This window comes from Mauremys reevesii, linkage group 11 (genome assembly GCF_016161935.1).
Source record: "Mauremys reevesii isolate NIE-2019 linkage group 11, ASM1616193v1, whole genome shotgun sequence".
Classification (NCBI taxonomy): Eukaryota; Metazoa; Chordata; order Testudines; family Geoemydidae; genus Mauremys; species Mauremys reevesii.
Window position 1 is genome coordinate 9876513 of NC_052633.1, and position 70661 is coordinate 9947173.

Consider the following 70661-nt stretch of genomic DNA (forward strand, 5'->3'; position numbering starts at 1 on the left):
CTGTGATGTTGCTGTGGGGGATGGGTTTGTGCGCTGCGGCATGAATTTCGGCGGCTGTGATGGGTCTGAGGGGGATGGATTTGAGCGCTGTGGCAGAGAATGTGGTGCTGTGGCGGATGGGTTTGAGGGCTGTGGCAGGGAATTAGAGGCTATGGGGGTCGGGTTTGAGAGCTGTGCGAGGGAATGAGGTGGCTGTGATGAGGCTGTGGGGGATGGGTTTGAGGTCTGTGAAACGGAATGGGGGGCTGTGGGGGCTGGGTTTGAGCGCTGGGAATGGGGGGCTGTGGGGAATGTGTTATAGGGCTGTGGCAGAGCATGGGGGACTGGTGCGATGTGTTTGAGTGGTGTAGCAGGGAATGGGGGGCTGTGGGAGTGGGTTTGAGCGCGGTGGCAGGGAATGGAGGGCTGTGGGGGATGGGTTTGAGCGCTGTTGAAGTAAATGGGGTGCTGTGGGGGTCGGGTTTGAGTGCTCTGGCAGGGAATGGGGGCCTATTGGGAATGGGTTTGAGAACTGTGGAACGGAATGGGGGGCTGTGCGGGATGGGTTTCATCGCTGTGGAAGGGAAAGGAGGGCTGTGGGGGATGGGTTTGAGCGCTGTCTCTGGGAATGGGGGGCTGTGGGGGATGGGTTTGAGTGATGTGGCAGGGAAAAGGCGGCTGAGCTGGGACTGTGGGGGATGGTGTTGAGCGCTGTGGCAGGGAATGGGGGGCTGTGGGGGATGGGTTTGAGCGGTGTGGCAGGGAGCGAGGCGGCTGTGATGTGGCTATGGGGGATGGGTTTGAGAGCTGTGGCAGGGAATGGGGGGCTGTGGGGGATGGGTTTGATTGCTGTGGCAGGAAAAGGTGTGCTGCATGGGTTTGAGCGGTATTGAAGGGAGAAGGTGGCTGTGATTGAGCTGTGGGGGATGAGTTTGAGCACTGTGGAAAGGAATGGGGGGCTGTGGGGGATGGGATTGAGGGCTGTGGCAGGGAATGGGGGGCTGTGGGGGATGGGTGTGAGTGGTGCGGCACGGAACGAGGCGGTTGTGATGGGTCTGTGGGGGATGGGTTTGAGCGCTGTGGCAGGCAACGAGGCGGCTGCGATGGGGCTGTGGGGGATGAGTTTGAACACTGGGATTGGGGGATGTGGGGGATGGGTTTGAGGGCTGTGGCAGGGAATGGAGAGCTGTGGGGGATGGGTTTGAGTGCTGTGGGAGGGAACGAGGCGGTTGTGTTGGGGCTGTGGGGGATGGGTTTGAGGTCTGGGAATGGGGGGCTGTGGGAGATGGGTTTGAGAGCTGTGGCGGAGAATGGGGGTGTTATAGGTCTCACCCCCACTTGGAACTGTTGGGCTCCAATGTGGGGAACCGCATATATTCCCCCCACCCTAAAATCCTAGGGTAGGTCTCCCTGTCGCTGCCACCACCTCGGTCAATTTACGTGGGTCGGGACACCCCTGTATTCCCCCTCCCCCTCCTCTTTCCAGACATGTTCCCTGGGGAAATACAGATCCACTCATAGGAGGGAAACCTCCCCCCTCCCCCTCTCCTAGCCACTGGAAAGAGATACCTGATTCAAACTGCTTGAATCAAACCCAGGAGGAATTCTCTCTTCCCCTCCCTTCTCTGCCCGGAGATAAGCCGTCTCACCACCGAGAGAGAGTTTCTCAGCCCCCCACCCTGTATCCACAGTGGAGGGATTTAATCAAATCTTTATAGAAAGAATTTATTAAAAGAAAAACAAGAAAAATACAGAATCTCTATGAGCCCAAGCTGGACACTCATAGGGTATAACCTTGCTAAGTTCTGGAGAGAATCCTCTCTCCTTCCCAGTACAAACAATACAGGCAGAATTAAGAATAATCAATAACAAAGACACAGAATTGCAAACATAGGATTATTAGATGGAGACACAAGGTATCTTTCTAATACTCACTATCTTGACTAGAAGAAATTAGCTCAGAAAGGTGGAAACTTGTAGAGACTTGATTAAATCGTCTGGACTCTTGCAACTCCAAACGGCTAAGAACAATACACACACACACACACAGAGAAAAAGTTCCCTCCTAGGAATTTCGAATTCTCTTCCCTGATTGGTCCTCAGGTCAGGTGCCCACCAGGTACCATGTTAACCCTTTACAGGTGGAAACTTAACCCTTAACTAACTATTTATGACAGGGGGGCTGGGGGATGGGTTTGAGAGCTGTGGCAGGGAACGAGACGGGTGTGATGGGGCTCTGGGGGATGGGTTTGAGCCCTCTGGCAGGGTATGGGGTTGCTGTGGGTGATGGGTTTGATCGATGTGGCAGGGAATCGGGGGCTGTGGGGGATGGGTTTGAGCGGTGTAGAAGGGAATCGGGGGTGTGGGGGATGGATTTGAGGGCTGTAGCAGGGAATGATGCGCCTGTTATGGGTCTGTGGGTAATCAGTTTGAGCATTGTGGAAGGGAATTGCGGGATGTGTGGGATGGGTATGAGCGCGGTGGAAGGGAACGAGGTGGCTGTGATGGAGCTGAGGGGGATGGGTTTGAGAGCTGTGGCGGAGAATGGGGGGCTGGGGGGATGGGTTTGTGGGCTCTGGCAGGGAATGGGGGGATGGAGGGATGGGTTTGAGAGCTGTGGCAGGGAACGAGACGGGTGTGATGGGGCTGTGGGGGATGGGTTTGAGCGTTCTGGCAGGGTATGGGGGGCTGTGGGTGATGGGTTTGATCGGTGTGGCAGGGAATCGGGGCTGTGGGGGATGGGTTTGTGCATTGTGGAAGGGAATGGCGGGATGTGCGGGATGGGTTTGAGCGCTGTGGAAGGGATCGAGGTGGCTGTGATGGAGCTGAGGGGGATGGGTTTGAGCGCTGTCGCAGGGAATGTGGGGCTGTAGGGGATGGGTTTGTGTTGTGTCAGGAAACAAGGTGGCTGTGATGGGGCTGTGTGGGATGGGTTTCAGCACTCTGGCAGGGAATGGGGGGCTGTGAGGATGGGTTTGAGTGCTGAGGCTGGGAATGGGGGTTGTGGGGGATGGGTTTGAGTGTTGTGGCATGGAACGATGCGGCTGAGATGGGGCTGTGGGGATGGGTTTCTGGGCTGTGGAAGGGAATGGGGGGCTGTGGGGGATGGGTTTGTGCGCTGCGGCATGAATCTCAGAGGATGTGATGGGGCTCAGGTGGATGGATTTGAGCGCTGTGGCAGGGAATGAGAGGCGGTTAAGGGGCTGAGAGGGATGGGTTTCAGGTCCGTGGCAGGGAATGGAGGGCTGTGGGGGATGGCTTTGAGCTCTGGTAGGGTTTGGTGTGCTGTGGGGTATTGGTTTGAGGGCTGTGGCAGGGAATCAGGGGCTATGGTGGTCGGGTTTGAGGGCTGTGGAATGGAATGGGGGTCTGTGGGGGATGGCGTTGAGTGCTTTTGCCGGGAATGGTGTCCTGTGGGGGATGAGTTTGAGGTCTCTGCCAGGGAATGGCGGGTTGTGGGGGATGGGTTTCAGGTCTGTGGCAGGGAATGGACGGCAGTGGTGGATGGGTTTGTCCACTGTGCGAGAAAATAAGGTTGCTGTGATGGGGCTCGGGGGGATAGGTTTGAGGGCTATGGCAGGGAATGGGGGGCTGTGGGGAATGGGTTTGAGAGCAGTGGCAGGGAATGGGCGGCTGTGGGGGTGGGTTTCAGTTCTGTGGCAGGGAATGGGGGGCTGTGCGGGTCGGGTTTGAGTGCTCTGGCAGGGAATGGGGGACTATTGGAAATGGGTTTGAGGGCTGTGGAACGGAATGGGGGGCTGTGGGGGATGGGTTTCATCGCTGTGGAAGGGAATGGGGGGCTGTGGGGGATGGGTTTGAGCGCTGTGGCAGGGAACAAGGCGGCTGAGATGGGGCTGTGGGGTTCGGGTTTGAGGGCTGTGGCAAGGAATGCGGGGCTGTGGGGGATGGGTTTCGGCGCTGTGGCAGGGAATGTTGGCTTGTGGGGAATGGGTTTTAGCGCTGTGGCAGGAAATGAGGGGCTGTGGGGGATGGGATGGAGAGCCATAGCAGGGAATGGGGGGCTGTGGGGGATGGGTTTGAGGGCTGTGGCAGGGAATGGGGGGCTGTGCGGGATGCGTTTGAGCACTGTGGCAGGGAGCGAGGCGGCTGTGATGTGGCTGTGGGGGATTGGTTTCCGCGCTGTTGCTGTGAATGGGGGGCTCTGCGGAATGGCTTTGAGAGCTGTGGCAGAGTATGGGGGATGTGGGGGATGGGTTGAGCGCTGTGGCAGGGAATGGGAGCTGTGGGGGATGGCTTTCAGCGCTGTGGCAGGGAACGAAGTGGCTGTGATGGGGCTGTGGGGATGGGTGTGTGGGCTGTGGCAGGGAATGGGGGGCTGTGGGGTATGGGTTTGAGCGCTGTTGCAGTGAATGTGGGGCTATGGGGGATGGGTTTGAGCGGTGTGGCAGGGAGCGAGGCGGCTGTGATGGGGCTGTGGGGGATGGATTTCAGCGCTGTTGCAGTGAATGGGGGGCTGTGCGGAATGGGTTTGAGCGCTGTGGGAGGGAATGGGGGGCTGTGGGGGATGGGTTTGGGGGCTGTGGAGGGGTCAGTGGCTGTGGTGGAGCACACTGGGTCAGCGCATTCAGCTGTTAACCCAAAGGATGGTGATTTGAGCCCACCCAGGGACAGTACTGACCCTATACTACCTCCTTGGACCCTCAAAGGAACCCTTTTGCCGCTTCAGAGCTGTCCCTGCTGGCCTCAGTGTGTTTAGCTGGTGGCCCGAAGAGTGCACTGGCTGCGACACAAAAATCCATCTCCCAGCAGCCATGCCGGGGGCTCGGGCTTAATCCTCAAGGCCGAGCGCAAAACCCTTCAGCCGGGCATCTTTTGCTCCCTTTCCGCTTCTTCAGCAAGGGAGAAACAGAGGGGACATGCCGGCTCTAAGGGTATGTCTACGGGTAGCGATCGGTTTATCAGGGATCGATAGATCGCTTCCCATCTAGACGCGATCTATCGTTCCACTAACGCGCTCCCGTCAACTCCAGAACTCCACCAGGGCGAGCGGCGGTAGCGGAGTCGACAGGGGGAGCCTCGGTCGTCGACGGGGGAGCCACGCAAGGACGGGAGGTAAGTCGAAATAAGAGACTTCAACTTCAGGCAAGCTATTCCCCTAGCTGAAGTTGTGTATCTTACACCCAGTGTAGGCCAGGCCTAGGAGTGCCTCCCTCCCACTTCCCTCTTGGCTGCTGTGATAAATGTGGGTTGGGGGGTAGCTCCATTTGTGGACACCCACCCAGCCAGTTAGCTATATAGTCCCTCTTGGTGGCTGTTCTCTGTTTGGTTTACCTGTAAAGGGTTAAAAAAGCCTCCCTGCATACGTAAAAGAAAGGGAGTGGGCCTCTGATCAAAAGAGCCAATGGGAGGGCTTATTAAAAATGGAAATAAAAACCTACCACTCAGATTTGGGAGCAATTTCCACTCCTTTTGCGTCTGTGCAGGTGAGGTAATGAATTGGGCTCTCTGGTTTTTCTCTCGGACTGACCCACCTTGCCCCATCCCAAGATAATCATGAACCCGGATCCTGAATCAGGGGAAGGAGCAGTCGGTAAGTGCTTTAACCATGTTAACTTTTATTATTAATGTAACAGGAATCTTAAGTGTGTGAAAAGGAGGTCTCTCTATATATTGGGATAGAACAGAAATCCTCCAGGGAGATCTCCACAAAGCTCTCCTGGGGTTACTCGAAAAGCATCAGCAGGAGGTTCCTGGGGAGAGCTGCCTTATTGGGTGCTCCGTGGTAGCACACTTTTCCACGCGAGGCTTTCATTAATTACTCATGGAGCACTGCCTCCCCGAGCACGGCTGCATCGGGCCCTGGTTCGTGCGAGCTTTCACGCAGCATGCGCTCTCTATCTCCTTCAGTGACTGTCCTCAGGGTGATCTCGCTGCATCTATTTAGGGTAATTACTGTAGTTTTACGCCTGGTCCAAAGTATGTTTAAAAAATCTCCAGACAGACGGCATAGCAGAGATTCAGCACGCAGCTGCGTGACGAGCGTAACGGAAAGCCAAAGAATATCATGGACGCTCATGGAGGGAGGGGGCAATGAGGATGCAAGGTATCCCACAGTTCCTGCTGTCTCCGCTAAGCATTTGCATTCTTGGCTGAGCTCCAAATGCTTCTAGGGTTTAACACAGTGTCCGCGGTGGCTCAGGGCATAGCTCGGCAACTTACGCCCCCCCCCCGCCCCACACACACACCCAGAAGTGAAAGGGGAAACGGTCCTGTGTTGACTCTGTTAGATGTCACCGTATCCGTAATGAATGCTGCAGATACATGCGATGCTGCAGCACTGAACAACGACATCCTCACTCCCCCCCCCCCCGCCATGGGTGGCTGACGGTGCAGTATGACTGATATCCATTGTCATCATCAGCCCATTGGCACATGGGGCAGTGCGAAAGGACTGGTAACCATGCGTACTAGCGTCGGTCAAGGGCGCCTGGCCCTAATTTTTCATGGTAGATGGTGCAGTATGGCTGGTAACTTTCCTCATCATAGCAACAGGGGGTTGAGCTTCATCAGCCCCCACCCTTCATGTGTAAAGAAAAGATTCAATGGCCCCTGGACTATCAGCAGGATGATGGTCTCCTTCATCCACAGTAATTAATGTCCTGCCTGGACTATCATTGCAGCTGGAGGCTTCCTTCCACTCATTTCTCACAAACAAGTCCCTGTGTCTTATTCCTGCACTCTTTATGACTTAATCACAGAAGTGGTGGGACAATGGTATGGGAGCCCAGGAAGGCTGCGGGAAGGCCGGAATGAGCAGGTGGGGTTGTTTCAGGATCACCCACTGTGAATAGCATTCAGCTCAAAATTTATGTATTATCGGACACAGAGCAGCTGTGCTCTGTGGTTCTATGATACAGAGGTTCTCTAGTACACTTGCCCATATTCTAGGCAGGACTGATTCTGTTTTTAGATACCAAAAAGGAGGAATTGACTCAGGGAGTCATTCCCAATTTTTGCTTTTGCGCCCCTGGCTGATCGGCCAGGGGCACTTATGACAGCACCACATGGTGCAGTGCAAAAGGACAGGTAACCATGAGTATCTTATTACCATCTTCTTACCAATTCATGGTATGGTAGACAGTGCAGTATGCCTGGTAACCATCCCTGCTGTCATGCAAAAGCAAAAGCATGCTGCTGTGTAGCGCTGCTGGCCCGCCTCTGTCAGCGGCATCTAGTACACATACGGTGACATACACAAAAGGCAAAACAGGGTCCATGGTTGCCACGCTATAGCGTGTGCAAGGGCAATTCCGGGAAAAGGGGCTCGATAAGATTGTCTGCCGTTGCTTTCCTGGAGGAAGGATTGAATCGCGACATTTACCCAGAATTCATCGCGAAAATGATTTGTGCCCCACCAGGCACAGGGGTCTCAACACAGAATTCACAGAGACAGCCTAGACTCAGTTATTTGTTTGCAAAAATGTATCTTTGCAAGGAATTCACTCGCTGTTTCCCATCTCACAGCTTCCACTGTCTCCAGACCTGCCACAGCATCCACCTCGCAGAGGCTGGCAAAGATTAGGTGGAGAAAGAAAAAGACAAGGGACAAGATAGTCGATGAACGTATGGGCTGCTACCTAGCCAAGGCGGACCAGCAGAGCCAGTGGAGGGAGACCAGTGGAGGGAGGTACTGAGGTACCAGCGATCACACAGCGAACGGGAGGAGAGGTGGCGTGAGGAACACAAGCAGGCGACTCAAAGGCTGCTTGGACTAGTGAGGGAGCAGACGGACACGCTCCGGCACCTTGTGGATGTTCTGCAGGACCGCAGGAGGACAGAGCCCCCCTGCAGTGTATCTTCAACCGCCCTCCCCCGCCACAAAGTCACATACCCCCCTCACCCAAAAGAACCAGGAGGAGGGGCGCCCGGGGCCGTCAATACTGTCAGTGCACCCCAGCAGAGTGCTCAAGTACCCAAAAGCTCCCATACCCTACATTTTCAGAAGTCCTTCCCTTCCTGACTCACACAAGTCCCAATCCCAGTCCCATCACCTAACTGTCTAAGTAATAAAAATACTTTGCTGTTAATTAATGTTTCTGATTTTTTTTCCATAGAAGACTGTGTTTCAATGGGGGGGGGCGGGGGAAAGGGGGTTGTTAATTGCATGGGACAGGCACCTTTCACACGGTACAGACACGGGGGAAGGATCAGCAGCGGGTCACACACACAGTGCAGTCTGTAGGCACCATGGTCGGTATGGGAGGTGGTTTCCAGGTTCTGAGTGGGCGGTGGGGATGTGACTTTGTAGCGGGGGAGGGCGGTTACAGATCTTAGACAGCGGTCCTTGTCCTGGACCGCAGAGTCACGCAGCAGAGGAATATGTATCCGTCCTCCTCCGCCACAAGGTCACATATCCCCCCGCACTCAGAATTCGAAAAAGAATTCTTAAGTTTACAGGCGGTCTTTACATCAGCGCACACCCTACCCAACACAGTCTGCGTCCCAGTGTCAAGCCTTTAACGAAAAGTCATGAATAAAGAAACCTCTCTTAAGTAACAGTGTGACGTGTATTTTATTTTTACACGTGTGTTGGAAATGGGGGAAACGGGGTGAACGGAGTATGTAACCGAAGAGGAGAGTCAACAGTAACTGGGTAAAGAAACAGGGGCACGTTCAGCTTCTCTGTAAAAAAACTGACCAGCCACAGGTCACGCTGCTCGCTGATCGCTGGGATTAGAAGAGTTCCTTGTCGCTGTCCCAGGCGCCTGTACAGGGCTTCATGAGCAAGTGCATTAGCGGGCAGGCTGGGTCACCTAGGATGACTTATAGGCGTCTGCACATCCACAACAGTTATTTTGTGGTCCGGGAAGAAACTATCTTCCTGCAGGCGTATGCGCAGCCCACAGTTCCTGAGAACACATGCATGACGAACCTTGCCCGGCCACCCGACATTCATGTTGGTAAAACGTCCCCTATGGTCCCCCAGTGCTTGCAGCACCATTGAAAAGTAGCCCAATTGCTCAGCAGCTGACTGTGGAAGAGGTGGACGATAAAGTGCGAGAAGGAGAAAACGGCGATGATAGAAGCGGGCTCCATGCTTGCAGTGATGTGGCGTGACCCAGTCTGGCTGTTCTTCTCTTCCAATGCTCTTCTCACATGCTCAGTAACAACTGCAAGCTGCTGCCCTCACGCACCATCAGAATCTGCTCCCTGCAATCAAAGGCCGGAAAATCCCCCTGAAGGGGGGAAATCGGAGGGGCGGGATGGGCAGAGGGACAAAACTGGGACAGGATCAGGGGTTCAGACAGGGGCTGCCCTGCCAGGTAGGTGCAGAAGACGGAGGCAGAGGGAATAGACGTCCCCACAGATGGGGTGAGCCGGCAGCAGCAGTTCCAAACTAGGGTGTGGTGGATGCTAGAAGGACTCGTGTTCCTCGCAGGATGGTCTCTCTCAGCACCCCCCCATCCCCATGGCTGTGGTGTTAAAGGCCCAGCGTGGCCCAGTGCCCAGGCACCACAGCAGTGCTCTATCTAAAATGGTGACTGAGCTGCCAAGGGAGCAGGAGCAGCTCCAGGCCCCAGCACGCCAAGCACGTGCTTGGGGAAGCAAGCCAGGGGGATCTCTGCTGGTCCCGCAGCTTCAGTGGACCCTCCACAGGCAAGCCGCTGAAGGCAGCCTGCCTGCCGTGCTTGCGGCGACAAAATCCCTAGAGCCGCCCCTGGAAGGGAGACGTGATTCAGGGAAATAGTTTAAACCACTCCCCCCCATCATAAAACAAACTGATGATCATCAGTTCATCCCTTCCCCACTGAACTGCCCAGTGCCTGGCTCGGCGGTAGAGACAGGAGGAGAGAGACAAGGGTTAGATTTCAGCATCTCCAGGTAGGTCCCACGGCTCCAGTTGCCCCAACAAACACTGCGGAGTTTTAATTTGTAGCTGCAGGCCAGCTTTAGGGCTATTCCACCAATTCCCCCGAATTGGGACCCACGCCTAAGAGGGCCCCGTACACAGTAAGAATCCCTTCCCTGGCTAGAGGTGCCTTTTTAATTTTTACTCACCCGGCGGCGCTCTGGGTCTTCAGGGGCATGTCAGCGGCTGGTCCTTCACCCGCTCCGAGTCTTCGGCGGCACTTTGGCGGCGGGTCCTTCAGTGCCACCGAAGACCTGGAGTGAGTGAAGAACCCACCACCGAAGTGCCACCAAAGACTCGGAGCACTGCCCGGTGAGTACAAGCCCCACGTGTTTTTTTAACGTGTTTTTTTTTTTTAGTCATCCCTGCCGGGGCCCCATCGAAACTGTTCGAATTGGGCCCCGCACTTCCTAAAGCCGGCCATGTGTCCTACCCTTCCTCCCCGAGCCAGCTCCAGTCTCCCCAACTCCCTCCAGTCCCTCCTCTCTGCTCAGCCCCTTTCCCCGGCCAGGAGGTCACCTGATCTCTTTGTCTCCAACACCTTCAGTTGGCACCTTTGCAGAGGAGGGGCCCAGGCCAGCAGTTGCTAGGAGACAGAGTGTCGGGCATTTAGGTGCACTGGCCTCTTGCTTTGCTAGATACTTAAGAACTGCATAGGGGACACTGAGGCACCAACACAGCATTCACAGACCCCAGTAGGAACAGTCCACCTTTGTCACAAGGGTTGCGGAGCCCTAGCAGGGGTGATGCCGGGAGAGCAGGACCGCGGGGTTGGGGGGGCTCTGTCCGGGGTAGCGGGGCTCTCTCCGTGGTGTCCGGGCACCGGGGCGCCGGAGTTGTGGGGCTCCTGCCGGGAGAGAGGGACCACAGGGTGACGGGATCTGGCTGGGGTGTCGGGGCCCTGGGGCTCCAGCGAGGAGAGTGGGCCTGCGGAGTTGCGTGGTTCTGGTGGGGGAGCGGGACCGCGGGCTTGCGGGGTTCTGGCCGTGGGAGCGGATCCGCGGGACTTGCCGCGCTCAGCTGGAACAGCCGGATCGCTGGGATGCGGAGCTCCGGCCGGGGGAGAGGGACCAAGGAGTTGCGGGGCTGCTGCCAGGAGAGCGGGGCTCCAAGGTTGCGGGCTCCTGCCAGAAAAGTGGGGGTGCGGGGTTGCCGGGGGATCGCGGTTTTGCGGGGCTCCGGTCCGGCGAGTGGGGCTGCAGGGTTGTGGGGCTCTGAGTGGAGAGAGTGGTTGCTGCACTTGGTCTGGGGAGTGGACCGCGGGGTTGCAGGGCTCCTGCCGGGAGATAAGGGAGTCAGGGCTGGAGCAGAGGGTTGGGGTGCAGCGGGTGAGGGCTCTGGGGTGGGGCTGGGAATGAGGAGATTGGGGAGCAGGTTGCCCCAGGGAGAGAGGACTCCCCCCTCCAGCCCTCTCTCCCCACAGCAGCTCAGGGCCAGGTGAGAGGGCACCTGTCTCCAAGCCGCAGCAGCGCCGGTGGGGCTGGGTTGGGACTGGGGGAGGGGACAGAATTTATTTTTCCAAAGTCAAAAGGAGGAAGGGACGGAGTTATGCTTCAGTTTTTAGCTCATAAACTTAAGTCCTCTCTAACCCACAGGACACTATGAGAATAAGACACCATGTCATGTGGTGACATCACAAGAGCAGAGGATGTGAGAACTACAGCAACTGAGAGGGCAGGGGATTTAGAGTCAGATTGTTTCAAATGCTGCATTCGTCGGCTGACATTTAACAGCAACGCTTAGCTAAAACCATGGAGAAAGGAATTCTCTGCTAAAGATTCAACTTGCCCCTTTGGCCACCTCCGCCCCTTCCCTGACCGGAGTGTGCTCAGAACAGCCTCCCCACCACACACACAAGCCCACAGCCGGGGCTTTCCTAGAAAGTGGGAACTCCAAAAGGCAGACGATTATTAGGAGAGAAAAATCTATTAGTTATGTAGCACTGCCAAATTCTCTGCAATGCATCGGAATTGCAGAAGAAGGACGAGTCCATTAGACTTTCCTCGCTCGCAGAGATAAGGCTCGAAAGGGTCATGTTTTGCTATATTCACGGAAGGAGCTCTAACAAAGGCCTTAACAGTGCAACCGAATGCTATTTTCTGGCTATTTCAAAGAGAAATTCGTACCTATCAGTGAACTGCAAAGACTGTCTCATGTTTAGCAATGTTCACGAAAGGAATCTCTACCAAACGTCCAGCAGGGGATGCTATTGGCTTGTGAAAGACGATTCTCAGAGAAATCGGTGCCTATCAATGAACCTGAATGAATTTCTCATATGTATCAATATTCACTCTCGCAGATTAGTTTTATGGCCTGCAATGCAACCGAATAGCATTTGTAAAATGGTTCCAGGAGAAAGTGTTGCCTAGCAGTGCTTTGCACTGAACGTCTCCTTTTTAGCAATTTTCACGACAGGGACTCTGCCAAATAACCACCAGTGCTTTCGAATAGAAATTGGAGGTTGTTTCAAGGGGAAAGTCGTGTCTAGCACTGATGTGGGCTTAATAATTCTTCATTAGCTCTTTTCAAGTGCCTAGCTTACATTTCGACTGAATTTCTGATGTTTAGCTATTTTCACAAACGGATCTCTGCCAAACGGGCAGGAGTGTAATCGAATAGCATTTTGAGGGTGGTTCCAGGAGCAATTCGTGCTTACGAGTGATTTGGAATGAATTGTTCATGTGTAGCTGTTTTCACATCGTATCTCGGTCATGTTTTTGCTGTGCATCCGAATAGCAAGTTTAGGATGGGAACAGGAGGAATACTTGCTTTCCAATGGTGTGGAATTCTTTCTCATGTTTAGCTGCTTTGAAACCTTCGTACAAATCGTACATCTGTCAAATTGACAGCAGTGCATCTGAATAGCATTTGTAAGATGGGTCTAGGAGAAATTCATGACTACTAATAATCCGCAATGAATTTCTCACAGCGGATCTCTGCCAAATTGCCAGCAATGCATCGGAATAGCATTTGTAAGATGGGTCTAGGAGAAAGTGTTGTCTAGCAGTGGTTTGCACTGAACGTCTCCTTTTTAGGAATTTTCACAAACGGAGCTCTGCCAAATGGGCAGGAGTGTAATCGAATAGCATTTTAGGGTGGCTCTTGGAGCAATTCCTGCCTACGTGTGATTTGGAATGAATTGCTCATGAGTAGCTGTTTTCGCTGCGTATCTCGGTCATGTTGTTGCTGTGCATCCGAATAGCAAGTTTAGGATGGGAACAAGAGGAATTCGTGCTTACCAATGATGTGGACTCCTTTCTCATTTTTCGCTGCTTTGAAACCTTTGTTGAAATCGTACCTCTGTCAAATTGACAGCAGTGCAGCTTGATATCAATTTTGGGATGGTACCAGGAGAAATTCATGACTACCAATAATCCGCAATGAATTTCTCACATTTCCCTGTTTTCTCAAACGGATCTCTGCCAAATTGCCAGCAATGCATCGGAATAGGATTTGTAAGATGGGTCTAGGAGAAAGTGTTGCCTAGCAGTTGTTTGCACTGAACGTCTCCTTTTTAGGAATTTTCACAAACGGAGCTCTTCCAAATAGCCAGCAGTGGAACCGGATAGCATTTTTAGCGTGTTTCCAGAAGAAATTCATGCCTACGAGTGATTTCGAATGAATTGCTCAGGTATAGCTGTTTTCACAGCGTACCTCGGTCAAGTTGCTAGCTGTGCATCCGAATAGCAATTTTAGGCTGGGCGCAGGAGGAATTCGTGCTTTCCAATAATCAGCACTGCAACCGAAGGCTATTTTCTGGGGTTCAAGCTGGGCTGGGGTCTTCTCCCCGCGTTCCAGTCAGGGGGGGGCTGTGATTTGGGCTCTCTTGGTTCAGAGCCCTTTCGTAAAGCAGAGTTGCACTGTTAAGCACTTTGTTACAGCTCCTTCCGTGAATATAGCAAAACATGACCCTTTCGAGCCTTATCTCTGCGAGCGAGGAAAGTCTAATGGACTCGTCCTCCTTCTGCAATTCTGATGCACTGCTGAGAATTTGGCAGTGTTACATAACTAATAGATTTTTCTCTCCTAATAATCGTCTGCCTTTTGGAGTTCCCACTTTCTAGCTGAAAATTACGGCTTTCAGGTACTCTCTATACTTGAATTCTTTAAAAACAACCTAATCTGCTAATGTTTACTCTTCAGGGACGTAATCTCAGTCGAGACAGAAGTCTTTGATATAGGTGAGCAAATCTGCTGTGGGCCATTGATTTTAAAGACGCTCGAATCATAGTGCAGCTACAGACAAGAGCAATGTCTAGCTACAAGGGGACCCAGTCCATTTGAAATGTACGCTGTTTCAGAAAAGGAACTAGAAATGGGTTCAAAGCCTACAGCTACCCACAGCTCACAGGTATTTGGCTCAGGGGGTTGGTTTTGGGCCGCTCTAGAGACAGCGATTAGCCAACTATCTAAAGTTTAGGGTGTTCAGATGCACGGATCTACCTAGCTATCTATCTATCTATCTATCACGAACACTAATAAGCATCTTTAATTTTTCTTGTTTAAGCAATGCCATTGGAACTGCGGCAGTTTTACTGACAGCATTACTGAAAAGTTCTACAGTTACCTTATCTATCTACATATCTAGCTATCCATAAACACTAATGAGCATCTTTCATTTTTCTGGCTTAAGAATTTCCATTTGAACTCCTCCTGGTCTACTTACAACTTTTCTCCACATTGATCTATCTAGCGATCTAGCTAGCTGTCCAGCGACCTAGACAGCTATCTAATCACTAAAACTAATGAGCTTTTATTTTTCTTGTTTACGCATTTCCAGCGGAACTTCCCCTGTTTCACTGACAAGTATCAGAGGGGTAGCCGTGTAAGTCTTAGGTTAATGAGCCTTTTTTATATTTAATAATGTCTTATGTATTCAGGTGCCTGTGTGATCCGATAGCTAGCTAGCTAGATTGCTAGATCGAGTAACTGAATAACGCCTGAGTAAAGCTATCAGGAAAACAGGGACTCTTACAAAGAGAAAAAGTAAAGCTTCTTATCACTGTTCGTGATTAGTTAGCTCCATCGATCGAGCTAGAGAGAGAGACAGACAGTGTAACTGTATAAATCTTGAGAAATGCTGTCAGTGAAACAGGGGAAGTTCCATTTGTAATTGTAAACCGTACACAAGAAAAATAAAAGGTGCTCATTAGTGTTTGTGATTAGATAGACAATTAGATCGCTAGACAGCTAGCTAGATCGCTACGTTGTTAAAAGTGAATAAAGTTGTAAGTAGAACAGAGGGAGCTCAAATGGAAACGCTTAAACAAGAAAAATTAAAGCTGCTTATTAGTGTTCGTGATTAGCTAGATAGATAGCTATTGCAGCTGCACACACTAAACTTTAGGTAATTGCAGAGGAGCTCTGTCTGCAGAACGGCAAAAACCAAAACCCTGCGCCAATACCTGTGGCTGATGGTATCTGCAGGCTTTGAAACCATTTCTAGGTCCTTTTCTGAAAGAGCGTACATTTCAAATTGTCCCCTCGTACCTGGACATTGCTCTAGTCTGCAGCTGCCCTATGATTCGAGCGTGGGTGTCTTTCAAATCACTGGCCGACTAACTCTTCATTTCTACAGCAGATTTGCTCAAAGACTCCTGTCCCGACTGAGATTCCATACCTCAAGTTGTTTTTAAAGAATTCGAGAAACAGAAAGAATGTGAAAGAATGTAATAAGCCGTATTTTGAAACTAGGAAGGGGGAACTCAAAAAGACAGACGACTTTTCCAATAAAGGCATCAAAAAGTCAGGAACGAGACTGAGCCTAGGAAACTTCATTCCAGAGACTAAGTCTTTCCAAAGCTCCAAGGGCCTGGATAGAGAGGCTAATATTACAAGCAGCAGCTTAGCCATAGCTAGATTAAAATGGCTCTATAGCTGTGTAGGCATACACATAGATTGCTGTTACAGCTCAAACTCAGACACCTAGGTAGTGGAGACTAAGTGAAATCCTGACTGTAAACCCAGTAAACTATGCAATTTGGAACTGTATGAAGTAAAATTGGAATGCATGTTCCTCTTAACCTGGGCTAGACAACCTATGGCATGTGTGCCGAAGGCTGCACAGAAGCTGATTTTCAGTGGCACTCACACTGCCCGGTCCTCGCCACCAATTCGAGGCAGAGGATTATGGGGAGGGGGGCGCTCTCCATTTTAATTTCAATATAGATGAAGCGTCTTCATCATTTAAGAAACCTTATTTACTATACATACAAACAAAGTTTAGTATCAGAGGGGTAGCCGTGTTAGTCTGGTTCTGTAAAAGCAGCAAAGAATCCTGTGGCACCTTATAGACTAACAGACGTTTTGCAGCATGAGCTTTCGTGGGTGAACACCCACTTCTTCGGATGCAATTAGTTTAGTTATACATTTTAGACATAAAGAAAGAGACCTTCTGAAAACCTTGATATGTATTTCGGTCACGCGAAACCTCAAAAATGAGTGACTAAATGAAGACTGGGCACACCTCTTCTGAAACGGTGCCGAGCCCTGCTGTAGCCAGTCTTATTGCACGACAGAGAGAGTTTTTCCTAGAAACCAGCAGAGGGTGCTGTTGCCTTGTCAAGGCTCTTTCCTTGAGGCTTTTGAAAAAGCTCCGGTGAAGTAGTTTATTTTTCAAGAGCGCTATGCTAAATGGACTAGAAAAATGCCACGAAATGAGCTGCCCGGGGAGCGGGCGCGTACGGAGGGTCGCGCGCCGGCCGGAGGAGCGTGGATCCCGCTCCCTCGGTGGGTCCGCGGGTTCCAGACCATAGAAAAGACTTTACAAAAGAGGTGATCCATTCTAATTCTCTCCGAAGTAACAGAGCAGGCTATAAACACTACTGTAGCGACTCATTGAAATAGTCACTGCCACACATGGACTTCTTGTCCTCAGGCGCTCTCTGAACTCTTCCCGGCTACGTTCTCAGCCATACTCTATTTTGGTGACAAAACCCTTTTAGTTGTCTCTCTTCAGAACCACATCAATTTCGTGCATCTCCACAATAAATGTCGCAAAGACCCTCTTCTCGGGCTGTCCCACATTAGTAAGACTTCACCATAGGCGACAGGTACAGTATTGTCTCGCTCTCCGGGACCAAGCTCCGCAATCCCTTTCTCCCTCTCCTCCGGCTGTAGCTCCACATCCCCGCGGCCCTCTCCCCCGGCCAGAACCTCGCAACTTCAGAGCTCCCAGCCGGAGCCCCACAACCCCGCGGTCCCGCTCCCCCGCCCAAGTACAGAAACCCCGCAGCCCCACTCTCTTGTCCCGGAGCCCCGCAACCCTCCACCCCCAGTCGCCGGACCGGAGCCCCGCAACCCCGTAGTCCCGCTCACCCGGCTGGAGTCCGCAACTCCCCAGACCTACTCTCGCCGCCGGAGCCCCGGGGCACCGACACCCCAGCCAGATCCCGTCACCCTGTGGTCCCGCTCTCCGGGCAGGAGCCCCACAACTCCGGCGCCCCGGTGCCCGGACACCCCGGAGAGAGCCCCGCTACCCCGGACAGAGCCCCCCGAACCCCGCGGTCCTGCTCTCCCGGCATCACCCCTGCTAGGGCTCCGCAACCCTTGTGACAAAGGTGGACCCTACTGGGGTCTGTGAATGCTGTGTTGGTGCCTCAGTGTCCCCTATGCAGTTCTTAAGTATCTAGCAAAGCAAGAGGCCAGTGCACCTAAATGCCCGACACTCTGTCTCCTAGCAACTGCTGGCCTGGGCCCCTCCTCTGCAAAGGTGCCAACTGAAGGTGTTGGAGACAAAGAGATCAGGTGACCTCCTGGCCGGGGAAAGGGGCTGAGCAGAGAGGAGGGACTGGAGGGAGTTGGGGAGACTGGAGCTGGCTCGGGGAGGAAGGGTAGGACAGACAGGGCTCTGATCTCGCAATGGGGCTGTGGGGCTCCTGGGGCCCCAAGATGGGCCGAACAGCGGGGATCTGGTTCTCTGTGCCTGCAAGACCTGTGTTGCACTGTGTTCCTGGCATCTGAATAAACCACCTGCTTTACTGGCTGCGCCCGTGTCCCAGTACCCAGTGACCCTTCCTCACATCTACGTCCAGGGGAACAAGGCACTCTATCCGGAGGGGCAGCCCCGTGCCCATCCTGTAAACCCAAACTTCGGAGCCTGGAGCATCAAGCCCCCCAAGAGGAACTAACCTGGGGCCCTCCTCCCTCCTTCCCAGGTGGAACGGTGCCAGCCCCTGAAGACCTGAAGAAGGGCTGGTGCACGAGGGGTCTCCCTGGAACCGGTGGGAAGCTGACAGCACATGCCGGTGTTGAGTCTGAACTCTTTATGAACTAAAACTTAACTCAGACTACATGTCTCTGTCTGAAACTTTTAATCAAAAGTTTTGACCTGCGAACTACTCATGACCCTTCCCCTCCCAATAAGTAGCCATCTCCCCTTTTGTCTTCTCCAATTTGCATTTTAACCTGTTTTATCCTGTAGAATCTTGATTAATTATGCATGACCATTATGATCTGTTAATCACTTTGTTTACTTCTGTGTATAAACATTGATGCTCACCCCTAATAAACTTGCCACACTTACTCCGAAGCTTTGCTCTTAAGCTAACGATGGTGTGAGCCCACTGATCAACGAATTGTTGTCTGGTCTCTGACAGATTGTGAACCCCATACAAACTCCGCACAAACTCGGGTGCTGGAGAGGTGAGTAGGACTTGCTTTTTACCTAACACCGGCGAGTGGCCAGCTGGAAGATATATGCTAAGCACCTTAAGAAAGACCTGGTGGAGCTGTGCAGGCAGAGGGGGCTGCGCATTGGGAGGTCCACCAAAGACCAGCTAATTGCCCAGCTGGAGGAGAAGGATCGCTTGGGTGAACCGAGCCCTGTCCCAGAGGGAAGCCGCCCAACAGATACAGTGTGGGCCGCGGGGCCTGACATGGCTGGGAGGGGCCAGACTGCTGCCGAGGACACCCCGAGACCCTGCCCACCTATACCTAGGGGAGGGGTTGGCGGAAGCCCAGTGAATACTGAGGGCATCCTGAGCCCAGCGGCCAGCAGGGGATCGTCCTGGCAGAACTCCCCGTCCAACAGATGTGGTTGGAATATGACAAAGGAGTTGAGGAGGCAAGAACTGAAGGAGCGGGAGAACCAGCATAAACACGAGGGGAACCAGCGCCAGCATGAGCTGGAACTGGCCCGGCTGAGGAGCAGCGGGGCCCCGGCTACGGTGAGCGAGGTGGGACCCAAGCCTACAAAAGTCTTTGCTAAAGGCTTCCTGGCCCGGCGTAAGTAGCGGGAGGACATAGATACCTTCCTGACGGCCTTTGAGAATATCTGCGAGCTGCACAGGGTTGACCCTGCAGACAGGATCCCGTTTCTAACCCCCTTATTGGACTCCACAGCCGTGGAGGTGTACAGCCGAATGAAAGGGGCGGAGGCAGGGGACTATGAACTGTTCAAACATGCCCTGCTCCACGAGTTTGGGCTGACTCCTGCGATGTACAGGAAGAGGTTCCGGAACAACATAAAACCCGTGAGGTCCCATACCTACAACTGGTCAACCGGGCGAAGGGGTATGCCCACAAGTGAACAGCTGGAGCCCAAACTAAAGTGGACATGCTTGACCTTTACATACTGGAGCACCTGTATGAGCAGTGCCCGTCTGACCTGAGGCTGTGGTTGATGGACCAGGAGCCTGAGAACCCACAGCACGCAGGCCAGCTGGTCGACCAATTTGTGGACAGTCGGGCAGGGAATAGCAGGGAGAAGTCTCGAAGGAGCAGGCCTGCCTCAATGCAGTGAGAAAGTCACCATGGGACCTCCCAGCAGGGGCCTATGGAGAACCCCCACCAAAGGGGAACATCCAGCGTCAGGTCCATCCGACCCACTCGAGGGGACCCACGAGACATGGGCTGCTATCAATGTGGCCAACGAGGCCACATATGGGCCCAATGCCCCAAGCTCAGGGACAGACCGAGCAGACTCAACCCACAGAGGGTTGACTGGGTAAAGACCCAGTCGGATGAGAGGCAACATTCCCAGGAAAGGGGGGCTGGCAGCGTTCCACCTGGGAAGGAGGGAGGAGGGCCCCAGGTCAGCTCCTCTGGGGGGCTGGATGCTCCAGGCTCCGAGTTTTGGGTTTACAGGGTGGGCACGGGGCTGCCCCTCCGGAGAGAGTGCCTTGTTCCCCTGGAGGTAGATGGGATGAAGGTCACTGGGTACTGGGACACGGGCGCAGAGGTGACGCTGGCCCGGCCCGGGGTGGTGGCCCCAGATTGGATGGTGCCCAACACCTACCTGCCCCTGAGGGGTGTGAGCGGGACCCCATTCAAGGTGCCCGTGGTGAGGGTACACCTGAAGTGGGGGGCCAAGGAGGGCCCCAAGGACGTGGGGGTACACCCACATTTGCCCACAGAGGTGTTAATGGGGGGGACCTCGAGGACTGGCCAAGTAACACCCGGGGTGCCCTGGTCGTGACCCGGAATCAGAGTCGGCGCAGGGCACTGCGTTCTGACAATGGGGACGGTACTCTGCCCGAGGCGCAGGCCCCAACCTGGTGGGGAGGGAACACCCAGAGACACGGCTCAGAGAGGCTGCGGCCTCAGACCCAGCCGGTGTGAGAGAGCAAATCCCCATCCCTGTCCCAGCTACTGAGTTCCAGGCCGAGGTGCAGAAAGATCCCTCCTTGCGGAAAATAAGGGACCTGGCCAACCATGTGGAGAGGTTGCCGGAAAAGGTTCCTGTGGGAGAAGGGGTTCCTGTATCGAGAATGGGCTCACCCAAGGAAAATGGAGTCAGGAGGGATCAGGAGGCAGCTGGTGGTACCTTGGAAGTATCGCCGCCAACTGCTGTGCTGGGCCCATGACATCCTCCTCTCAGGGCACCAGGGAACCTGGCGTACCCAGCAGAGGCTGCTACGGAACTTTTACTGGCCTGGGGTCTTTACCCATCTAGGACCCTTGCCCAGCACAGAGGAGCCTTTCCAGAGGGGGGCAAGGGTCAAAAGGCGGGCTCTGAACCAAGAGAGCCCAAATCACAGCCCCCCAGACTGGAACGCGGGGAGAAGACCCCAGCCCAGCTTGAACCCCAGGGGTATTGGAGTGACGAAAAGCCCTGGGCTGCATAAGCCTTTCCACCTGCCAACTGCGAGTGCCCTTGAGTCCCCCCGACCTAAAGGGGGGCAGGAAACTGGAATGGCCTGGGGTAACTCTTCCCCCATAACTGGGGGGATCCTGGGGCATCCATGGGAATGTAGGTGGGTTCGAACTTCCTCAGGTCACTGGCTGAAGTGACCCCACTCAGTTCGGTCTCGAAGGGGGGAGAGATGTGACGAAGGGGGACTGTTCTTACTGGGGGTCTGTGAATGCTGTGTTGGTGCCTCAGTGTCCCCTATGCAGTTCTTAAGTATCTAGCAAAGCAAGAGACCAGTGCACCTAAATGCCTGACACTCTGTCTCCTAGCAACTGATGGCCTGGGCCCCTCCTCTGCAAAGGTGCCAACTGAAGGTGTTGGAGACTGTCACGGAGTGTGGGGGAGTCCGGCCCTGCACCCCTCTTCCTGGGACTCACAGGGACTCTCAGCCAGCCTGTAAAACAGAAGATTTAGTGAACAACAGGAGCACAGGCTACAGCAGAGCTAGTGTTCAGAGCCAGGACCTCTCAATCTGGCCCTTCTGGGGTTCAGGGCGCTTGGATCCCAGTGTAGGATTCCCTGAACTCCCACCACCCAGCCCCAAACCGAAACTGACTCCCCCTCGCCACTCGGCTCTCTCCTTTGTCTAGCTCCCCAGGCAGAGGTGTTGACCTCTCCTCACCCGTGCCTAGCTCAGGTTACAGGCCGAATACCTGTCCTTCACCTAAAGTCCTCCCCGTCTCTCCCAACCCCCACACAGACAGCCCCTACTCCAGCACATCTCTCCCCCCTTCGAGACTGAACTGAGCGGGGTCACTCTGCCCAGTGACCCGGGGAAGTTCAGGGCCCCCTCTCCGGGACAGCACGTCCGCTATCAGGTTGGCACTTCCCTTCACATGGACCACGTCATGTCATAGTCCTGCAGGAGCAGGCTCCACCTCAGGAGCTTGGCGTTGGCTCCTTTCATCTGGTGCGGCCAGGTCAGGGGAGAGTGGTAGGTGTACACGGTGAAGTGGCGCCCAAAGAGATATGGCTCCAGTTTCTTAAGGGCCCACACCATGGCCAGGCATTCCTTCTCGATGGCCGCGTAGTTCTGCTCCCGGGGTAGCAACTTCTTGCTCAGGTACACGAAGGGGTGTCTCTCCCCCTTTTCCTCCTCCTGCATCAACACCTCCCCCAGTCTCGTGTCTGAGGCATCAGTGAACACCATAAAGGGCATGTCAAAATCTGGGTTTGCCAGTATTGGGCCACTAACCAGAGCCTCCTTCAGCGCCCGGAGAGCCTGCTGGCACTCCTCGGTCCAGACCACCTTGTCTGGCTTCCCCTTCTTGCACAGCTCAGTGATGGGGATGGCTATGGCGCTAAAGTGGGGCACGAACCTTCGATAGTACCCCGCCATCCCGATAAAGGCTTGGACCTGCTTCTTGGTTTGGGGAGCGGGCCAGTCTCTGATCACCTCCACCTTGGCTGGTTCCGGCTCTAGGCAGTCGCTCCCCACCCGATGGCCCAGGTAAGATACTTCTGCCATCCTCAGCCTCTCAGAGTCAGTCCAGCACCTGTTTAACCTGGGACACGTGTTCCTCCCAGGTCTGGCTGAAGACGCAGATGTCGTCAATATATGCCACGGCAAAACTTTCCATCCCCCTCAGTAGCTGATCCACCAGGTGCTGGAAGGTGGCCGGCGCTCCCTTGAGGCCGAAGGGCAGGGTCAGAAACTCGTAGAGCCCCAGAGGGGTGATAAAGGCCGATTTCAGCCTGGCATCTGCGTCCAGCGGCACTTGCCAGTAGCCCTTAGTAAGATCCATGGTGGTGAGGTACCGAGCTCTCCTGGGCATGGGGTAGGCATCCAATACAGTGATGGCACTGAGCTTTCGATAGTCCACAGAGAACCGGATCGACCCGTCCTTCTTGGGAACCAGCACCACTGGCAAGGCCCAAGACCAGCATGTCCCTGACCTCTCTTTCTAGGTCCTGGGCAGTTTTTCCGGTGACCTGAAAAGGGGGGCATCTTATAGGGGGGTGTGACCCGGTCTCCACCCGGTGGACAGTCAAATTAGTGCATCCAGGCTGGTTGGAAAACAGCTGTCGGTACAGATGCAGCACACCTCTGATCTCAGCCTGCTGGGCCAGGGTCAGCTGATCAGAGAGGGGAATCGCCTCCAGGGGGGAACCAGCTTTTGTCCCCGGGAACAGATCCACTAAAGGTCCTCTCCCTGCTCCTCCCAATGTCCACACAGGCCAACACCATATTTCCCCTGTCATCGTATGGCTTCATCAGATTCACATGGTACACCGGGCGGTGATGAGCCCGGTTAGACAGCTCCACCACATAGTTTACCTCATTTAGTTGCTTGACAACCTTGAAGGGCCCTTCCCAGGCAGCCTGGAGTTTGTTTTTCCTCACGGGGGATGAGAACCATCACTTGATCCCCAGTGGCAAAGGCGCGGGCCCACGCCGTGCGGTCGTACCAGACCTTCTGCTTCCTCTGGGCTCGGACCAGATTCTCCATGGGCAGGCCCATGAACTCGGCAAGTCTTTCCCGTCAGGGACGGCCTTCCCCTCCCATTCGTCTCGCATCAGGTCCAGGGGCCTCCTTACCCGCCTTCCATATAGCAGTTTGAAAGGCAAAAACCCGGTAGATTCCTGGGGTACCTCCATGTATGCAAACAGCAGGTGAGGTAGGTACTTGTCCCAGTCCTGTGGGTGCTGGTTCATAAATGTTTTTAGCATCATCTTTAGCGTCCCGTTGAACCTTTCCACCAGCCCATTGGACTGGGGGTGATACGCTGAGGCCCAGTTGTGCCGGACCTCACATTTCTCCCACAGGGACTGGAGCAGGGTCGACATGAAGTTGGAGCCCTGGTCCGTTAAGACTTCCTTGGGGAACCCCACCCGGCTGAAAATGGTCAGCAGCGCCTCTGGCACGGTATCTGCTTCAATAGAGGACAAGGCCACCACCTCGGGGTAGCGAGTGGCGAAATCTACCACCACCAGGAGGTATTTCTTCCCTGACCGGGTTGCCTTGCTGAGAGGTCCATGGCCACCTTCTGGAAAGGTTCTTCTATGATGGGCAAAGGCCTCAGAGCTGCTTTCCCCTTATCCCGGGCCTTCCCCACCCGCTGGCAGGGGTCACAGGATTGGCAATACTGTCGAACATGGGTAAAGAACCCAGGCTAGTAAAAGTTCTGTAGCAGCCTCTGCCTGGTACGCCGGATTCCCTGATGCCCGGCGAGGGGGATGTCATGGGCCAGGTACAGTAGCTTGTGGCAAAACTTCTGGGGAACCACCAGCTGCCTCCTGATCCCCCATGACTCCACTTCCCCGGGGGGAGCCCATTCTCGGTACAGGAACCCCTTCTCCCACCGGAACCTCTCCTTGCAATCTCTCCTCATGGTCTGTCCCCCACTGAGGTCGGCCAGGTCCCCTGGCTTCCGCAAGGAGGGATCTTTCTGCAACTCGGCCTGGAACTCAGCAGCTGGGACAGGGATGGGGACCTGCTCTCTCAACCTCTCTGGGCCGTGTCTCTGGGCGTTCCCTCCCCACCAGGTTAGGGTCCTGCGCCTCGGGCAGAGTACCTTCCCCGTTGTCAGAGCGCAGTGTCCTGCGTCGACTCTGACTACGGGTCACGAACCAGGGCACCCCGGGCGTTGCTTGGCCAGCCCTTGAGGTCGCCCCCCATTAACACCTCCGTGGGCAAATGGGGGTGTACCCCCACATCCTTGGGGCCCTCCTTGGCCCCCCACTTCAGGTGTACCCTCACCACAGGCACCTTGAATGGGGTGCCGCTCACACCCCTCACGGTCAGGAAGGTGTTGGGCACCATCCAATCTGGGGCCACCACCCCGGGCCGGGCCAGCGTCACCTCTGCGCCCGTGTCCCAGTACCCAGTGACCTTCCTCCCATCTACCTCCAGGGAAACAAGGTACTCTTTCCGGAGGGGTAGCCCTGTGCACCACACTGTAAACCCAAAACTCGGAGCCTGGAGCATCCAGCCCCTCAGAGGAGCTGACCTGGGGCCCTCGTCCCTCCTTTGCAGGTGGCGTGTGGCCAGCCCCCGCTTTCCTGCAAACGCTGCCCCTCATCCGACTCGGTCTCTACCAAGTTAACCCGGTGTGGGGTCGGTCTGCTCAGTCTGTCTTTGAGCCTGGGGCATTGGGACCAGATGTGGCCCCCCTCTGGCCAGATTGATAGCAGCTCATGTCCCGTTGGTCCCCTCGAGTCGGATGGTTGTCCCTGACGCTGGGCGTTCCCCTTGGGAGGGGGGTTCTCCCTATTCCCCCTTTGGGAGGTCCCAGGATGACTCTCTCTCTGCATCGTGGCGAGCCTGTTCCTTTGGGATTCCTCCCTGCCACCCGCGACCGGCTCTTCACAAAGTCATCAGCCAGCTGCCCTGCATGTCGTGGGTTCTCTGGCTTTTGGTCCCTCAACCACAGCCTCAGGTCGGATGGGCACCCCTCATACAGTTGCTCCAGTGCCAGCAGTTTAATCACGTCTCCCTTCGTCTGGGCCCCGCGGACGGCTAGTTGCAGATATGAGACCTCCGGGGTTTTATACTGACTCCGGAACCTCTCCCGGTACATCTCGGGAGTCAGCCCAAACTCGCGCAGCAGGAGCTGAGTGGAGAGGGTTGGGTCAGTTTTCGGTTTGGGGCTGGGGGGTGGGATTTCAGGGGGATCTTATGCTGGAATCCAAACACCCTGAACCCCCAGAAAGGCCAGATTGAGGGGTCCTGGCTCTGAACACGAGCCCCGCTGTATCCTGTGTTCCTGTTGTCCAATAAACCCTCTGTTTTACTGGCTGTCTGAGAGTCACTGTGAGTCCCAGGAAGAGGGGTGAAGGGCCGGACTCCCCCACACTCCGTGACACCGCCCCTTTCATTTGGCTGTGCACGTCCATGGCTGTGGAGTCCCATAAGGGGGTGAGAAACGGGATCCTGTCTGCAGGGTCAACCCTGTGCAGCTCGCTGGGCCAGGAAGCCCTTAGCAAAGCTTTTTGTAGGCTTGGGTCCCCCCTCACTCACCGTAGCCGGGGCCTCGCTGCTCCTCAGCCGGGCCAGTTCCAGCTCATGCTGGCGCTGGTTCCCCTCGTGTTTATGCTGGTTCTCCCGCTCCTTCAGTGTTTGCCTCCTTAACTCGAGCGCCTCCCTGTCATATTCCAACCGCATCCGTTCCAGGGACGGGGAGCTCTGCCGGGACGATCCCCTGCTGGCCGCCGGGCTCAGGGTGCCCTCAGTATTCACTGGGCTTCCCCCAACCCCTCCCCTAGGTATAGGTGGGAAGGGTCTCGGGGTGTCCTCGGCTGCAGTCTGGCCCCTCCCAGCCATGTCAGGCCCCGGGGCCCACACTGCATCTGCTGGGCGGCTTCCCTCTGGGACAGGGCTCGATTCACCCAAGCGATCCTTCTCCTCCAGCTGGGCAATTAGCTGCTCTTTGGTGGACCTCCCAATGCGCAGCCCCCTCTGCCGGCATAGCTCCACCAGGTCTTTCTTAAGGTGCTGAGCATACATCTTCCTGCGGGCCACTCACCGGCCTGTGCTCTCAGCTTCCCACCGGTTCCAGGGAGACCCCTCGTGCACCAGCCCTTCTTCAGGTCACCCCCCCTCTCTTCCAGGGTCTTGCTGCAGAGTCGTCCACCCCGGGACTCCTCCTGCAATCCCCCCGGGGGACCCTGTTACTGCAAAGTCCTTTGCTCTGGTCACACGCTCCCAGGGGTTAATTGCCTCCTGAAATCGCCCCTTCGTTTTACTGCTCCCCAGTCACTTACTGCAGGAAGCGCCATCCACGGGGTGCAGTAGATCCCACCGCTACCACCAGTTGTCACGGAGTGTGGGGGAGTCCGTCGAAGGGGGGGAGAGATGTGACGAAGGGGGACTGTTCTTACTTGGGTCTGTGAATGCTGTGTTAGTGCCTCAGTGTCCCCTATGCAGTTAAGTATCTAGCAAAGCAAGAGGCCAGTGCATCTAAATACCTGATACTCTGTCTCCTAGCAAATGATGGCCTGGGCCCCTCCTCTGCAAAGGTGCCAACTGAAGGTGTTGGAGACTGTCACGGAGTGTGGGGCAGTCCAGGCTGCACCCCTCTTCCTGGGACTCACAGGGACTCTCAGCCAGCCAGTAAAACAGAAGGTTTATTGAACATCAGGAGCACAGGCTACAGCAGAGCTCGTGTTCAGAGCTAGGACCTCTCAATCTTGCCTTTCTGGGGTTCAGGGTGCTTGGATCCCAGCCTAGGATTCCCTGAACTCCCACCATCCAGCCCCAAACCGAAACTGACTCCCCCTCTCCATTCGGCTCTTTTTCTTTGTCTAGCTCCCCGGGCAGAGGTGTTGACCTCCCCTCCCCCCTGCCTAGCTCAGGTTACAGGCTGAATACCTGTCCCTCACCTAAAGTCCTCCCCAGCTCTCCCAACCCCACACAGACAGCCCCTACTCCATCACATGGTGTTGCGGGCTCCAGGCCAAGAGTGTGGGGCTGCGGGGCTTCTGCACTTGGGTGGGGGAGCGGGACTGCGGGTTGCTAGGCTGTTGGCGGGGTAGCAGGAGTCTCCGGGCTCCTGCCGGGGGAGCGGGGCTCCATGGTTGCGGGCTCCTGCCAGAAGAGCGGGGGTGTGGGGTTACCGGCGGGATCGCGATTTTGCGGGGCTCCGGTCCAGCGAGTGGGGCTGCAGGGTTGCGGGGCTGTGGGTGAAGAGAGTGGGGGCAGGTAATGCGTAGCAAAGAGGATGTCAGTGTGCACCGGTTTAAGATTATACAGCAGAACGCGCCTGTTGCCCAGAGCAGTGCATGGCAGGTACGGGCGCCTGTTGCCCAGAGCAGTGCATGGCAGGTACGGGCGCCTATTGCCCAGGGCAGTGCATGGCAGGTACGGGCGCCTATTGCCCAGAGCAGTGCATGGCAGGTACGGGCGCCTATTGCCCAGGGCAGTGCATGGCAGGTACGGGCGTCTATTGCCCAGGGCAGTGCATGGCAGGTACGGGCGCCTATTGCCCAGGGCAGTGCATGGCAGGTACGGGCGCACTCAGGGAACATGCTGCCGTGATGTTTTTGAAAGAGAGAATCTGCCAAGTGCTGAGATCTTACTGCAGTGACGCCACTTACCTCAAAGGTGACTTCCCGCTGAGCAGCAAGATCTGTCTTATTGCCGACTAAAACAATCACGAGCCCTAATCCGACATGGCAAAACTGATTTCAGCGCTACTCCTCTCGTCGGGGAGGAATACAGAAATCGGTTTAAAGTGCCCTTTATATCAATATAAAGGGTCTCGTTGTGTGGACAAGTGCAGGGTTAAATTGGTTTAACGTTGCTAAATTCGGTTTAAACGTGTAGTGTAGACCAGGACTAACAGATGTATTTAATCTTTGTTACTATATCATCCTTAAAGTCTAGGGAGCTGGGAGTGAGTGTAACGCCAACATACCCTGTTTGTCAGCAGGTGGGATTGAACCTGGGGCCTCTGGAGCTTAGTGCATGAGCCTCCACCGCATGAGCTAAAAGCCAAGTGGCTCTTAGCTAAGGCTGTAGAGCAGACTAATTTTAGCTCCCTCTCTCTAAGTCAGGGCTCGGCAACCTTTCAGAAGTGCTGTGCCGAGTCTTCATTTATTCACTCTAATTTAAGGTTTCGCGTTCCAGTCATACCTTTTAATGTTTTTAGAAGGTCTCTTTCTTGACGTCTATAATATATAACCTAAACTATTGTTGTCTGTAAAGTAAATCAGGTTTTCAAAATGTTTAAGAATCTTCATTTAAAATTAAATTAAAATGCAGGGCCCCCCGGACCGATGGCCAGGACCCAGGCAGTGTGAGTGCCACAGAAAATGAGCTTGCGTGCCGCCTTTGGCACACATGCCATAGGTTGCCTACCCCTGCTCTAAGTGGTCTCTGTACCACTAGATGAGACAGAAGGTGTGTGGGTTACATGAAGGTAGGGGAACAAAGAGCACTCAGTGATGCTCCCTCATTACCTACTTGGCTGGTGAGCTGGATTGGGCTGGGAGGTAGGGGTAGATAGAGAAATCTTGGCTTTGAGGGGGGAAGCGTGCGCATTTATTGTCCACTGTAAGTGAAATGTCTGTACCAGTTCCTTGCATGTCTTTACCAGAAGAGAAGGATAAACCTGCCCATGATGTGTAGCCCTTACGTGATGTGCGCAGGAAAAAGCAGTCTTGGTTGAAATGTCTGGAGATATACTGGGAAGCTACCCTACACTAGAACTATTGCAGCCTACCAGCAGAGTAGCTGCATTATCAAGATTCAGTCTGGATATTTTAGAAAGTTAAAGGCAAACCCTTCTGGAGGAGAGAGGCAGGAGAACAAGCCATCGCTGGTCTTACCTTTCTGGCTATGTCATATACAAGAAGGGCAGCATTCGCCCCCCTGTAATAAAGATGGCAAACGCTATGGTACTTCTCTTGTCCTGCAGTGTCCCAGATCTCAAGCTTGATCGTGGCAGTTTCTAAACATACCAGCTGGGTGAAGAAAGAACCTGGAAGCGACAGAGATGCACCTTAATTAATGTTAACCTTCATCTCAGTGATCTGTGTGAAAGATGGGTGTTGAGATTCGGTTGGAAGGGGCTACGGGAGGAGGGAGGATGGGTAGCATTCACCCCCCTGTAATAAAGATGGCAAACGCTATGGTACTTCTCTTGAGGATGGGCAGCATTCGCCCCCCTGTAATAAAGATGGCAAACGCTATGGTACTTCTCTTGTCCTGCAGTGTCCCAGATCTCAAGCTTGATCGTGGCAGTTTCTAAACATACCAGCTGGGTGAAGAAAGAACCTGGAAGCGACAGAGATGCACCTTAATTAATGTTAACCTTCATCTCAGTGATCTGTGTGAAAGATGGGTGTTGAGATTCGGTTGGAAGGGGCTATGGGAGGAGGGAGGATGAGAGAGAGAGAATTAAAACACCCGCTCCCCCACCAAAAGCAATGCAACAAACAGGCTTGTGAACAGGTCTTACCCAATAACAGCCTGGCACTACACCAATGCACGTCAGCAGGGTGTAGCTGGGATATGGGGAGGGGAAGAGAAATGAGAACAATGGTTCTTGCCTAATCCATCAATATTGGTGGCATTAGCAAGCTTTGGTTTTACAGCTGTCTAGCTGGAGGAAATGTGATGGCAGGGTGGGGATTAGGAGTCTTGAGTTCTAATCCAGCTGTACAGTGCCCGGCCCTGTTGGGTGCTGCTGTAACAGAAATACTGCAATCTCCCCGACAGTGATTTGTATGACCTTGGGCAAGTCACTTAAGGCTCGCGTGGGCCCCTAAGCAGAGCCCTAATTATACATAAGCAGCGCTGTCCCAGGAGTAGCCCCAGGGAGGTGCTCAGATGCTTCTGAGCTACAACTGCTTGTTCTTGCTCTTAGCCCATGCCAGCAAACCTGCCCCACCCCCAAACTGGCAGGGCTCTGCTGGCCAGTGGGCGGGGGTGACACCAAGGCCATGCCTGCTCGCCCTCTCTCCCTGCTCTAGGGAAGTGAGAGGTGCACGTTTGCTCCTGAACACCTGGCCCAGAGGCGTAAAGGTGCGGGGAGAGGCCTTTCCTCTCCCATACTCCCCCAGGCAAATGTGTCTAGCCCCTAACCTTTCTGTCTCAGCTTGTCCAGGTGCAAAATGTTTGAAGATCCTTGGTCTGAAAATGCTATAGAAGCTCAAATGTGCGGCTGTGCACAGTAGATAGGCAGAAGCCATCTGTTAAGGGCCAGACTGTCTAACAAATACATGGGCTTGAGGTAGAGGGGGCAGTATAGAGCCAAAGCTCTCCAGAGAGCCGTGAGAGAGCGGCGAACAGCAGAGGCTAACAGAGGGAGTTTGCTTGGGAGTTCACCTGGGGAGAGCCCATTGAGGCTTTCATCTCTCAGGCTTCTGTGAGTTGCTGCAACGGCTGAGGAAGCTCTTAGAAGGAAGATATTATGGAAGGTGAGCGTTCAGCTGTTGTAACCTGCACAGGTTGTGCCATGTTTGTCTTTCTTCCACAGGACAGAAGTCACTTTGTGTGTACAAAGTGCAAGCTGGTCTCCATATTGGAAGAGAAGGTTCGAGGTCTGGAGCAACAAATATCAACCCTGCCTTGCATAAGAGAAAATGAAGATTTCCTGGACAGACGTCAGGATATGCTTCTACGGGCACAACGTCCTGACGAATCGGAGCAGGCTGTGCAGAGGGGCGAGAGGGAGGGGGAAGAAATTTGGCAGCATGTGACCTCCAGAAGTAGAAAGAGGAGCGTCCAGGTACCAGCAATGGAGATACAGATTGGCAACCGTTTTCATGTTCTTTCCACAGATACTAATGCAGAGAGTGGAGTAGATGGTACATCTGACAGAAAGGAGCCGAAGAAGACTCCACCAATTGGAAGGCACGAGATGCACTGTCCTAGGGAGGGGGGTTCCACGAACACTGCTCCCAAGACAAGGAGGAGGGTGGTGGGTTGGAGACTCCGTCTTCAGGGGGACTATCATCTATCTGACGCCCCAACCGAGAAAACTGAGAGGTCTGCTGCTTGCCAGTAGCTAGGATTCACGATGTGACGCAGAGCCTGCCGAGACTCATCAAGCCCTCGGATCGCTACCTCTTCCTGCTTCTCCACGTGGGCACCAATGATACTGCCAAGAATGACCTTGAGCGGATCACTGCAGACTACGTGGCTCTGGGAAGAAGGATAAAGGAGTTTGTGGCACAAATGGTGTTCTCGTCCATCCTCCCTGTGCAGGGAAAAGGCCTGGCTAGAGATCGTTGAATTGTGGAAGTCAACGAATGGCTATGCAGGTGGCGTTGGAGAGAAGGCTTTGGATTCTTCGACCATGGGATGGTGTTCCAAGAAGGAGGAGTGCTAGGCAAAGACGGGCTCCACCTAAGGAAGAGAGGGAAGAGCATCTTCACAAGCAGGCTGGCTAACCTAGTGAGGAGGGCTTAAAACTAGGTTCACCGGGGGAAGGAGACCAAAGACCTGAGGTAAGTGGGGAAATGGGATACAGGGAGGAAGCACGAGCAGGAGAGTGCAAGAGGGGAGGATTCCTGTCTTAGACCGAGAAAGCGGGACAATCAGCGAGTTATCTTAAGTGCATATACAGAAATGCAAGAAGCCTGGGAAACAAGCAGGGAGAACTGGAAGTCCTGGCACAGTCAAGGAAGTATGTTGTGATTGGAATAACAGAGACTTGGTGGGATAACTCACATGACTGGAGTACTGTCATGGATGGATATAAACTGTTCAGGAAGGACAGGCAGGGCAGAAAATGTGGGGGAGTTGTATGTAAGAGAGCAGTATGATTGCTCAGAGCTCCCGTATGAAACGGCAGAAAAACCTGAGAGTCTCTGGATTAAGTTTAGAAGTGTGAGCAACAAGGGAAATGTCGTGGTGGGAGTCTGCTATAGACCACCAGATCAGGGGGATGAGGTGGACGAGGCTTTCTTCCAGCAACTAGCAGAAGTTACTAGATCGCAGGCCCTGGTTCTCAAGGGAGACTTTAATCACCCTCATATCTTCTGGGAGAGCAATACAGCGGTGCACAGACAATCCAGGAAGTTTTGGAAAGTGTAGGGGACAATTTCCTGGTCCAAGTGTTGGAGGAACCAACTAGGGGCAGAGCTCTTCTTGACCTGCTGCTCACAAACAGAGAAGAGTTAGTAGGGGAAACAAAAGTAAATGGGAACCTGGGAGGCAGTGACCATGAGATGGTCGAGTTCAGGATCCTGACACAAGGAAGAAAGGAGAGCAGCAGAATACAGACCCTGGACTTCAGAAAAGCAGACTTTGACTCCCTCAGGGAGCTGATGGGCTGGATCCCCTGGGAAAATAACATGACGGGGAAAGGAATCCAGGAGAGCTGGCTGTATTTTAAAGAATCCTTATTGAGGTTGCAGGAAAAAAACATCCCAATGTGTAGGAAGAATAGTAAATATGGCAGGCGACCAGCTTGGCTTAACAGTGAAATCCTTGCTGATCTTCAACGCAAAAAAGAAGCTTACAAGAAGTGGAAGATTGGACAAATAACTAGGAGGAGTATAAAAATATTGCTCAGGCATGCAGGAGTGAAATCTGGAAGGCCAAATCACACTTGGAGTTGCAGCTAGCTGGAGATGTTAGGAGTAACAAGAAGGGTTTTTTCAGGTATGTTAGCAACAAGAAGAAAGTCAAGGAAAGCGTGGGCCCCTTACTGAATGAGGGAGGCAACCTAGTGACAAAGGATGTGGAAAAAGCTAATGTACTCAATGATTTTTTTGCTTCTGTCGTCACAAACAAGGTCAGCTCCCAGGCTGCTGCACTAGGCAGCACAGTATGGGGAGAAGGTGACCAGCCCTCTGTGGAGAAAGAACTGGTTCGGGATTATTTAGAAAAACTGGACGAGCACAAGTCCATGGATGTGATTGCAGAGCCATTGAAGACTCATGGCGAATGGGGGAGGTCCACGATGACTGCAAAAAGGCTACTGTAGTGCCCATCTTTAAAAATGGGAAGAAGGCGGATCTGGGGAACTACAGGCCAGTCAGCCTCACCTCAGTCCCTGGAAAAATCATGGAGCAGGTCCTCAAGGAACCAATTCGGAAGCACTTAGAGGAGAAGAAAGTGATCAGGAATAGTCAGCATGGATTCACCAAGGGCAAGTCATGCCTGACTAACCTAATTGCCTTCTGTGAGGAGATAACCGGCTCTGTGGATGAAGGGAAAGCAGTGGATGTGCTATTCCTTGACTTTAGCAAAGCTTTTGATACGGTCTCCCACAGTATTCTTGCCAGCAAGTTAAAGAAGTATGGGCTGGACGATTGGACTATAAGGTGGATAGAAAGCTGGCTACATTGTCGGGCTGAGTGGGTAGTGATCAATGGCTCCGTGTCTAGTTGGCAGCTGGTTTCAAGTGGAGTGCCCCAAGGGTCGGTCCTGGGGCCGGTTTTGTTCAATAACTTCATTAATGATCTGGAGGATGGCGTGGACTGCACTCTCAGCAAGTTTGCAGATGACACTAAACTGGGAGGAGTGGTTGATATGCTGGAGGGTAGGGATAGGATACAGAGGGACCTAGACAAATTAGAGGACTTGGCCAAAAGAAACCTGATGAGGTTCAACAAGGACAAGTGCAGAGTCCTGCACTTAGGATGGAAGAATCCCATTCACTGTTACAGACTAGGGACCGAATGGCTAGGAAGCAGTCCTGCAGAAAAGGGCTTAGGGGTTACAGTGGACGAGAAGCTAGATATGAGTCAACAGTGTGCCCTTGTTGCCAAGAAGGCTAATGGCATTTTGGGTTGTATAAGTAGGGACATTGCTTATGTGATTATTCCCCTCTATTCGACATTGGTGAGGCCTCATCTGGAGTACTGTGTCCAGTTTTGGGCCCCACACTGCAAGAAGGATGTGGAAAAATTGGAAAGAGTCCAGTGGAGGGCAACAAAAATGATTAGGGGGCTGGAGCACATGACTTATGAGGAGATGCTGAGGGAAGTGGGATTGTTTAGTCTGCAGAAGGGGGTTCCAAAGAGGATGGATCTAGACTGTTCTCAGTGGTACCTGATGAGAGAACAAGGAGTAATGGTCTCAAGTTGCAGAGCGGGAGGTTTAGGTTGGACATTAGGAAAAACTTTTTCACTAGTAGGGTGGTGAAGAACTGGAATGGGTCACCTAGGGAGGTGGTGGAATCTCCTTCCTTAGAGGTTTTTAAGGTCAGGCTTGACAAAGCCCTGGCTGGGATGATTTAGTTGGGAATCGGTCCTGCTTTGAGGAGGGGGTTGATCCCTTCCAGCCCTGATATTCTATGATTCTATGAGAGGGACAGAAGCCTTCTCTGAGTGCCAAGTAACATAGGCAAATGATACCACACTCATAGACTCATAGACTTTAAGGTCAGAAGGGACCATTATGATCATCTAGTCTGACCTCCTGCACAATGCCGGCCACAGTATTTCACGCATCCACTTCTATAACAACCCCCTAGCCTATGTCTGAGTTATTGAAGTCCCCAAACTGCGGTTTGAAGACCTCAAGCTGCAGAGAATCCAGGCACTGTGACTGCCTGGTTTGTGTGGCAGCGTGGGAGACCCTTTGGGCCCTCCATCCCCACTCTCTTGGCAAAGGTCAGGGCCCTTCTTTAAAACAGGAAGAAAAGTGTCTTTCTGCCTATTTCTGATGTAAAGACACAGAGCCAGATACTTGCTTATGTAAATTGGCCTTGTCTCCATTGAAGTCAACGTCTAACAGATGGGGATCAGTCCCATGAACACCAATGGCCTCTCTAGCTCATACCAGGATCTGTAAGCTTGCAAAACTTCCTAAAGAGACTAAACTGACCCTGTGTTGACATCTCCAATAAAAACTAAAGCCATGTTTTCCACCAGTGTTGCCTACCGAGATGAATCTTTTTGCATCTGATGATGGGAGCACATAGCAGAACTGGGTGAATAATGGTGGTTTGGTTTTGTTGCTGGCAATTGGAAAAGTAAAAAAAAAAATTCATTGCAAGTCCAACACCACATGAAATGTTTCAAAGATTTTGACTCTACGTCGAGAGAAATTTTATTCTGGATCAAATGAAACATTTATTTTAACTTTGACCATTTGAAATAATTTTTTAAATATAAGCCTAAAGGAATTTTTGAAAGTCATTTCAAACCAAAAAAAATGAAACATTGTGATTTGTTTTTTCAGTTTTTTTTAAAACAATTTAGTGAAACTGCCATGAACTCACAAGGTGGGTGAGATAAGATCTTATCTCGGACAAACCTCTGTTGGGGGAAGGGACACACTTTCATGCTACACAGAGCTCTTCTTTAGGTCTGAGGAAGGAACCGTAGTGTTACAGCTAAATACTCCGCTTCCTACCCAGATCCTGAAGAGCTCTGTAAAGCTCAAAAGCTTGTCCCCTCTAGGGTGACCAGAAAGCAAGTGTGAAAAATCAGAAGAGAGGTGGAGGGTAAAAGGTAAACAGGTAACAGGTAAAACCCCAAACAGATAAAGCCCCAAATATTGGGACTGTCCCTATAAAATCGGGACATCTGGTCACCCTAGTCCTCTCGACCAACAGAAATTGGTCCAATAAAACACCTCCTTTGTCTCTTCAATATTCTGGGACCAACCTGGCTACATGAACACTGTTACCATGAAATCCTAAAATGTGGTGGTGTCCCTGGATCTGCAGCTTCTTCACAAAAAATCTTCAGCTGAAATTTCACCTAGTTCTAGTGTGAGTGGATGTCTGTTGAAACACCAGGAAAATGTCAAAGGCCAGTTTGCTGATCACATTAGAGAGGCTAGATGGGCTGCTTTGACTAGACTGACTGGAGCGATAGAATGGGCAGAGCTGCTGGGAGTCTGGGAAGATAGCCTTTTAAATGTCATCCGTTGGAGGCTCCGTTGTCATACGTCCTCTGTCCTCCGTCACAAACAGGGCAGAACTGGCAGGTGTAGACCAAAACTCTTCGCTGAGGTGACCTATTTAAATGCTGCACTACCTGTAATGAACCACTAGCTCTCACTCTGACTCCACAATGAACACAGCTGTGTTGCTGGTCCCCTGTTCATGATTTCCTGTCTCCAATCTACCCCAGCAGAGAAAAGTGTCCTGCATGTGGCCTGAGCCTCCCTGCCCGTGAACTGCAAAGGCACTGTGCCACTGGTGTCGGTGGAGTAGGAGATGCTGAGACCTGACTTTTTTCAGACGTGCTTCTTAGGTTGGTGCCTAAAGATCCAGCTCTGAAGAGCAGCATCAGACAAGGCCCAGCTTTTAATGGGCACATCAGCCTGCACAGCTTGCGCCACCTTAACCAGACCTTTCCGTATCTCGCAGTTGTCAGTCCTGTGCCTGAGCTGAGAAAGCAAATTAACCCCACGCTCACGGGCTGTAACGTTGGGGGTCTGTTGGGTCACGTTCCATTAGCCGCCAGAGCTGCCAGCTGGAGCCGCTAACCCTGCCTGCAGAGTGACGTCCTGCTGCTTCTCTGCTGAGACTGAGAGCTTAAACAAAACCAAACTTCACGCTAGCGTAGCTCCGCTGACTTCAGCAGAGACACTCCTGCTACAAGGGAGACGCAGATCAGGCCCTTTATGTTGCACCAAAGGATTAGTTCATTGCTGCCACTCACTCACATCCCACAGTGGGCAAGGATTCCCTGACGTCATTTTTCACATAGCGGAAGGCTATGCTTGACTTTTCCACAGCCGTGCTCCCCAGCAGAACCACCTTGTAGATGTAGGCTTGCTCCGTGGACGGCCCCGCCCCCACCTGCTGCGTTCTTCTCGGGGCCATGTTCTGCAAAGAAGTGAGAACCCTGTTCAAAATGCATTGACAGTGCGCTCCAGGGCCCTCGGATGATTAGCTGCGTACACGCTAAAGAGTTAGGCCCCAGGCCTCGATTTCCCACTCAGCGTATCAGGAGATGTGGCTCCAGTTTAACCCTGATATTCTATGATTCTATCTGATATTCTATGATGCTGTGTGATTTAGTTGGGAATTGGCCCTGCTTTGAGCAGGGGGTTGGACTAGCTGAGCTCCTGAGATCCCTGCCAACCCTGATATTCTATGATCCTCCCTGCACCCCCGTTCCAATCATTCAAGCTCAACATGCTTAAAAGAATCCTAATGGGAGTCTAACCCTACGGGTACATGTACAGTACAGTGGGCTGTACCGACATAGCTCTGTCACTGTATTGGCCAGTATAACGCAGTGGTATAGACACAGCCAACACCAACAGAAATGGGGTTTTCCTTTAGTGTAGGACACCACTTCCCCAACAGACAGGCGCTTCAACGAAGGAAGCCTTCTTCTGTCAACACAGCTGCAGCCACTGTGCGGGTTAGGTTGGCATGGCAATGTCACGCAGGATTGTGGCCAACAACAGGGCGGCGTGCTGCCCTAAATTAGGTGTAGACCAAGCCTAATCCATAGAATCGTCAACAGCCTGAGCTGCTGTGGCCACAGTCACAATGTCAAGTCGCCTCTCGTAGCAGCACTGTGAACTCCAGACTCCCGATCCTAAATGCTGGTCATAGCGCTCCAAACTGTTTCCCCCCCAATACCTGACCTCCTGAGAAAGCTCTTCCGTCAATACACTGGCTTGGGCTCTTGGAACAAACTTGATACAGGTGGTCCCAAAGCGTCCAGCACTAGGCTCACAAGGGGCAGTCCGGATGCACAGCCATGAATCAGTCGGACTTTTTCCTTACCAAGAAACCTCACTGGCCCTATACCTGTGGTTCTCGGGAGTCTCAAAGGCCAGGTGAGGCTGGCTTTGGTGGGAGGCTAGGGGGAAAAACCATCAGTGGCTGAACTTTTAACCCTAGCAAATAGCTTCCCTTGAAGTCGGTTTCTAGTGCTTGGTGTTATGAAGATGGGCCACATTTTCAAGGTTATATTCAGCCTTAGCGATAGCTTAAAAAAATAAGGGGACCTGTGTCCATGGTTTCACAGGCCCCCAGCTCCAGCTGTAATAATGACCGAGACAGATCCATGAACCCCTAAAGACAAGCAACCCATGAAAACAAACGCCTATCAGAGACAGTGATTTTTTTTTAAGTGGCTCCTTTTGTAAACTTCTTGATAGTAAAAATCTCTGTATCTTCGCTCCTGCATCTATCTCTGCCTTTGTCGAGTGATTTGAGATCCTTGGGTAAAAGACTCTTTATCACAGCTGACTAATTGTTATAGGGAGGAGCTCACTTTGAAAATGGCTGATCCTAGACACAGAGCTAGGTTCCACCTGGAGCTGAAAACCTGCCCACACAAACATCAGAATTGTGTGCCCTGCTCTTCCACCCATCTACCCCTCCTCCCATGGGTTACTGTGGGGCTCAGTGACTGAGCCCCGGGGTTTATAAGCCAATATGAAGTTTTAGATGCATTTTGAAGCAGTCTGTGTGGCTCCCAAAATGGAAGATTTAATCTTCCTAGACCTAGACCGAGCGATTAAAGCAGATCAAAAGAAAAGGAGTTCACCAAAGGAAGTGCTGCGCTGACAGACCTCTGTCAGGTGGGCGAGGCAGCTTTCCTTGCATCGTCCTGTGGAGATGGAGACTGGACGCAGAGAAGGGAAATGAGGCAACATGAATCTGAAAACGATCTCAAGCCAGCCAAACTCTGCACCATGGAGTAAAAAGAAGCAAAACTTCACCATGCTGAGCAAATGTAAGAAACAAAACACCATCCCCAGAAGTCTTGCCAGCTAGAATCTTCTGACCATGTGCAACTCGCCATGACACCCCACTTTGTAGGGCCATTTCCTGGGGTTCCCCCTTCTCTCTCCCTGTATTATTATTCAGACTACGCCAGATGGGAGAGTCTTTGGCATAAAAAGAGACCGGACATTGGAAAGCTGTTAGCGTCTTCCTTTGAGCGTTTCTGAAATTCCTGATGAATTCTCCTATAGTCGCAAGACAATGCTGAATAGAAAAATGTTGTGAATTGCAGCTGTTTAAAAGAACTTTCCAGTGGTAAGTTGTCTTAAGAAACCCATAAACATGCATCAAATCCAATGAATTTGCTCCTCTTTCAATCAGCCATTAATGTAAAACACAACCGCCTCAGACGGCAGCGCTGCATTAACAACGTAAAATGCCATGTAGAATCAGACTCCATTATCCCCTCCCCTATACCTGATACAGGACACCAGTGCATATCTCCATAGGAACATACCCACATAACAGGGGATTGTTGATCCCTCTAGAATAGCAGCCTGTCTCCAACAGTAGTCATGGCTAGTTGCTCCAAAGAGGGTGACCAGGACCTAACTTTCCCAGAGGGGAGGTTTCTTCCAAATCTAATCCAGTTTATGGACTAAACCATGAGTTTCTCGCCATCTAAACTATTTTAACCCGATCACGTCTCTAAAGACCCACCTCCTCGTGTCTCCTTGGCACCAGACTTTCCATAGAGCAGTTTCTGTTTTCATCCCTTTTCCCTTAATTGGTTATGTTCTTCTTTCTCCTTTACCCGCCTAGGGCCACTTCCTCGCTCTTTCCGTGTTTATCCCTCTGATTTATTTATTGCGCCCTTCCTCCATCTAAGCTTCCTCCTTTCCCTGCTCTGTTTAGGTTTTTGTAAGGGTGCCCGTCACCATGTTATCTGAGCACCTTGCAGAAAGCCATGCTTAGCTCTTACACGGCACTCACTCCACAGACCTCAAATACCTTTACCAAGGCGTTATCATTACCCAGCTGGGGCAATGGAGGGGAAGTGACTGGTTCTGTGTCACGCAGCAGCCCAAAGCCAGCCAGCAACAGAACCTCCTAGGTCTCCCGACTCCCAGGCCAACCCTTGATCCACTGGACCACACAGTCTACTCCATTAGCGTTCCCTTCCATTCCCCCTCTGTCCAAGATCATCTTAAGCAATCCTGGTTGTTCACCTGGAGCCAGCCCAGATCTGCTAAACCTTAGGCTCTAAACTCAGGCTTGGGGGAATTTCTTAGGCCCTCAGGAATCATCGGACTCTTAATGGTGGAGCAGCTGTGGGTACCACAGACATGAGTGGGGTTTTCTTTCCCATTTCCCTGGGGAGGAGAGACAGTAGGAGACTCCAGGCTGGGACACTGCTGCTCCACCTTCTGGCTAGGAAGCCCAGCAACTTTCCATCTAGGTACAGGGAGCAATTCTTCCCCCTGTCTGGCAAGTCTTCACTCCCTCAGCCAGGGGTAGGGGGCGTGGCTTTCAGTTCTCTAAGTATTTTGGTAACTCCAGAAAAATTATGTATTTACTCCCCTAGCACCTCAAGTGTGCAAGGCTCTTCAGCTGGGTAAAAAGGCACTATCCCCTACAAGTCGGGGCTTCTGATTTTAGCTTTTAACCACCAAACACCAATGAAATCGGTGTTCATCCAACAAACACCACAAAAACACTCTGTTTCTGTTGACTTCACCCCTTTCCCAGTGTGGTTTGTTTATGTAGGCAAAATGGCCCTGCTTCTGGACTGTATCTAAGGGCTTATCTACACGGAGCAGTAATGCAGGCTCTGGGAGTATGATTTCTAAAGCGTGCCTTAATTGCAATCAGCCAGGCAGGACGGGGTGCAGGACAATAGATTGTGGGGGCAGCATTTGATTTCCGTCCTAGGACTTTCTCCCTTAGAATCACTGAGGACATTGGGGTTTCTCCTTTTTCTTCGCTTGCATCTTTGTCCTTTCCCCCTGCTCTCCTTTCACCACCAGGGCCTGTGTGTGCATGCGGAGGGGGGTGGGGTTGTGCTCCAACTCTCCTTGCGGGAGGCCCTCCCAGAGACATGTGGCTGGAATAGTGGTCTAAGAGTGACTCCCTCCGGTGGTGACCTGTGACAGCTGGTGAGAACTCTCCGCTTTCTGATTCTCAGAGTCTCAATCCTGATTGAGGAGCATGGGGCTATTGTGAGGGAGGAGACTCAGGTCTTTGTTACTCTCTTTTAAGACCAAGGAAATAAGCCAGAACCAAACGTGTTTGTTTGCTCTTGCTGCTTTTCTCCATTCATTGTCTTTGAGCAATTCATGATTCTCTCTCTAATGGGCTAGTTCTTCTAAACTGCTTACTGAATAATTAGGTTTTAATAAAGCCACATGCAAACCCAGACTTCCAGTAACAAAGGAGTCAGGCAGCACCCTACAGAATGGGGGACAGTCTGCTGGAAAGCTGTGACTCTGAAAAGGATTTTGGGGCCAAGGTGGACGAGCTGCTCACCATAATCTGAGTATAACGGATGTGTGGGCCGCCTAGTGCCCAGCAGGGGAGAGGAGCCGCGGCTCCCCACCTGCTGGGGACAGAGACCTCCAGGGCGGTGGGTACATCATCCCTCATTGAGAACAGACAGCACTGGCGCCCGCAGCCCCAGAGAAGCCAGAGAGAAGCTGTGGCCCCGCGCCTGCTGGGGACAGAGAGCACCGGTGCCCGCAGCCCCGGAGTTCTCTGTCCCCGGAAGCAGGGCCGGCTCTAGCTTTGTTGCCACCCCAAGCAAAAAAAAAACAAAAAAAAACCCGCGCGGCGGCCGGAACAGCAAGGGGGGGAGGGGGCAGGAAACCAACCTGCTGCCCGTCTGGAGCAGCAAAGGGGGGGGGGGCGGGAAACCAACTTGCTGCCCGGCTGGAGCAGCAAAGGGGGGGGCAGGAATTCCAGGAAACCTGCCAGATGGTCGGGGCAACGAAGTGGGGGGAGGGGCATGAAACAAACCGCCCGGCGGCCGGAGTGGCAAAGGGAAGAAAAAACAAAAGACCAAAAGAAAAAAAAATACCTGCGGGGCGACGGGAGTGCGGGTGCAGGGGGACTCCCAGCCCTGCAGACCCCGGGCAGCGGAGCGCACAGCCCAGCTAGCGGCGGGGGAGTGGGAGAGAGAAGAGCCAGAGCGGAAGAAGCTCCAGGGGCCCGGGCCCTGTGAGAGTTTTCTGAGGGCCCCGGAGCGAGTGAAGGACCCTTCACCAGGGGCCCCAAAAAACTCTCGTGGGGGGCCCTGCGGGGCCCAGGGCCTGGGGCAAATTGCCCCACTTGCCCCCCCCCCTCTGGGCAGCCCCTGGAGCGTTGGGTGGGAAATCCCGGACCTTTAGATTTTTACAAATTCCTCCCCGACGGCTATTTAAAAACCAAAAAGCTGGACATGTCCGGGAAAATCTGGATGCACAGTAACCCTACCATAGGGATTCCAGGATCTGCAGCTGCGTGGTAAATACTCCAAGTCATCACCAAACAGCTCTTCCATATGCTGCAAACTGGCCTCACTATCTGACTATGGAGGAGAACAGAAACCCTTTTTACAGCGGGAGAGTCTCTTCAATGCTGCACTCTTTGCATGGCTTTCAGAGGTCGTGAAACACGACTACCCTGCCCCAGGAGTCTCTCAAGGAGCTGCCTGCACACTCACTTGGCACCCACCGGTAATGGTCTCTGACAGTGGCATTGCAGAGGGAGCTTAGCAGACTGTCCCGTCTATGACTTCCTGAATTGCTGCCAGGACTGATTCTAAGAGAAGAGCGGATTTCTCCTCTGCGCTAGGGAGATTCCCATAGGAAAAGCAGCTGTGGCGTGGGAGGGGGCAATACAAGCACTACCCCTGAGCCCTTGAATAGCAGCAACTAGGACTGTGGTAGCCAGGGGATTGGTGTGTCTTGCTGGGAGAGCAGAGCTGGAGAGCAGAAAAGGGCGTTGGAGGAATTGTAGAAAAGTCAGTGTCATGGCCGGGTCATGAGCAGCCAGACCTAGTGCTCAGAGGCAGACAGGAGTCTCAGAAGACAGGAGTTGAGAGTCAGCTGGGTCAGGATACTGGAAGAGCAGAAGCAAAAGACCAAATTGTGTTCAGACCCTCAAATCAGATGAGCCACAACGAATCACATGGTCCAGAAGACAGGGGCGCTCGGGTGTTCAGACAGATTCTTGTTCCTGCTGTTGGTTTAAGGAGGTCCCGGGGGCCGATTAGCTGCTCTGGGACTCTGCCAATAGGCCTCAGGGATGGAGCCTCAAACTGGGTCTGGACTTCGAAAGTCCTAGGTAAGCAGTTTTTAGTAGGCTTCCAGGTGGCCTGCTGGAGTGTGGCTGCTCCCAGGAACCCTGCAGACCCGGGTTAATGACCCATGGGTCATGACTCTGAGTGATCTCTCCCCACTCAAACCTCCTGCAGGAAACAGTCTCCAGGATCCCAGACAAATCCTCTGAGAATAAAAAAACAAAGTCATGATGACAACTAGGCTATGGAACAGGAGCCCCCTCTTTGTTGCAACAGCCCCAGTGCCCAGAAGAGTGAACAGTTCTTACCTCCAGGAGATACCTGGGATCTTCCATCTAAGCCTCAATGGGACCCATGTTGCTTGGTTTGACAGGATGAGATCATCTCTCCCCACTGCTCTCTGAGCTGGGCTGGCTGCAGCATACATCTGTGGAAGAGGCCAGGCCAGAGACTGGAAGAGAGATGTTACAGTCAGGGTCCAGGCACCCTAGAAGGAGAACAGAGGGTCTGAAACCGAAAGGCTAAGCAATCAAATCAGCAGATTCGACAGAGAATTTTTGTACCGTACAGGGACATCAAATAAGGTCTGTTAGGAAAGTGGAGAAGTGAGTCTGGAAACTGCTAAGGCCACGATTGTGACTCTTAAGATTCAGTTTGAGTCACTACAAAGTGTGTTTTGTTTTGTTTTGTCGGTTTGAAATTTGTCTCTCTTGCTTAGTATCACTTAAATCTCTTCTTTGTTACTCTGCTTCCCAAAGCACCTCAGTGTGAGTGAAGTGTGAGTCTCCAGCCTACCTAACAGGCTGAGCTGTGCCCTGTTTCTTTGAAGGAAGCGAATAATTTCGGAGCGGTGCGGGGCACAGAGTCCACAGGCAGTTCACCAGACATCTTCTGTGAAGCCCAAAGAGAACAAAGGAGCAGGAGAAATTCAGGCTCCACTGACCCATGGGAACTTCCCATAGAAGAGGCTACAGAGTGCTCCAGACACAGCCAGAAGGATCCCTCCCACAAACTGGGCCATGTCCTTCCCCTCCCAGCCCCACAGCTTCTTCCCCATCCCAGCCTCAGTAACCCCTCCCATCTCCCTGGTCTCCCCACCCACTCGCCAATACCAGGCTCTTTCCATAATGGAAGCAGATTTGTACCAGAGATCCTGGCCACTAGATCCGAGGCTGCTCTTTTTGTCCATGGGCGTAGCAGGTTGATTTCCCTTTGCAGGATCTCTGACAGGTCTTGCTGCTGCTCCCTCAAGATTACCAGCTGCATCTGTAGCTCTGCCTGCACTTCCTCCTGCTTCTGAGGAGTTTCTAGGAGCTGCTGGAGAAACCCCGAGCCCTGCTTTGCCTGCTTAACCTGTCCCTGGAACTCAAATGGGCAATCCCACTTGCGGGGACGGACCTTCCTTCAGTAACCAAGACTTCCATGAGCCCTCGTGGATGACAGGGAATTCAATCCTGCTGACTATGCCAATAACCAATAAATCTACTCATTGTTAGGTGCCCTCTGGTCCTCCATCGACGGTCACTCCAGCACCATGGCAGTCTCTCTGCCTGGTAATTCGGCCCTCTGGCCGGCTCACTACCTTTAGTCCACGCTTCTGGGGCTCAGTTTGTCACACTAAAAGTCCAAAGAGGTCTTCCCAGAGAGAAAAGTTCGTTTGCTCTCGCTGGGGCTCTGGCTCAGCCTGCAGGCCCCCTTGCTGGGCTTGGTAATCTCTCTGGGTGCATTTATGCCCCCTTCTTTAGGGTCAGTAGAGGAACCCGGTCCCATCCTGAACCTGGTAGCAGCCCAGGGCTCTGTACTCAACAGCTAGGTCTGCTCTTTTCTCTTTGCTGCAGGTTTCCCTGGGCACATCCTACCTCTCTTCTCAAGTTCCCTTCTAGGCTTTCCTTGCTGCTTTCAACATCCTACCTAGTTCTCATTCCAGTGCATAGCCCAGCTAGGCTTTATTGGCGCTGCAGTCTGGTTCTTTCGGGGCCAATACACGGTCCCTCTGAGGTAGGACTCATTCTGTAATCAGTTTGGCTAAGCCCCAGGCTCTGCAGCCCAGGGGAAAGCACTCTCCTTTCCCTGTTACAGACCTGCTCTGCCCAGTCCTGCTCTTCTTGGGTTGAGGTGAGTCTTGCCCACAAGCTCAGGGTTTAGCTGATTGCCATATTTGGGCTTTTCACCTTCCTCTGCAGTATAGGGCCCGGTTCACTTGCTGGAGGATTCTCTGCACCTTAAAGTCTTTAAACCATTATTTGAGGACTTCAGTAGTTCAGACATAGGTCAGGGGTTTATTACAAGAGTGGGTGGGTGAGTTTCTGTAGCCTGTATTGTGCAGAAGGTCAGACTAGATGATCATAAATGGTCCCCTCTGACTTTAAAGTCTAGGGGCAGGTCTACACTACGGGGGAAAATCGATATAAGATACGGAACTTCAGCTACATGAATAACGTAGCAGAAGTCGAAGTATCTTATATCGAATTACCTACCGTCCTCACGGCGCGGGAATGATGTCCGAGGCTCTCCATGTCGACTCCGCTACCGCCGTTTGGGTTGGTGGAGTTACGGAGTCGACAGGAGCGCGTTCGGGGATCGATATATCGCGTCTAGATGAGACGCGATATATCGATCCCCGAGAAATCGATTGCTACCCGCCGATACGGCGGGTAGTGAAGACGTACCCTAGGAGTCTGTAGCGGGCCTGGCACCGCAGCGCCCCTTTGTGGCAGGTGCCGGAACGGTGCTGGGGCCTCACTTCTCTCTAGTCTCTGTGTTTGCCTCTCTACGGGCCATCTGTCACTGTCACTCGGTCTTATGCTCTTCTCTCCCCCAGTAGGCGCAATAGCGTGAGCTGGTGGGCGGAGTCTATATAACCTCTCTTAAGGGTGGGGTAGCACGGCCTAGCGGTCAAAGTCCATATAATCCCCCTTTGCAGGCGGGGTAGTGCGGCCAGAGTCCACATAATCCTTCCTGGTTCAGGGTGAGGGGGTAGTGGGACTCGGGCCCACCCTCTCCTCTGAGCCCCAAGCCAGGGCCCTGGTAGCGGCAAGCTCTACGTGCCGCTCGCTCGGCAGAGATCCGCCAGCAACACGCCGAGTGGTAATGCAGCTTTAACGCCGTTTATCTCTACTTTCCCCTGGGAATGGCAGTGCTTCTGCGGCGAAGGGTCCTCTGGTCTGCTCCGCCCCTGGGTCGTCCTCCATCAGGTTCTCCAGTGGTGCCTCGGCAAGGCTGATGCCCGGATCCTGGCTTGCGAGCCCTCTCTCTGCAGGAGCTAGCAGCATGCATCCTTCCCCTCCGGCGGTCAGCCCAGACTGAGCTGATGTGCAGGCTTTTATATCTGAGCTCCAGTTGGAGCATGCCCAGCAGAACGTCTGGGGCGGGGCTTCCTCTGTCAGGAAGGAAGGGTTAACCCCTGCTATACCAGTGTGGGGTCGCTCTGCCCCATCACACACCCTCCCCCTTAAGACAGTCACCTGGGCCGGCTGACCCTTAGTCGTCTCCTCCCCTTCTCCCTCCCCCCCGCCCCCCACAACTCGGGAAAATAAATCTGCATTCGCATGAGCCTTTCCTGGCCAGTGTAACACTCAGAAGGAATAGGGTTGGAGGGACATGTACCACCGCATGATCCGTGTGCTGTTAATCCACCTGAGGGATGCGTGGTCTATGAAGCCCTCCTTCTCTTTGGTAACAGAACTGCTTATAGTCATTCCTGTCCGCATATGCCTGTATTTCATCTGCTTTGGCGCTCAGCCACAAGTCCCGCATTTTGCGCTGTCGGTTCTGTACTGTTCTGCGAGCGTTGATAAAGGCAGTCTTCTTTGCCGCTGAGGATGGGTCGTTCTGATATGCACGATGCAGGCAGTGCTTCTCAGCAAGTAGGGCCTGGATTTCTGCATCATTTTCATCAAACCAGTCTTGCTGCCTGCGTGTGGAGGGCCCCAATACCTTCGATGCAGCTGTATGGATAGTGTTGTGGAATCGCTCCCAGTCTTTCTCAGCGTCATCCTCAATACGAAGATCAGCAAGCTCATTCTCTAGGTCTTCCGCTAGATTTTCAGCGAGGCGGCTATTCTTCAGCTTCGACACGTTGATCCTTTTGAGAACCTTACAGCCTTGTGGTCGTCTCTTCGGCATGATACGGAGCTTCATTTTGGATACTATGAGCCTGTGATCCGTCCAACAGTCAGCGCCGCACATAGCTTTTGTAACCCTGACATCTTGTCTGTCCCTTCTCCTGATGATGACATGGTCGATCAGATGCCAGTGCTTGGAAAGGGGATGCGTCCACGAAGTGCTGCTATGGGTAGGGAGGTGGAAGACCGTATTGGTGATCAGAACAGGGCCGCCCAGAGGATTCCGGGGGCCCAGGGTCTTCGGCGGCGGGGGGCCCTTCCATTCCAGGATCCGCCGCCGAAGTGACCTGAAGACCCACGGCGGGAGCCCCCCGCCGCCGAATTACCGCCGAAGCGGGACCCGCCGCCGAAGTGCAGCCCGGTCTTCAGCGGTAATTCGGCGGGGGGGGTCCCCGCCGTGGGTCTTCGGGGCACTTCGGCAGCGGGTCCCAGAATGGAAGGGACCCCCCGCCGCCGAAGACCGGGCTGCGCTTTGGCGGCGGGTCCCGCTTCCCCCCCGCCCCGGCCCCAGCCTCTTACCCCCGGCTCCCTCCTCACCCGGAGTCTCAGCGCCTCGCCGGAACAGCCGCAGCGTGTGGCCGGCGGGGCCTGAGCTCCATCCCGCTCAGAGACGCGTGGTGAGGGGGCGGGGCTGCGAGCTCCCCGCCGAGCGGAGGGAGCAGAGCTCAGCCCGGAGCTCCCAGTCCCGCCCCCTCACCACGCGGCTCTGAGTGGGGCGGGGCTCAGGGGCCCAGGCGGAGACTCGGCGCTTGATGCGCTGAGGCTCCAGGAGAGGGGCGGAGGCGGGAGCCTCCGCTGTTCTCTTGGGGGCCCCTGCGGAGCCCGGGGCAAATTGCCCCCTTTTCTCCCCCCCCCGGGCGGCACTGGATCAGAAGGTCATATGCTGCACAAGTTTTCAGCAGTAACAGGCCATTGCTGTTACAGTTTCCCACTCCGTTTTTCCCGATGACTCCTTCCCAGGCTGCGGCATCGCATCCGACTCTTGTGTTAAAATCGCCAAGCAGAATCAGCTTGTCTGTGTGGTGCACTGATGATAACAGAGCATCTAGTTCTTTGTAGAATTTATCCTTCACATCCTCTGGGTTGGTCATTGTGGGAGCGTATGCGCTGATCAAAGTAGCTTGTTTTCCTTTTTGAAGCGGAAACTGCATTGTCCTGAGTCGGTCATTCACAACCTTGGGGGAACTGGCAAGTTTCCGAACAAGATGATTCTTGATGGCGAAGCCAACTCCAGATTCGCGACGTGACTCGGACAGCTGTCCTTCATTAGCAAGGCGAGTTTCGCTAAGGGCTGCAAAGTCAATGTTCTAGCATGCGAGCTGTCTGGCGACAAGTGCTGTTCTTCTCTCCGGTCTGTCTGCCGTGATGTTGTCCAGTAGGGTACGCACATTCCATGTGCCAATGGTGATCGGTGTCACACTAAGGGCTTGGCTACACTTACAAATTTGCAGCGCTGCAGCAGGGTGTGAAAACACACCCTCTCCAGCGCTGCAAATTGCGGCGCTGCAAAGCGCCAGTGTGGTCAAAGCACCAGCGCTGGGAGCGCAGCTCCCAGCGCTGTCCGTTATTCCCCACAGGGAGGTGGAGTACAGACAGCGCTGGGAGAGCTTTTTCCCAGCGCTGGCGCTTTGACTACACTTAGCCCTTTGAAGTGCTAAGTGTAGCCACAGCCTAAGTTTTGTTTTTGTTTGACCGCTTTTATGGGATTCCCGCCAGCCACGGTATGCTGGCCAGGGTAAGGTGAAGCAGGCAATGTTTAGGGCACCTTTTCTAGCCCCCTCCCCATGCTACGGAGGTGAGCAGTGCAATCCTGAATAGGGCTGCTCAATCCTCAAGAAGATGCCGAGCTCCACTACTGCTTCAGTCAGTGAAGAACGACCATTATACCTGAGCCGCCTGTGTGCAGCTCCGCAGCTACAGCTCCCAGTGTATCCACACCTGCTGCTTCGTCGCTCGCCCATCGCCACAGGACTTGATATGATGTCGAGACTTGCGGGTGAACTGGATTAAAGTGAGGGAGAGTCTATGGTCCACAGTCTTCTGGGAGCTTTCCCCTCCTGAACTCTGATGGCACTGTGCTCCTTACAGAGAAGACGCAGATTCTCCAGAGATGGGCTGAACATTTTGAAGCAGTTCTCAACTGCCCCTCAGTCATCAATGATGAGGCCATTGACAAGATGCCCCAGGTTGCAGTCAATGACTCCATGGATGCTTCACCAGAAGAGGACAAAGTGAAGAAAGCCAACAACCAGCTGTCAAGTGGCAAAGCCCCAGGGTCAGAGGCCATCCCAGCAGAGGTGTACAAGGTCGGTGGACCCGTGCTGCTACGGAAAGTCACTGAGCTGTTTCAGTCCTTCTGGAAGCAGAGATCCATTCCACAGGAATTTAGAGATGTGTCCATCGTGCACCTCTATAAGAGGAAGGGCAATCGCCAGGTATGCAACAATCACCGTGGAATCTCACTGCTCTCTACAGCGGGGAAAATTCTTGCACGGGTTCTGTTCAACCGATTGATCACTCACCTGGAACAGGGCCAGAATCACAGTGCAGCTTCCGCAAGGGACGTGGGACTATTGACATGATCTTCGCTGCGCGTCAGCTACAGGAGAAATGTCAAGAACAGAATAGTGAACTCTACACAACTTTTGTGGCCCTCACGAAAGCGTTCGACTCTGTCAGTCGCCAGGGCATGTGGAGGATCATGTCGAAATTTGGCTGTCCAGACAGATTCATACGAATGGTACGTGAATTTCATCACGGTATGAAGGCTCGTGTCCTGGATGACGGTGAAACATCTGAGGTCTTCCCAGTCACCAATGGCGTCAAGCAAGGGTGTGCCACTCTGACTGATGCCTTTCAACACTGCACTGAAGGAGTAGGCCTGAAGTACAGAACTGATGGGAAACTATTCAATCCAAGGTGAAGGAAACTGTACTTCGAGACTTTCTCTTTGCCGATGATTGTGCTCTGAATGCTAGTACAGAACCAGAAATGCAAGCCAGTATGGACAAGTTTTCATCTGCATGTAACAACTTAGGTTTCACCATTAACATCAAGAAGACTGAGGTCATGCACCAGCCAGCTCCCCACGGTCTGTACTCAGAACCGTCCATCACTGTAAATGGACAGAGACTTCAGGCAGAGGACCACTTCACATACCTGGGCAGTACCCTTTCCGGAGCAGTGTCAGTCGATGATGAAGTAATTGCTAAAGCCAGCTCTGCATTTGGCCGATTGTGCTCCAACGTCTGGGAACGTCGCGGGATCAGCCAACCAACGAATCTGAAGGTCTACCAAGCCAGTGGTGCTTCCAACTCTGCTGTACGCCTGCGAGACGTGGACTGTCCATCAGCGTCATGCACGAAGGCTCAATCACTTCCACATTTCCTGTCTGTGAAAGCTTCTAAAAAGCAGATGGCAGGACAAAGTGCCCGATAGTGAAGTCCATATCAGAGCCAGTCTGCCGTCAGTTCACACACTGCTGATGAGAGCCCAGACCAGATGGGCCGGACATGTGAGAATGTCAGAGGAGCGCATTCCTAAACAGCTCTTCTACGGAGAACTCACCAGGGAAAGCGCTCCCAGGGAGGACAAAAGAAGCGGTTCAAGGACACGCTGAAGACCTCTCTGAAGTCCCTCGAGATCAACATGGACCATGCGGACGTGATCGCTGGCAAATCTGTTCTATCAGCGCTCCGTTACAGAAGACGAAATTCAAAATCATTTTTTTAAAATCTCCAGACAGACGCCATAGCAGTGGCTCAGCGCACTGCTGCGTGACAAGCGTAACGGAAAGCCAAAGAATCAAATGGACGCTAAGGGACTGGAGGACTCAAGCTATCCCACAGTTCCTGCAGTCTCCGAAAAGCATTTGCATTCTTGGCTGAGCTCCAAATGCTTCTAGGGTCAAACACCGTGTCTGCGGTGGGTCAGGGCATAGCTCGGCAATTTACGCACCCCCCACCCACCCCCAGAAGTGAAAGGGAAAACAATCCTCTCTTAACTCTTTTACATGTCACCCTATCTTTACTGAATGATGCAGATAGACGCGATGCAGCAGCCGTCAACACTAACATCCTCATTCCCCCCCCCCCGCCATGGGTGGCTGATGGTGCAATACGACTGATACCCGTCCTCGTCATCAGTCTATTGGCACATGGGGCAGTGCAAAAGGGCTGGTAACTATGCCGACTAGCATCAGTGAGGTCAATCAAGGGCGCCTGGCCCTAATTTTTCCTTGTAGATGGTGCAGTATGGGTGGTAACCATCCTCATAATAGCAACAGGGGGCTGAGCTCCATCAGCCCCCACCCTTCATGTGTAAAGAAAAGATTCAATTGCCCCTGGACTAGCAGAGGGATGCTGGGCTCCTCTGCTCCACACTCCTTACTGTCCTGTCTGGATTATCATAGCAGCTGGAAGCTGCCTTCCACTCATTTCTCACTAACAAGTCACTGTGTCTTATTCCTGCATTCTTTATTAATTCATCACACAAGTGGGGGTGCAATGCTATGGTAGCCCAGGAAGGCTGGGGGAAGAACGGAATCAACAGGTGGGGTTGTTGCAGGAGCACCCCCTGTGAATAGCATACAGCTCATAATTTCTGTGGGATCTGACACAGAGCAGCTGTGCTCTCTGGCTCTATGATACAGTGGTTCTCTAGTACACTTGCCCATATTCTAGGCAGGACTGATTCTATTTTTAGATACCAAAAAGGAGGGATTGACTCAGGGAGTCATTGCCAATTTTGGCTTTTGCGCCCCTGGCTGATTGGCCAGGGGCACTTATGACAGCAGCAAATGGCACAGTGCAAAAGGACTGGTAACCATGACCATCTTATTACCAATTTATGGTATGGTAGATGGTACAGTATGGCTAGTAACCATCTCTGCTATCATGCAAAAGCAAAAGCATGCTTCTGTGTAGCGCTGCTGAATCGCCTCTGTGAGCAGCATCTATTACACATACGGTGACAGTCACAAAAGGCAAAACAGGCTCAATGATTGCCATGCTATGGCATCTGCCAGGGCAATCCAGGGAAAAAAGCCGCAAAATGCTTGTCTGCCGTTGCTTTCCCAGAGGAAGGAGTGACTGACGACATTTACCCAGAACCACCCGCGACAATGATTTTTGCCCCATCAGGCACTGGGATCTCAACCCGGAAGTTCCAAGGGGCGGGGGAGGCTGCGGGAACTATGGGATAGCTACGGAATAGCTACCCACAGTGCAACGCTCCAGAAATCGACACTAGACTCGAACCGTGGACGCACACCACCGATTTAATGTGTTTAGTGTGTCCGCGCGCACTCGATTTTATAAAATCTGTTTTACAAAACCGGTTTATGCAAATTCAGAATAGTCCCGTAGTGTAGACGTACCCTGAAAGAAAGCGTGAGCTGCGAAGTCCAGAGCTGCCCGCACATCATCGACAGTGCCATCATATGTCTGTCCGACGTGTGACAGGACATTCTACCCCCGAATCGGACTGATCAGTCATCTTCGGACGCACAGAGTCCGTTCATCGAAAGAATGAGTTGTTGAGGTCTTCATTGACAACGATGGATGAACATCACAGTACCTCAGCGCCTCGAATGCCCATTTCACTCCCAGGGCCTCCCGCTCTATGGTGGAATACCGGGTCTCTCTGGGGAACAGCTTGTGGCTCAGGTACAAAATGGGGTATTCTTCTCCACCCACCTCTTGCGACAGCACGGCCCCCAACCCTACCTGCGAGGCAGCTGTCTGGAGGATTAAAACCACTCCCCCGCCCATGGAGTGTCCTCCTTTTTGACAGTTCAAATATGGTAACTCTACCCTATGGGCCAAGCCTCCACTCCTGACAGGTCAGGCTAACCTCCCCCGGCTGCTTGGCCTGCCTGCCGAGACAGAGGACTCAGGGATTTCCAGGGATTTCCATCAGGCTGCTCGGTTGCAAATGCGGCCAACCAAAGAAGTGAAGAATGGAAGTGAAAGTGCAAAGCTGGCCCATCCGCTGAGCTGCTGCAATCAAGTGAGCAGACTCTGGGAGAGAAGAGGGAAAGCTCGAAGGTGGCTGGTGGCTGTAGGGAGGCAGGGGAGGAGAAATAAATAGTTAATGAGGAATCCTACAGGCTTTGTCTTGTGTGGTGAAGGGTTTAAAATGGGTCTATTTACTATCACGTTACACTTGAAAAGATCTGGGGATGGCTGAAGGGCAGGTCTATAAAGGTAAGAGGTCACTCTAGGAGCTTCAAGTCTCAGATTCTGTCCCTACTGCTTGCTTCGACCAGATGATCTCAACCCAACACATCCCTAAGGTGGCAGCAGGGGCGAGCTCTTTTTCTGGATTAGCCACCAGAATAAGGACAGGATACATGTGGCCAAGGGACTAGAGGGGCCTGGGGGGTCACTTGCAGAGTTGCCTGTTAATGCAGCTCCTATGGGGGAGCACGGTAGGGGACTGTGCACTCAGGGGCACCATTTCAAATGGTGGTGGTGGCGGGGAGGGTAATTTAACCATGATTCCAGGGGCTACTAGGGCACCTGAAAACTCCAGTGTTTTGGCAGGGAAGTTAGCAATGAGCTGGCAGGAGCCCTGTATGTAATTCCTTTATAAAAGAAAGAAACTTAAATCAATATTAGACCCACTGAGCTCTAATACTAACGTGGTCTGACATCTTGTGGAAAATCACTGTAGGGACACTGGTTAAAATGTGACTGTATATTCTTCCTTTGTTACTAACTCTGTAGGGAGAGACCCAGTCAGGACTCCTGGGTTCTATCCCAGCTCTAGGAGGGGACTGGGGTCTAGTGGGTTACAATGGGGGGTAGATACATCTCGGTTAGTTATAAGAACATCAGAATTTCCCGAGTGGTCAGATCAATGGTCCATATAGTCCAGTATCGTGTCTTCAACCAGTACCAATAAGTCTCTGTTTCCTGGCCTGGGCGTTGAGGCTGCATTAGGGGAGGGAGCTTCCCTCTGGGGTTTAAAGCTGGTACCTGCCTCTTCTGATCCCTCCTCACCAAAAGCTTCTGGCCCCTTCATTGCTGTGTCTCTGCCGCTGGGGATGGAGCAGCCCAAGCAGCAGGACCGGTGCAAGGATACTTTGCGTCCTAGGCAAAACTTCCACCTTGCAGCCCCCTCCCCCGCCCAACAGGAGCAGAGGGGCCATGAGGGCAGACATGGGGCTGCAGGGGCAGAACTGAGGGTGGGGGTTGGGGGCAGAAGTGATGTGAGGGTTGAGGAGTAGAATTAACAGCCGGGCTGGGGACAGGCAGATGTGGGGGTGGCAGGGGGCAGAATGAATTAGGATTTGGGGTTTGGGGGAGAAGCTGGAGGCTCCCCAGGAGCAGGGAGCCTGGGAGAGGGAGACCCAGAAACTGGAGAGTGTGACCAACAAGTCATGAGAGAAGGGAGGCTCTAGTGGGAAGCGGTTAGAGGGTGTGGAGGGTCAAGTACAGGGTAGGTTTAACCAAACCGGGGGAAAGAAATGAAAGAATAAAAGAGAAAAAATGAAGTAAAACCAGTGTGAGGGCAGAAGCCTGGAGAAAGTGGCGGGAAACTCAACTGAAGAGTGAAAGCCAAATGGTGCTGTGAGGGGAAATGCTCTGGGGCAGGCAGCAAGAGCGGAAGGGATCTCAAGCTGCAGTGGGGATTCAGGATCCAGATGCCTGCAACTTTAATAGCTCTTAGGCATGGATGTCAATCACGTCCATATTGACTGTTACCAGACCAGAATAGCCATGGTTGTTATGAAAGAAAAGGAATTGCTCCTTGGAAATTGATACTCTCACCACTGGAGCCTATTTAGTTGCACTTAGTATTGGGCAAACAACTGACTTTTTGGTTCACTGGCAGTTTTGCACACACACAAAAAATCAAAAAACAAACATTATTGCAGGTGGCAGGATTGGCCTCGCTGGCAGGAGCAATTTTAACTACTTGGACCCACTTTGATGCTAAGTAGGACATGCTGTTTATGTTTCATAACATGTCGCCATTTCTTATTAATTGCCCAAACATCTTCTCATTGTCTCTCTTGCTGAAGACAGATTTCCAAAGGCGGTCAATATCCCAGCCATGTCATTTTGTCCCTCCGCTACATACACTAACAGGCATATTTTCCCCCGCCCCTTTGGGTGATGAAAGCCTGAGAGAGATGGACTGACTGAACAGGACACAGAGACAGAGACTGAACAGGACACTGAACAGGACACAGAGTCTTCTAAGCCGGTGACCGTGCCCCAAACTGAGGAGCTCCAGATGGGTAGGAGGTGACAAAATCTGGGGCTGGTCAGTACCTGAACTGGACACTTTGAGAGCCCCTCAGGGTGTTGGGCTGACCCCACAATGGAGTGGACGGGCCTGGTACTGTGATGTAGGAACTGTACGGGCTTGGCTACACTTACAAATTTGCAGCACTGCAGCAGGGTGTGAAAACACACCCTCTCCACAAGTCCTAACATAAAAGCACCAAGTGGGATTTACACCACTGTAGCTTAATTCAGCAACCACATGCAGATACGTACCAGTGCGTGCCTTCTGGAATGCGTCTGCACAACATACATTCCCTGATGAGGTCCAGCTCCTTACGTAGGAAATAATAGCCCACCTGGGGGAAAGATTAGCGTATTTCCAAGCTATCTGATTTGTCCAAATGAAGAAAATATTAGAATCCCAACATAAAATAGGCACCCTCATGAGTCATGAAAATCCTTTTCTTGATTTGATTCAAATTAACATTATGGGTTATGGGGCGGGGAGCTGACGTGAAAATGCCCTGGCTTTGTCTGTGACATCAGCACTAAGGCAAGGCATAAAACAGGCAAACAGGGGCTCTTTGGCTCACATAGTCACATCGCAGGAAGGAAGTAGCATCGCACTCCAGAACTCCTGCTTGACACACAGTAAGTACTTTAGCATGTCTGTGTGCCAGTCACACTCTCGCAGCCAGAGGTAAACTGGAAGGGTTTTGAACTGCACCTTATTTGAATCCACCGGTTTTTCCCTCCACTCTTTGTTTGTTTGTGTGATGCGTTAGCTTGGGGACGCAGCTAGGTGTTTTCATGCAGTGACCCTTGTGTGCTGTGGCAATGTGCTTGTTAGCATGTTTGAAGTTTTTGGTGTGGATTTTTCTGCACATGAATGTCTGTGTGCTATCCATCCATGTGAGCAGTATTACACGTTCAGCAAACAGTATTTCCCATAATGTGCTCTTTGCTGAAAGTACATGAAGCCTGCAACGAAAGGCGTCCATACACAGTGCGAGCCTTTGAGCTTATATCCAAATGGCTTCTAAGTCTGTTTTCCCATGACTGAACTATAACCGCTACTACAATGTTGTTTGCATGGCAAAAACGTTATTTTCTGTCGATTAAGTTCAGAGCCTTAGAATTTTCAAAAGGCCTGCGAAGTAAAACTGACTTTGTCTGAGTCTGCAGCCGATGCTAAGAACGTCTGAAACAATACCTCTCATCCCTTGTAGGTTGTACATGCTCGGTTAGCTCCTGAATTCCAGGTGGTTGAAGAAAACAACACTGGACATGTTAGGCATCTAGCCTGTGCAGTTATACTCAGATATTAACCTCATTGTTTAAGACCCATGAAACTTCTTGTAAAAACCAACTGGGGAAGGCAGAAAAGAGTAAAACGATGTGTTCAGTTTGGATCGTATTATCACCAGCAAGGATGGTGATTGTGCACTCGGTTTTAAAAACTGTGCCCTGTGTGTCTTAGTTCACACCTGCTTCCTTCGCTGACCCAGTTTTTGCATGAAATTCCCACTGCAGATTGAGCCAGCTCTAGAAAAGCACATTGGAGTCTCTTCTGTCTGTTGCATCAGCGGCAGAATTGCCAGATACTGGACGTCCTGATGGTAGAATCTTTATTGCTGATGTAAAAAGCCCTTTGATTTTCAGAGCCTGGTTTGGACGTCAGGGGCGGCTCTACATATTTGGCCGCCCCAAGCAGTCAGGCGCGGGAGACGCCCCGGAGCCCCGGGAGCAGCGGACCTCCCGCGGGCATGACTGCGGCAGGTACACCGGCCCAGCCCGCCGCCCCTGCCGGCAAATGCCGCCCCACACGCGTGCTTGCCGCGCTGGGGTCTGGAGCCGGCCCTGCTTCATGGCATCATCCAATTACATGGATTTCCAAGCGTAATTCAGAACAATAGTGTGCGGGTGTACAGCCCCGCCCACCCTCCAAGGATCTCAGCGTGTGAACAAACCTTCATTAGGCCTCAGTACATGGTGTCAGGAAGTATTGTGATGCCTGTTGGACAGACAGGAAATTGAGGACTAAAGAGAGTAAGGGCCTGGCAAGGGTCAGTGATAGAACCAGAACCAGAAATCCACCAGTTCTGGGCCCCAGCCAAGGGGGTCTCACCACTCGCCCACCCAGCTTTAAGTGCTGCTCGCCTTAGTCATGTACGTGGGCTCATTGGATCCTCTACAGCTTCCCCTACATTTTTCTATCCATTGCTTCATTAAATGACAGCCTGCCTCCCCCCGGACCTCACAGCATTAGTTTCCTTTTTATTCACATCAATAAGAAATGGCTTCCAAAACGCCCTCTCTGATGTGCTAGGGAAGGAATTAACAAGGTAGTAGGACTTGCCACTGAGACTGCAGGTTACAAGGAACACTTACACTTGTGTTGACGCCTCACGCAGCCAGATGACTTGGTCATTTATTTCCTAGGATGAAGACGTCTATTTCTGAACCACTTCAGTGTTTTAAGGAGGTCAGTAACTTGGATTGAAAATAACAATGAACAGAAGTAACAGACCAAGAAGCTTTTCAAAGCAATTCTTTTCTTACAATGTCTTATTTTCATTCACCAAGGATTATACGAAAAGGAATAGCAATCAGAGCTAGTTGGGAATGGATTTTACTCAGTTTTTGCCATCAGAACATGCACATTGTTTAGATGGATTTTCATGCGTGTAAAGATTCCAATTCTCTAAATACCTGCAGGTTTCAGGACCATAATGTACGTACATGTACTATGCTGGGGTACCCTTAGGGGGTGAGGTAGAATGTTTAGACTGTCCCTTCCCCCATTTTCCACTTACACACACAGAGAGCGGGGCCCTGTCCGCGCTAGCGGCTCATAAACTAAGAATCTCTCCCTACAGGACACTCACACAGGAGAGATTAACGAGGATGACTGACTCTTCTACACCTCCTTTCAGCAAAGAGCTTCGGCTAGTCTCTGGGAGAGGAGCCGCTTACTCTAATTGCATTCAGTGAGATGATCAGACTGTCAGTAGCCCACACGGAAAGGAAGGGGGGGGAAGATAGGTTCACACATTCCTAGACCCAGGCAGCTTCCTCGCCGGACGATGCCAGGCTGAGTCAGCCCACCGTGGGTCGGATCTCCTAAAGATCCACTAGTTACTGGGCTTGCGTTAGACTACTCCTGATCATTAGCATTTGCTTCACAGGTTAATCTGGGCGTCTTCCAGTAACAGACACTCACACTGGTATACACACACACACACACACACCAAGACCATTATTCCCACGGACAATCCTCCTCCCAGTGCAGCTCTGGGGCATATGATGGGGGATTTTTACAAGAGCTCTTTATACAAACAGTTTCAAAAGCTACCCATTCGCTAACAAAACAAAAGTAATTGAAGGATCATGTTGTAATTAAGTGATCCTTCTGGTGGCCACCTTTCCTGGCTCTCTAGTTGATATTGAGGCCAGTCAACTGTACAGAACCTTTTTAGTTTACCCTTAATCATTGGATCCAAACCAAACACTTTCCAATTTGCTAGAATGCATTCTGGGGGCATACACCGTGCCCTGCCTGTACTCTATCCCTGCCCCATACCTATGGGAAGACACTGGGCGTCCCCAGGTCTTAACAGGCAAACAAAAGGTTAACAGCACTGAACTGTTCCTACCTTATCCACAGGACCGGTTCCTCACCGTCGCCCGCAGCTGCTTCTCCACTATCTGAGTGCGTTGCACCGTTGTACCTTCCAAGGTCGGTCTGACACGTCCCTGCCGAGGCCCCCGGTAAAAGCACCGGTGCGCGCTGGCATCGGCTGTGACTGTCGTCCACCGGCCATTGGAGGAGTCCGGGCAAGGCACAATTTTGCCTCGAGCCCACCCAGGGACGCCAAGACTGTTGCCGGCCCAAAAGGCCTGAGGCAGCAAACAGTGGTTCGTTGCCCGGTGTGCGTCGCACTAATTATCACACCAGGGCGGAGAATGCAGAAAAAGTTTATTTGAGCCCAAGTAAGGTGCCAGGGAGATATTACAATCTCAAATCCTGCACACAGCTACAAGCTGTGTGTGTCTTCTTATACATGACTTCAACAAGGCATCCTCATTACCCCCCACTAGTCTCCTCCCCCCTACTATATAGTACATACAGTGTATAGTTAACAATTAAATCATCCTTGACAGCAGACAATTCATCTCGTAACTTTTCAAGGCTGTTACCTTGGTTTACTTCTGGATTTATTACCTTGTCTCCCCTCCCCTCTTTCTAAACTAAACACAAGTAGTAAAAAGGGGCCCTATCTTCTGGTGTCTTACACTGATAAGAAGCTGTTACACATTCCATTCTCAATACTAGCCTGGGAGTTCAATCAGAGTTTAATATGGAAGCACTTTGGACAAGCATAAAATAACTTTGGTCCATTCAGGCCTGGTACAGAAAAGCTTCATTAATACTGTGGTTTTTCTACCCTCCTGAGTTATCTAGGGATATGCCTAATGGCACCAACAGGGTGAAGCATGTCACCAGGCCATAATATTCTGGATAACCCCTTGATGACCATTTTAGGATCATCCTCTCATGTGGCCTTCCTTGCCTCTGGCTAGCTGTGATGACAAGAGGGGGATGTTGTCCCCCTTCCTCTGGCTCCCCTGGCTGGCAGAGCCTAGTGCTACTACCTTGGCATGTCAGCTGGGGAGCAGAGCTCTTACCTCTGCTAATCAGGGGTTAGCCCCACAGCCAGTGAGGGGATGAGGTAGGTCTCAGTTGCTAATTTTGGGCCTGGGATTGCCCACTTTACAGGCTCAAATGTGGGGAGGGGGGAGCTGTGGTCCCCCCCAATCACGCACACCTTAAAGTAGGGAAATGTCCCTCACCTACTTATAATTGCACCCTAAATAACCTCTGGGATACTTTATTTTTGTTCTCAGAAGGTGCGCATCACCATATTATCTGAGCTGACTGTCACAGAGACCCCAAATCACGGAGTCCTCAGGTTATGCTCTGGAACTTCTCCATACAAGGCCAGTCAGAACTCTGGGGGACCCTCCGCTCTGTGAGCGCATTGTCTCCAGGGCAAGATGCTTACACAGCTTCAATCTTCCTGGATCTGACCTCGGTGCATTCAGCATCCCCTTCCACACTGTGCGCTTCTTGCAGTGAGTCCACCCAGACGGGACCCTGCGCCCCAACTCAGCAGTCAGCAGTGACTCTCAGCCAGCTAGTAAAACAGAAGGTTTATTAGTTGACAGGAATGCAGCGGGTAGAATAGAACTTGTTAGCCCCCACCACCGAGGTATTAGTGCAGCATGCAGGGAAACTGAGGCACACACAGTATTCATGCAAAACAGTCATATTCACATAGGCTCAACAGTAAGACACACATACACCATAACAAGGGGAAATCCCCACTTTGTCACACTGACGTTTTAGATTCCTGCTGTCTCTGTCTTGGTACATCATTTCACCCCACTTCTCTATACTAGCCTATCTTTTTTTCTTTCTCTCTAGTCTGTTCCAAGTCTGGCCGGCCTTAAAAATGACTCAGCTCTGTTATGCGCTGTACTCAGCACCAAGGGGTAAACAGTGAGGTGGCAAAGTTTGCAGATGACACTAAACTACTCAAGATAGTTAAGACCAAAGCAGATTGTGAAGAACTTCAAAAAGATCTCACAAAACTAAGTGATTGGGCAACAAAATGGCAAATGAAATTTAATGTGGATAAATGTAAAGTAATGCACATTGGAAAAAATAACCCCAACTATACATACAACATGATGGGGGCTAATTTAGCTACAACGAGTCAGGAAAAAGATCTTGGAGTTATCGTGGATAGTTCTCTGAAGATGTCCACGCAGTGTGCAGAGGCGGTCAAAAAAGCAAACAGGATGTTAGGAATAATTAAAAAGGGGATAGAGAATAAGACTGAGAATATATTATTGCCCTTATATAAATCCATGGTACGCCCACATCTCGAATACTGTGTACAGATGTGGTCTCCTCACCTCAAAAAAGATATTCTAGCACTAGAAAAGGTTCAGAAAAGAGCAACTAAAATGATTAGGGGTTTAGAGAGGGTCCCATATGAGGAAAGATTAAAGAGGCTAGGACTCTTCAGTTTGGAAAAGAGGAGACTAAGGGGGGACATGATAGAGGTATATAAAATCATGAGTGATGTTGAGAAAGTGGATAAGGAAAAGTTATTTACTTATTCCCATAATACAAGAACTAGGGGTCACCAAATGAAATTAATAGGCAGCAGATTTAAAACAAATAAAAGGAAGTTCTTCTTCACGCAGCGCACAGTCAACTTGTGGAACTCCTTACCTGAGGAGGTTGTGAAGGCTAGGACTATAACAATGTTTAAAAGGGGACTGGATAAATTCATGGTGGCTAAGTCCATAAATGGCTATTAGCCAGGATGGGTAAGAATGGTGTCCCTAGCCTCTGTTCGTCAGAGGATGGAGATGGATGGCAGGAGAGAGATCACTTGATCATTGCCTGTTAGGTTCACTCCCTCAGGGGCACCTGGCATTGGCCACTGTCGGTAGACAGATACTGGGCTGGATGGACCTTTGGTCTGACCCGGTACGGCCTTTCTTATGTTCTTATGTTCTTATGTTAAAGGCTGAAGCAGCATCTCTCTGGGAATGAGTAAGCTACAGTGAGATGTTCTCCCAAGTCCATTGCATGAGTCAGGATCCAGGGGCTGAGAGCACTAGCTGTCCTTGTGTCCTGCCTGCAGCATCTGAGACAGAAGCTTCTCTTCTTTTCCATCCCTCCTGGGTGGCTGCCATGACAGCCTTAACAAAAATGACTGTGGATCTGCTAGTCCACATTTAACGGCCTTTCCCAGTCCTCCAGAAAAGCTATTAGGGGGCAGATCTGATGGAGCTATGTCACCAGCTGAGGGGTTGCCTTTTCTTGCTAGCAGGAGATTTGGGGCATGATTTTCCTCACTTACACTGTTGAAGCTCTGCATTAACTCAGTGGAGTTGCATCAGTCTGAATGAGAGGAAAGTTGACCCATGCAGATGTGCTGTTTCTTAATGAGACAGTATGTGGGGGTGGGGGGGTGGAGAAAAGGGGAAACTGAAAGGAGAGATAGTAATATATAAGCAGAACAGCAAGAGATGAGTGTCAATCTCTGTCACGGAGTGTGGGGGAGTCAAGGCCCTGCACCCCCACCATGACTCTCAGCCAGCCGGTAAAGCAGGTTTATTTAAACGACAGGAACACAGTCCAAGACAGGTTTTTGCAGGCACAGACAACAGGATCCTCCCCAATTAGCTGCATCTTGGGGTCCCAGGAGCACCACTGCCCCCTTGGGGGGCTCAGACCCCTGTCTGTGCTTCCCTCCATTCCCCAGCCAGCTCCTGAAAACCCCCTCACTCCCCAGTGTCTCCTCCCACAGGCCTTTGTTCAGCTTCCCAGGCAGAGGTGTCACCTGGCCTCTAACCCCTTCCTGGGTTCTCACATTACATGCTCAGGCATCTTCCCTCAAGGCCAGTCTCCCATCTCCCAGTGCAGACCTTTCTCCCAGGCCAACACCCCCCACGCAGCATTCACAGACCACAGTAAGAACAGTCCCAGTGCGTCACACTCTCATTTTCTGTCTCTGAGTGACCTTGGCACCAAGCGCCCTGCTCTTCGCTGACCTTGGCTCTTATCGTCCCAGGCTTGATGTGACCTTCCTGCTTTCCAGGCTTAAGCTTCTTATTCTGTCAGTCACCATTTCTTTCCCCTTTCCTTTTGTCCTATTTTAATGAGCAAAGTACTTAAGCAAATAGGAGGAGGAAGCAATTACCCTGAATGGGGAATGAAATTTACCAGGCAACCACAGAGATAGATACTGGTCTCATTTACACTAATGTCCCAACATTGGTATCCGTCAAGTTATTCCTGTTTTACACCAAACATGAGATCAGAATCAGGCCCTTTGCCTCCCCTGACACTGTTCTTCCATGATTGGCCCTGCACCTTATCTTGGGATGGGGCAAGGTGGGTCAGTCCGAGAGAAAAACCAGAGGGCCCAATTCATTACCTGACCTGCACCCATGCAAAAGGGGTGGAAAATGCTCCCAGATCAGAGTGGCAGGTTTTTTTTTCCAATTTTTAAAAAGCCCTCCCATTGGCTCTTTTGATCAGAGGCCCACTCCCTTTCTTTTATCTATGCAGGGAGGCTTTTTTAACCCTTTACAGGTAAAACAAGCAGAGAACAGCCACCAAGAGGGACTTTATAGCTAACTGGCTGGCTGGGTGTCCACAAAAGGGAACTACGCCCCTCCGCCCCCATTTATCACAGCAGCCAACAGGGAAGTGGGAGGGAGGCAGTCTTAGGCCTGGCCGACACTAGAGGGCGGGATCGATGTAAGATACACAACTTCAGCTAGGGGAATAGCTTGGCTGAAGTCGAAGTCTCTTATTTTGACTTACCTCCCGTCCTCACGGCGCGGGATCGATGGCCGCGGCCCCCCCTGTCGACTTCGCTACCGCCGCTCGCCCTGGCGGAGTTCTGGAGTTGACAGGAGCGCGTTCAGCCTTGAGGATTAAGCCCAAGCCCCCGGCATGGCTGCTGGGAGATGGATTTTTGTGTGGCAGCCAGCGCCCTCTTCGGGCCACCAGCTGAACACACTGAGGCCAGCAGGGACAGCTCTGAACCGGCAAAAGGGTTCCTTTGAGGGTCCAAGTAGGTAGTATAGGGTCAGTACTGTCCCTGGGTGGGCTCAAATCACCATCCTTTCGGTTAACAGCTGAATGCGCTGACCCAGAGTGCTCCACCACAGCCCCTGACCCCGCCACAGACCCCAAACCCATCTCCCACAGCCCCCCATTCCCTGCCACAGCCCTGAAACCCACCCCCCACAGCCCCATCACAGCCGCCTCGTTCCCTGCCACAGCCCTCAAACCCATCCCCCACCGCCCCCCCATTCCCTGCCACAGCCCTCAAACCCATCCCCCACAGCCCCCCATTCCCTGACACAGCCCTCAAACCCATCCCCCACAGCCCCATCTCAGCCACCTCGATCCCTGACACAGCCCTCCAACCCATCCCCCACAGATCCCCATTCCCTGCCACAGCCCTCCAACCCATCCCCCTGGGTGGGCTCAAATCACCATCCTTTCAGTTAACAGCTGAATGCGCTGACCCAGAGTGCTCCACCACAGCCTCTGATCCTGCCACAGCCCCCAAACCCATCTCCCACAGACCCCCATTCCCTGCCACAGCCCTCAAACCCACCCCCCACAGCCCCATCACAGCCGCCTCGTTCCCTGCCACAGCCCTCAAACCCATCCCCCACAGCCCCCCATTCCCTGACACAGCCCTCAAACCCATCCCCCGCAGCCCCATTTCAGCCACCTCGATCCCTGACACAGCGCTCAAAGCCAACCCGCACAGCCCCATCACAGCCGCCTCGTTCCCTGCCACAGCACTCAAACCCATCCCCCACAGATCCCCATTCACTGCCAGAGCCCTCAAACCCATCCCCCACAGCCCCATAACAGCCACCTCGTTCCCTGCCACAGTGCTCAAACCCATCCCCCACAGCCCCTCCATTCCCTGCCACAGCCCTCCAACCCATCCCCCACAGCCCCACCCCAGCCACCTGTGCCCTGCCACAGCTCTCAAACCCATACCCCACAGCCCCACCACAGACCCCCGTGCCCTGCCATAGCAAGCAAACTCATCCTCCACAGAACCACCACAGCCCCCCTGTGCCCTGCCTTAGCACTCAAACCCACCACCACAGTTCCCCCCCACCCACCACAGTCCCCTGCCACAGCGCTCAAACCTGCGGGCCGGCCAGAGCAGCGAACCAAAAAGAAAAAAGAAAAAAACCTGCAGGGGCGGCCGAAGCAGCAAATGCTGCACCAAGCACGAGCTTGCTCGGCTGGTGCCTGGAGCCGGCCCTGCTCACACCTGCTCCCCGCTCGATTCCAGGATGGCCAGGCTCCTGCGCAGGTTCAGGAGGAAGGCTCTGCAGGTGGCCCCAGAGCCTTCGGGAAGGAGCGGCCATCTTCCCAAGGGGCAGAGCCACCTCTCCGTCCCCGCTGGCGGGGAAGCAGCTCCCATCCAGGCCAGAAGGTGGAAGTTCCCAGCCTTCTGGAGAACAAAACCAGCTCCCGGCGCAGGCGCCGACCTGGGAGAAGCCCCGACCAAGCCCAGATGGAGCTGGCTCAGGATGCAGTTTCGGAGACAGGATCCAGCCCAGGAGGGGCGCTGGGTAGGGAGGCTCTGGGGCCTGTTATGTGGGCAGCAGCGGCCCCAGGAGCCCAGCCCTCATTCCCAGCAGGGGGCATCGCCCTTCCCAGGCACTGAGGATCTTTCAGCCCCCTCAGACCAGGAGGTGGAAGATCCCAGCACCAGCACCAGCAGCTCAGCACGGGACAGCAGCAGTGCCTGGGGCTCCAGCAGCAGTGACGCCGATGGACGCTGCTGCTTTGTTCCAGGTGAGGAGCCAGGCTGGGCTCAGGGAGGGGTGAGGACGGGGATGTGAACACCCTGGGCCCAGACACTCTCCCAGTGATATGGGGGGGAGTCCCCAGCCCAGGTGTCTGGCCTGAGCAACGTGAACCCCACTGACACCAGCAGCAGTCACACAGCTGCCCCTGCAGCAAGGGGAACTGGGGGTGGGGGCATCAAGAGCTGCTGCCACTTTGTCCCTTGATGCCCGGGGCTGGGGGAGTCGGCACCTCCCACGGAGTCCTGGACAGTGGAGGGCGGAGGGGTCTCTTCTATGGGCTTCTGAAGCTGTTGGGGGCTGAAGGCACCCGTGAGAGGGAGGTGTGGGTCCCGATCTGCCCTGGGTGCCTGAGGTGGGAAGGGGGGTCCTTAATCCTGCGCTCCCCACCACACCCCTGTCATTCCCCCAAGAGGCAGCAGACATCTTCCTGTTCCCTTCTCTCCCTGGTGCAGGGACCCCCCACGGATTCAGCGGCGGAGGAATGGCTGGAGATGTCCACAGAGGAAGCTGCTCTCAAGGTCATCAGAGAGCAGCTCCAGCACAGAAAAAAGGTACAAATGTTCCCCACCTGGGCTGGAACCAAGATTGTCCTGTCCCTTCCCAGCATCCCCACCCCCTGCCAAGGGTCTTTTCCCTGATGATCCACCACCCCTAATGGGGCCCTGATGTGGGACCCCCAAGATGGGGGTGTTTGTCCCACAACAGCCTACGTCTCCTCCCCCCACAGGCACTGTCCCAGTTCCTGATCCTGCTTATGTAGGAGTCGTGGGGGATTTGAACACTAGGCAGCGCCCCGCAATCCCCCATTGAGGCCTGAGCCCTGGAGCTGGTGTGGGTGGGGCAGGAAGGTCCCTAGCTAACAGGTTCTCTCTCGCTATCCCCCACTCCTGGTGGGAACAGGATGAGGGGCAGCAGCTCAGGTTCCTGCAGGCCATCTACCCCACGTGTCTTGCTGCACAGGACAGAGGGCAGGACACGCTGGAGCCGTACTGCTGCAAGGTGGCTGTGGTGGAGATGATTGTGGTGAGTGAGACCCGTCATCCGGCAGCTGGAGGGAGGAGAGAGACATGGGATTGGCCGGGGTATGGCCGGGCTAATCGGTGGGGGCTGGGTGGTGTGGGCGGGGGCAGCAGAGGGCAGGGATTGGTGGAGCTGAAGGCGGGGAGAAGAGAAGGGAGAATTGTGAGATTGGGCAGTGGGGGAATTGTGGGGCTGGAGAGCAGCTGTGACTGGGGGACAAGGAATCACATGGTCCCAGCTCGGTCGTGGGGATGGTGCTGAATGGGGGCAGGTTTGACAGGGAGGAGGGAAGAAGGGGATTGGGACTGAGCTGGGCAGGAATCCTGGAAGGGGACCAGTTTGCTGGGCAGGAAGAAATGGGAGGAGCAGGAGGTAGTGGGGGATCCTGCTGGCCATGTGGGGCACTGGCTGTGTCATCTCCTCACTGGGAGGTGTCAGCAGGGCCCAAATCCCTCATGCTCCTTTGTCTCCTTCGTGTCTCACAGGAGCTCATTGAGGAGCTTCGTAAAGACTCTCCACCCAGCGCCATCCTCGCCAGCTGCCTGGCTGCTGTGGGCAACCTCAGGTACTGAGACAGCCCCCTCTTCCCCCCCCCCACCGCTGGCTCCCCTAACCCCAGTGCTGCTCAGGCCCAAGGCTGGGAGTCACTGTCCCTCCCACTCCCAGGTCGCTCACCTCCCAGGAGTGGCTCCTCTGGCAGAGCTGGTGGGGTGGGAAGGTTCACTCCGTCCTGGCTGGGCTCTTCTTTTCACTCCAGTAACATTGCAGGGGCCTTGGGGAGGGGCTCACTCCCGGGCTCAGATACAGGAGGGGCAGCAGGCTCCATGGAACAGGCGCTATTCCTGCCCTGCCACTGTCTGTCTGTGACGCCTCGGCCTTGTCATTCCCTAGCTCAGTGCCTCAGTTTCCATTCTCGCCAGCCTGTGCCTATAGCCCTATGGTTTCATGTCAGTGTTGGCGACAGTCCCACCCCCGCACTGCACAGCTCCTCTCTCTTGCCAGCACCATGAAACCAGCCCTTGAGCCTGACCTAGAGTCCCGCCTCTTGTAAGCTGTCCTTGGCTCGGTCTTCACCCTGGGCACGGAGACGGACGCCATCAACATCCAGGAACATCCTCCTCCTCTTCCAGAGTGGTCCTTGTCCCTGCTCCCTTGATTTGCTGGAGCTCCAGATTTAGGGGTGGGGTAGGCAGAGATGGAACAAGCTGCAGGGTTGGATTCTACCCCTTTCTTTCTTCCTTTCTTTTTTTCTTTCTTTCATTTTCTTCCATATGCCGTGTGTTGCCCAGCAGCGCAGGTTCCATCCATAGCAACTTGGCTGTTTCCTACTCTTCTGCCTACAAGGCCCTCTGCAGAGACCTGCTAAGCTCATGGATCAAAGATACAGGTGTCATCAATCCTTGCTTAATTGGGACGTGAATGAGAGAGGCCAGGATATGTGTTTGGGAGTCTCACCAGTGCTTCTCCTCATGCGCCCTCCTCATGTCTCCAGACCCAGCCAGGGAATGGCAGAGTATCTGGACCTCAGCCACTGTGCCAAGGAAGCACATTGTCACTGACCCAAGTTGCGACTACTTGCTGCACAAGTAGAAAATCAAAGACCTTCCGGCCCCCTGTCTCACAACTGTGGTGAGAACATCCAAACCTTGGAACACACCATAACCCAGTGCCCCCAGATTGGAGTCAAAGGTGAAATGGGTGATTTCCACAACATCACATAGGAGGCCTTGGAATGGCTCCTGGATCTACAAGTGCATCTACAGAATGCTGCTCTATAGACACCACGTGAGCTTGTCCTGCCTCCCACAAGCTGAATTGCTGCAGCAGAAGAAAAAATTCCTAGGAGTGTCTGTGATGGGGACAGGGACATGAGTCTCCTTATCCTGGTCAGGTTGCAGATTGGATTCCCTTTGGCAGGAAACCAAGGAGCTGCCGAGGCCATACCCAGCTACTAGAGAAATCACTAATTTGGGGGGAATAGACCTTTGGTCTATCAGCTCCAAACCCCCTCCCCCCCACTCCTCTAGCCACTGAGGTGCAGGAGATCTCTCTGCTGGAAGCAGTACAGGGTCCCCTATCATCTCTGTGCGCTGCACAGAAAAGTGGGCCCTGCTCACCCACATTAGAGATCTATTTCCAGCCCATCATGGTCCCTGCGATCAATTGCCCTCCAGAAAGAGGCACTGGAGGCTTTGGTCCCTAAGCATCGGCCACCTTTTCATAAAGGGGCTTCCCTGAGCCATGGGACCCTGAAAGCCTCCTGGGGAATGAATGGCCTTGGCTACAGCAGCTCTCTTACCCTCCCTTTGGGGCACCAGACACTGAGGCCATTCTATCTCCAGGGCTTGGAGGCTGGCTCTGGGCAATCTGCTACAGCCTCCTGTCCTGTTGGTTTTAGGTCTTTGGAAAATTCTTCTCTGCGGGGCAGAGGAAATGCTTCCTTGAGACAGCCGTGCCAGCGATCCACAACCCCCTGCTGTGCATTAGCCAGGCTGGGCTTCTCCTCACATACGCCATCCTGGGGGAAGCCCAGCAACTGCTGGGGGACACGGTAAGCTGCTGCATTCGACTCAGGAGATTGGGGCGGTGCCCAGGCCTCATTCCCATCCTATCACCATTTGCTGGCCTGGGAGCAAGGAGCCTAGTGGGGACTTGTGGACTTCATGGACTTGTGTTCTTAGGACGTGATGCTGTGCTCTCACTCCTGGGAAGGGCAGGAGAGTCCCCTAAGTGCCCTCTGTGAACCTTTCCTGCCCCACAGAGCTGCACCCATTTCCCCGTGGCCTAGTGTCCATGTCACCCGAGATACCACCCAGAGTTGCTCCCATCACTGGCAGCCTGGGAGGCCAAGGACTGATGGGTGATGGCGACCAGCCAGGCAGTTCTGAGGCACATGGGTGGGGGAAGCTTGTCCTGCTGCTGGCAGGGCTGGACCCACTCTCGAGAGAATGGGAGGATTCAGTCAGCAGGGGCTGCTGCCTTGCCCCGTTCACCAGGGCTGCCATCCTGTGGCTTCACCATTTGTCACTGGGGTGACTTGGGGAAAGGTCTCAACCTCCCCGCAGGCCACTTCACTGCTGTCAGAATCCCTCCTGCCCTACCTGGGTGGGGATGGAGGCAGGGTGGAGGAGAGGGTTCTACCAACTTGAGCGGTGTTCCCAGGTGGGTTGGAGGTGGAACAGTTGTCAGGGGCACTGAGGGGGAGGCGGCAGGAGCTAAGCCTACAAGGAGGGGGGTTGGCACTGGAGGTCACTAGAGAGGACAAGAAGCCTCCATCCTGGGGATCAGGAGGGTGAATCCACCACTCAGACATGAGCAGCTGCTGGGTGGAAATGGTGCTGGTTCCAGGTACCCTTAATCCTCCCTGAGTCCTGGGCAGTGTCTCAGTCTCTGACATGTTCTCCTTCCCCTGCAGCTGGAGGACGTCACTGCCAAGGTGATGGGTCAGCTCCGCAGCATCCGGCAGTTGCACCAGGTGCCTGAGGTGGTGCAAGGGCTGAGCCTCATCTGATGCCCTTAAAGGTTCCCCTCCCAT

General features: G+C 53.0%; 1 protein-coding gene across 1 annotated transcript; it reads right to left on the reverse strand.

The window, feature by feature from the left end:
- Window positions 1–27436: 27436 nt before the first annotated feature.
- LOC120374505 (ras-related protein Rab-17-like) lies at window positions 27437–45818 on the reverse strand. The gene is made up of 6 exons (XM_039494268.1): window positions 45780–45818; window positions 37001–37163; window positions 29251–29402; window positions 28886–28907; window positions 28018–28082; window positions 27437–27508 (listed from the first exon to the last, which is right to left on the reverse strand). The coding sequence occupies exons 1-6, from the start codon at window positions 45816–45818 to the stop codon at window positions 27437–27439; spliced, it is 513 nt and encodes a 170-aa protein (XP_039350202.1).
- Between the last annotated feature and the right edge of the window lie 24843 nt (window positions 45819–70661).

What these genes read in the sequence shown, in the direction of transcription:
- LOC120374505 (XM_039494268.1), bottom strand. Translation starts at nt 45,818, where the DNA reads ATGGAGAGCCTCGGACATCATTCCCGCGCCGTGAGGACG. An exon ending in ATTCCCGCGCCGTGAGGACG is followed by an intron (nt 37,164 to 45,779) that starts GTAGGTAATTCG and finishes ACTTCTTTGCAG; the next exon opens with AACATGGCCCCGAGAAGAAC. An exon ending in ATCCTTGCCCACTGTGGGAT is followed by an intron (nt 29,403 to 37,000) that starts GTGAGTGAGTGG and finishes TGTCGCTTCCAG; the next exon opens with GTTCTTTCTTCACCCAGCTG.